General features: G+C 40.8%; 1 long non-coding RNA gene across 1 annotated transcript; it reads right to left on the bottom strand.

Moving 5' to 3' along the window:
- Window positions 1-19,168: 19,168 nt before the first annotated feature.
- LOC142761272 (uncharacterized) lies at window positions 19,169-51,801 on the bottom strand. Its single transcript, XR_012883589.1, has 6 exons — window positions 51,734-51,801; window positions 44,027-44,160; window positions 35,517-35,585; window positions 29,337-29,491; window positions 28,666-28,720; window positions 19,169-20,556 (listed from the first exon to the last, which is right to left on the bottom strand). It is a non-coding gene; the product is annotated as an uncharacterized LOC142761272 (long non-coding RNA).
- Window positions 51,802-72,089: the final 20,288 nt, after the last annotated feature.

The following is a 72,089-nucleotide window of genomic DNA, read 5'->3' as shown; positions in this document are numbered from 1 at the left end:
AATTGTACAATGGCTCTCGCAAGATCAGTGCATTTGGCAGCAAAGCCCTATGTAAACATACTTGTCATAATGAACAGCATTTACATTTACCAATTATGCCGCCAATCATTGGTGAACCTTCTGCTTTAGCAGCCATAGTGTCTGCCACGGGGCCAGCGTTCTCAGAGGAGCCTTTGCTGCCTGGCCCAGCACACAACACATTGTACATAATCGTCATTAATTTCTAACATTCGTAGTTGCAGGGGGCGCGACGGCAACCAGAGGGGAAGGGGGCCTGGCCCACTTCCGATGGCGTGGCAGAGAGCCATTGTTTCCCTGACCCACCACTTACTCTGCTAGACAACTGAAACTTACGAGAGGTCAGGAGTCTGACCTCCCGGTGCAGACGACTCAGCTAAATCACTGGATCATGCCACCTTTAATGGGCAGCAGTCGGAAGACCCAGCAGCTTGTTGTGGGAATGGGGATAGGGGAGTTTTTTTTTTAATTTTTCAGTTCTGCAAAGGGGAACTATTAATGTTGGGCCAAACTACAATATAGGGGTGCCTATACACTATATGGGGGGGCCTAACTACTATATATGGGTGCCTAACCACTATTTGGGGGTCTAACTACTATATGGTGCACCTAACCCTTATAAGAGGGACCTAACCACCACATGGGGCCTAACTACTATTTGGGGGCACCGAACCACTAGATGGGGGGCCTTACCACTATATAGGGGGCCTGCTTTACTATATGGGGTGCCTACTTACTATATGGGTGCCTATCTACTATTTGGTGTCCTAACTACTTGATGGGCGCACAAAAGAGGACTACTTCTGTCTGGAGCACAAAGGGGGCATTACTACTGTGTAGGGAAACTATTACTGTTCAAAGCCTAAAGGGTGCACTATTATGGATGGTTAGTTTGGGGTGAGGCTTGGGAACATTTGGGTGGTGTGCTGGAAAATCAAGGAGCCAAAAATGTCTGTGTGTCAAAATCTGCAGGGACTAATCGTGACTGGAAGAAGTCGTCATGACGGTTTGGGCAGGATAAGGAAGAAAATGGAAAGTGAACGATTACAGCCAGAGAAGATGTCACATGTGAGACACTGAATTTAACTGTACCATATTCACTTATTTGGTCTACAGAGTGCATATAAAGAACTGGTACCTACCACTATATATTCCCTATATGGTGGTAATATTGGTCTTAGTATGATGGTTTTATTCAATGACAGTATGGTGGTATTACTATGTGGTGGTAAAATTTGGTCATGATGTGGAGGTATTATTCAGTAACTGTATGGTGGTATTATTCAGTCACTATGTAGTGGTAATATGTGGTCATGGTGTGGTGGTATTGTTTGTTCCTTGTATAGTGGTATCATTGGTTATATTGGCCTTGGTATATTAGATTTTGTTTTGTAACAATATGGTGATATTTGTTCCTTTTAAAGTGGATAGTGATATTATTTGGTAACTATATGATTGTATAATGTAGAGGTATATTATCACACTGTATATAAAAATTGTCTTATACCTATGTTGTCTTTAACCCCTTCCCGACATATGACGTATTCATATGCCAAAGTCGGGTAGGGGAAGTATGAAACGGGCTCACGGAGTAAATCCGTTCCATACGATGCCGGTGTTGGCTGTATGTTACAGCCGACACTTCAGAGTAACGAGCTGCATCGCGCTCGAGCGATCGCAGCATTTAAATAGTTAGAAAGAGGGGGTGATCCGCTTTAAAAGCTCATCGCGCCCCCTGCCACGCAATCGGTGATGGTTGCTATGGCTGCATGGGGGCCTAACGAAGGCCCCCAAGTCCGCCATCTTTGTGCTCCTATTATGTCCTGCCTCCTATTAAGCCTGTCTTTAGTATTGCAGTATATCGTGCAAGCGATCTAAGGATTGCTGGTTGAAGTCCTCCAGGGGGACTTATAAAAATTAAAAATGAGTAAAATAAAGGTTTTTTATGTAAAAAATAAAATATTTCAATTAAAAGTTTAAAAAAAAACTTTTCCCATTTTCACCCTAGAGCATAGTAAAAAAATTAATAAATAAACATAATTGGTATCGACGAGTCGGTGAAAGTCTGAACTATTACAATATATCATTATTTAACCCGCACGGTGAACGCCGTAAAAAAATTGTAAACGCCAGAATCTCTATTTTTTGGTCACCACATTTCCCACAAAAAATGAAATAAAAAGTGATCAAAACTTTGCATGTACCCCAAAATTATATAATTAAAAACGACAACTTATCCCGTAAAACATAAACCCTCATACCACTTAATCGATGGGAAAAAAAAAGTTGTGACTCTCGGAATTTGGCGACACAAAATAAATAACATTTTTTACACTTTTTTACTTGTAAAAGTAGTAAAATATAGAAAAAAACTATATATATTTGGTATTGCCGTAATCGTATTGACCCACGGAATAAAGTTAACATTTTGTTTTAATTGCACAATAATTTCCGTAAAAACACGACATGCAAAAAAACAATGGCGGAATCGCTGTTTTTTTCATTTTCTACCCAACAAATAATTTTTTCCCAATTTCCTAGAACATTATATGGCACAATAAATGGTGCTACGAAAAACTAAAACTTGTCCCGCAAAAATCAAGCCCTCATAGGACTAAATCGATGGAAAAATAAAAAAGTTATGGCTTTTGGAAAGTGGAGGCTGCGGCGGAAAGGGGTTAAGACTACCAACACCACGGGGGCCCGCTCATCTGAACAACAAGCGGGAAGTTGGGGGTCCAGGTGCAAAATTTGCCCCGGGATCAATAAGACTCTAGGTACGCCCTTTCAGTCAAAAGTGATTATTTTACAGCAGCACAATGAATGAAGGTCAGTAATAAATTATAGATTTGTACTGATCTTTTATTGCAATGTAAAAGGGCCTTTTTTTAAATATTATTTATCAATCACAAATTATTTCGTATAGATAACATGTAGGCATTTTATAGTCTGACTGATGTTACAGCAACATCGTTCTGTGCTAGACACAATGGATACCACTTGTTAAATTTACATGCCTGGGTATAAAATGATATTAAAATAGTAATTAGGTCAACTTTGAGCTCTCCATCAAATGTAATATTTCCAATTTTGTTAAATATTTTGTAGTGTTCCTATCTACTCAGCCCCTTTGATTGCTCATATCTGAACCTACTCCACATCTGCTGTGTCTTTCTTATTAATTGTTTCACAAAGTGATACATAATCTTCCACAGGTGGTTAGACTAATCCTTTTATTATTTTAAAGGTAAAATTATGCTTTCATCATATGTATTTAGGCCTATTTGATAAAACCCAGAATCTTAATTGCCTTTACAGCAGCTGCCGGGCTCACAGTTCAGTTCACTATCCAATAATATGACCAATTATTTTTCCATGTCAGTTTTCTCTAGTGTTATACCATGAAATACCTAATGATTAAGCTCTTTTACTCACCCTAAGTTCATGGCATTTTACTGTTTCACGAAGACAAACCCTTTTTAAAATGAAAGCAGTACGATCAGCGGGTCCGGCTTTTCTTATCCCGGTCAATAAGTCACGTCTCGGCATAAATTTCCCCTGCAGTGAGCACATGGCTCATTACAGTAACAGTACAGGTATCAGAGCTCTGTCAATAACCAGTACAGGTTTCTATACCCTACCCAATGAAAGTCCCTGTTGAATAATAGCAATCGGATATATTGAAAACTATGAGGACTTGATACAGAAAGTGTATTGAAAAAATTAATGACTTTTAATTACACAAAAATTTTAATTTATTTGCTGAAACTAGACTACCCCTTTAACTATACATATTTATTTGTGGCACATACTGCCTATTTATACTGTTATGAAAATACATATACAAAGGTAAAATCTATAATTTTGGGTGACAATGAGGATGAACTGAAAAATATAATTGACTTTGTCTTCCTTTGAAAGATTTCTTATCAAGGATGATCTAGGACCAAAAATTGTGATATCAACTGCCAGAGAACAGGTAAATTGGTTTGGTAGATTTTATCTGTGTACTAAGCAAATCTTTTAATTATAGTGTTTCATTTTGTACCAATTATGTTCTTTAGTTAAGAGTTTTTGTTGATTTTGAGCTACTTTATCTTGAAAAATCTCACATTAAATAATTATTTTGTATTAAACTGAAAATATATTCACACACATGTATTATTATGTTATTAATATTATGATTCATAATTATAATTTCCTGGTTAGTGTGGACAAGATTATATCAGCTATTTCATGATATAATTAGATTATTTTAATTTATAAATTTTTTAATGAATATAGTATAATTCAGTATTTAAATTATAAATACAGTGGCATGATCAGAATATAGACAGCGATGCACAATTATTAACAAATAGTAAAGTTTTCTGTGTTGCGTTTGTCAGGCAGTACCTAAATGTGTTAACTGTTCTGCTTACCAACAGAAGTATGGATCTTCATGTGTATAGTAATGCCCTATTTCTTGTATATAGTCATTTTATATTTATTTTTTGTATGTAGTGATGAAAATTTCAGATGAGCAACAACTGCTGATAAAGCTGTTTATGTCATTAGAAATGTTGAGTATGTTAACAGTCACTAGTGCGTAATCAGTGATAAAGGTTTGATGTACATTGCATTAAATTACAATATTGGTCAGGGCCGGATCATGGTTGGTGGAGGCCCATGGGCAAAAGACTGGTATGAGCACCCGCCCCAGTAGCAATGTCATACAATGTATGAATAAGCGTCACTGCTGTTTCAACAAACTTTTCATAAACCAATAGTAGAGGCAAAGATAAAATAAAACTTGTAACATCTATTATTATAGAAAAATGTCTTTCTCCATTTATTAGACTCTCCCCCACCTCCTGCACTGACAATTCACTTTAAATTTACTGCTAAATTCCGTCTTGAGAGAGGAAGAAATAAGATGAATTTTCAGCCTCACTGAGGGATCGGGTTATAACTGCTGTCCACAGATGTCTATGAAAAGAGGAGGTAAGGATGAATAAGTAGCATCTGCAGAAAGAGAAAGTGGCATAGACACACAGAGACGCTGCTGCTTCTAGTAAGTGTTCTACTGTCTTATCCCAGTGATGGATTCATAGTAGCACTGTTTATTACTGCTGTTTAATGTTCTCCATACTGAAACTGCTTCTGTGTGTGTGTGTGTGAGAGTGATAGGTTAGCAGGATCTCCTCTTTTCTGTGTGCTGTGTATGCAAGACATCATAGCAGCTAGTCTCCACCCCCACTGAAGCTGAATTCAAGGGCAACTGGCAATTAGAGATGGATCATGCAGAGGGGGAAAACTGCTGATAAGTGCAGACTACAAGTAATATAATGTTCGGGAATAGTGTTATTCCTCATGTACACACACATGACAGCTGATTCTGAAAGTCACCTGAAACAACAAGTATGCCTTAACTACTCCACCAAGGACGTATGTCACACATCCTTGCAGTTCTCACTTCAGCCTGTGTGGGGGAGGAGAAACGGGCCAGCGGTGGATGTGCTGGCAGAGTGCAGGAGGAGGAGGATTTCTGATGCTCCTCCTGTTTCTGTCTGGATGTAGGTGTGGCAGGGGGAAAGGTAACATAATTTTTTTTCATATTATCACCCTCGATTCTTATCAATCAGAGAGCAATCTTGCTCTCTGATTGTCACATATAGGGTGCCTTTTTTTTTTCCAGAAATGTAGTGAGCACATCTAATCACCCCTCTTCACCTAATTCGCCCGTTTATTGAATTCACGACCCAGACGTTTACCAGCATCTGGATCGCAGCATCAAATAAATTGAACTAAACGCACTAACAAACATCAATAAAGTCTATACATTTTACATTATCCCTATCATGTCTGTACCCAATCTTTAGTGTAAAATCTAGTTCTCTAGCAATACCCTTTGCCCACTTCAGTTATAGTGATAAGGATTATCACTAGTGAGGAATGTCTTATACATTTCTAATGAATAGAAAATATTTCTGTCAGTCAGAACAAACATTTTAACCTACTGACGGTTGACACAAACTATAATTTCCAAATAGTTCCACAAAAAAAAATCAGTTAGTTAACGAATTAGATTAGGTTTAGAGATTTGCGATGATTGATTTAGGATCACATGTCACGGTCAATTTTTGTTTTTTGCTGCAATTTTTGCAGAATTATGGCACAATGGCATGGTTTACCGCTATTGCTTGAATTCGCATTTTAGTCGTTAAATTGAATTTTTTATGCAAATTTTGCTTTAAATCATTGTCTGATGCAAAGTTGCGTGAAGGCGGTTGCGTGTATAAATGAATAAATTGTATTTTTATACGCAGTATGCAATGTCAAAAATTTTGATTTGGGTAGCATAGTAGCCGTTTGTTGTGTGCAGTATATATTTTTAACACAGTTGTGAATGACGGTCAGTATCTAGAATTTGCCAAGACAACTAATATTTAATTTTAAAACTCAAGGTTAATATATCTTGTAAATGCAATCTTTTGTTCTGTATCCTTTCATCTAGGCAACCAGGATGCTGGAGTAAAATATGTTAAAATTTCATGTCAGGACCTCCTATTCATTGGGATGTGTCATCAAGAAATTTTTTTGGTCATAGACAATGCCCACTAACTGTTCTCCCCTCTTCGTATAGCCCTACTTTCTAGAATTTTCATCACAAATGTGTTTTTGTACTGTATTTTGTAGTTATAACATAAAGAGCATCTCCCGGATAGCACATCCTAAAATCTTTTTTGCCCTCACAGTATTTCGTCCAACAGGCTCCCATAGCTGTCACCCAGGCAATCTGGATGCTACAATGAAACATGCAGCTTTCAGAAATTCTGAGCTATGGGGGGCGTGGCTTGCCGTGGACCGGAGCGGACGCATCTCTGCAGAGCTCCTGATTACGCCGAGTGCAGACCGGGGATTACCCTCCTCTGACCGCGGACAGCGGCTCTCCGGTATGTGTATCGACACCCCCGCACGGCCACGCTCGGATTCAGACCTCCCCGGCCTCACTGGGCCGCCGGACATCTTGCGGCCTAGCGACACGAGTGAAGCCGCGGCCTCGATTACTAGAGGCGCGGCGGCCGCGCATCAGAGATCCCCGCCCGGAGCACTCACCGGAGCCCCTCTAGGTCTGCCTGTCAGCCCTCCGCCCTCGTCCTGGTGTGGAGGACTTGGAGAAGGCTGCTTTGCCAACCTTGTTTCGGCCGTGTCCCGCCGCTGGACTTGCGGCCTACCGCGGGAGGAGAAGCCGCGGCCTCGATTTGGGCCTCCCCGCTCACGGACGAGCCCCCCCCCAGTCCCCAGATAACGGACACCCCGCTGGAGACCTCACAGGGGGAATCCTGGGCACCTGTGGCTGAGCTGACCTGGAGGTGAGAGGGAGAGGGGACCAGAACTAACCACCACCCTTCTGGCCTACTTATACCCTGCACCTGGCTGAGGGGGCCAGCTGCTGTAGCCAGCGTGCCCACACATATCAGGCCCTTAACTGCCATACCTGGGCCAGACCGGGAAACACAAGGGGCACCCTACGCATCTGCACCCTGCTCCACCTATATTGCACTGGAATATCCCTGCAGCTCCCCAGCACATTGCCATCTGGAACCATATTGTTATTGTCACTATACTATTATATGGCTGGTACTAATTGCTGAGGAAGCCCTCTTGCCCACAGATTTGCACCTCTTGAGTAGGGGACATACCACCGTATCTATGCTGCATTAACTTGTCCACTCTTCTCGGATCGGCATCCAAAAAGCTTTACCATCAGCAATGAAACCTCCATAACCTTACACATGACAAAAATAGTGTGTAGGAAAGGCAGATCCAGCACTCAAATGATAAAAAATTCAATTTTATTAGGTCATGTTAAAAAAGGGATAAAACCACAATCCCGGGACCACGCTTACGCGTTTCAGACCGCTAGGGTCCTTAATCATAGCTATGATTAAGGACCCTAGCGGTCTGAATAAAATTGAATTTTTTATCATTTGAGTGCTGGATCTGCCTTTCCTACACACTATTTTTGTTACTACAACCTGCTGTCGACACAGGATTAAGCTCAGGAGGATCTACGAGCACCCACAGCTTCTTGGATTTTTATGCCTACTTAGGTATCAATCAAGCTTTACACAAAACGCATTGAAAAAACGCATTGGAAAAACGCAACTTGGTTATGAGGTGAGCAAAACTTTAGGTACAATCTTTTTCACTTTTAACCTTACACATGGTCTAACTACCTGATTCTACCTACCCGCAGACCTAGCTGCTTGTATGATGGTCAAGATTGGGCAACAAAAAGCAAGAGACGCTTCTGTACAGTCTAAAGCAACAAGTCTGGATAACTTCGTTAAAAAGCCTCAACTTCCAAACGCCAGAGATCACCTCTCCATTGCCGCTGGACACGAGAAAGTCATGTCTGTTAAGGCCCAAGCTGCAAACGTAGCAGATGCTGACAGCGACATAGATGACACCGCGTCTACCAGGGACTTGCCCGTCTCCAGATCTTTTATTAGCAGGGTTCTGAACAAAGCACTAGAACCGGTCGTCAAAGAGCTAGGTGACATCAAACAAGAAGTCCGCCAGATTGGCAACAGAGTCGAGCAATTGGAGTCTACACAAGCCCACCTAATCCACCACGCAGAAGCTTCCACGTCCTCTTTTACCGCCTGTCAGACCCACTTGAACTCGGTCATGGACTGGCTGGAAGACCAAGACAACAGAGGGCGCCATAATAACTTGCGCTTGAAGGGCGTATCTGAATCAATTCCGGACGAATCCTTGTATACCTCGATCAAACAAATTTTCGTTAAAATACTTGGCGACAGCTACCGGGATGAAATCAACATGGAAAGGGTTCACAGGGCTCTACGAGCCAGACCTAAGCCCCAAGAGCCTCCACGTGACGTTATTTGCCGCCTTTTTAGCTCAAAAGTCCGGGATGACATCTTGAAGCATTCGAGACTTTGTGATTCCCTCTTGTGGGAGGGTTCGAGGATCTCCGTCTACCAAGATCTGTCAAGAACCACGTTATCCAAACGTCAAATTCTGAAACCCTTCACGGAGGTCCTCCGACGCAACAACATCGCATACAGATGGCTTTTCCCCTTCGGCATCTCCTTCATGATTGAAGGTAGAAGATTCACAGTTCGGAAGCATGCGGACCTAGAGGTCGCACTGGTGGCCCTGAAAATTCCTGACCTGGAGGTTCCGGACTGGGCGGTGGTTCAGAACCTGTCCGACCTGCCGCCGTTGCCCCCTCACACACCCTGGGAAACCGCCAACCCACGCAAGACGAACAGGAATCGCAAAAGATCTGGGAAGCCGGCGCCTGAAAGAGTCTCCATGGACACTACTTGAAGGATCTGGGAAATCGGCGCCTGACAGAGTCTCCATGGACACTACTTGAACCCCTCGATTTCCAGGAGCATGTATCCTTTTTCGTCCTTTTTCATAATAAGGCTCTTGTTTCCTTGTATACGCAGTTACGCACCGCCACTTTTTTGTAACCTCGTTATATGCAACCTGCGGGCTCACGCCCTTTCCAGAGTGATTTATAATGTTAGACCATTACATACTTAGCTTTAATGTTATTTTGAATGTTATCATTGCATAGCACTATCCCAAACCTACTATTTTTGTTTGCCGATCTGAAATGTACTGTTATTATGGTACATACTTTGCCTAACTCCAGGCTTTTGTTTTGTTTTGTTATATCATTTTGTTTTGTGATACCAGTTTTAACCCTGTCTCTCCAAATTTTCGAGATGTTATTTGTACCCGCTGAGATACTGAAACTTCCATACAAGAAGGTGATGCCTCTATTTACTGTCCTCCAACTGTCTATTTCTCACCGCTATGTCACTTGGCCACCTGGTGGCGCTCTCCCTCTGTCTCCACCACTTATGCTCATCTATGACTAGTTCAGATATTTGTGTAACCTCCCTCAACACCAAAGGCCTGAATGGCCCCAGGAAAAGGAGTCAAATTTTAGCGCTCCTGAAAAAGGAGAGGGCTGACGTCATTCTTCTACAGGAAACCCACTTTAAACCCCAAAAGCTACCCACGCTCACACACTACCACTACACAACCTGGTTCCATAGCACTCATCCTTCCTCCTCCTCCAAAGGGGTTAGCATAGCTTTTAAGAAGAATGTACCCTACATCCACTCAGTGTCTAAATCTGACCCAGAAGGTAGATTCCTTTTCATTAAAGGAACTCTTGCTGGCTCGCCCGTCTCCTTTGCGAATCTATATGCTCCTAATCAGGGTCAGACCCAATGGTTAATTAAAACATTAAAGTTATTTAAAGAATTTGCAGAGGGACTTATGGTGGTGGGGGGAGATTTTAATGTTTCACTAGATCCCCTACTAGATACGTCCTCTGCCAGGTCATCCATTGCGCATTCTTCCCTCAAAAGAATTAGAAGCTGCCTCCAGCACCTGAACCTGATAGATGTCTGGCGACTACATTTCCCTACTACTAAAGATTACTCTTTTTATTCCCATGTCCATGGGTCCCACCATAGGAACGATTATCTCTTTATCTCCAGTAGACATCTATCTATGGCAACTGCCCCTCGCATAGGCTCGATAACCCTATCTGACCACGCCCCCATCTCCCTTAACCTCAACATGGAGAACCTGCCCCCCAAGGCGTGGACTTGGTCCTTGAATGAAACCCTTTTAGATGACCCCCGCAATGTAACTTCCCTATCTGCCCATCTTGTCGACTTCTTTCAGAGAAACGAAACTCCTGACATCTCAATACCAATTGTGTGGGAAATGCACAAAGCCTTCATCAGAGGGGAGCTCATTGCCCTTGGTGCTTATTTAAAAAAACAAAGAGGGAAGGAGCTCGACTCCATACTCTCGCAGATTTCTGCTCTTGAGAGAGTGGGTAAACGCTCACAAGCGCTTGAGATACAGGGGAATTTGAGTGACTTACGGAAGAAGTTGAAGGATTTACTTAATATTAAGTCAGCAAAAATTTATCAGCGCTGCTCTTTCAAATTTTATGCGCACGGGGATAGAGGCTCCAAAGTCATGACCAAACTTCTTAAAAAACGTACGGAACTGTCCTTTATCAAAGACATCAAGACCTCCTCTGGTTCTCTATCTTCTGATACTGGAGATATAACAAGGGAGTTCTTGCAATACTATATATCCTTATACAACTTGCCCGAACCGTCGGACTCGCACGCTCTCACGGAACAATTTCTCCAGCATATAAATCTTCCCTCCCTCACGGAAGTAGATAGAGACGCTCTCACTCAGCCCTTTACATTAGACGAACTGTCCAAAGTTCTTTCATCCATACCCAATGGTAAAAGTCCTGGACCTGATGGCTTCCCCATTAGCTACTATAAAAAGTTTAAACAGGTATTGTTACCCAAATTCCTTAATGTATGCAATAGCCTTTTGGAGGGCTCTACGCTACCGCCACAGGCTTTGGAAGCACATATTACCCTGATACATAAAGAGGGTAAGGATAGTGCTGAATGTGGAAGCTATCGACCCATCTCCCTCCTTAACACGGATCTCAAGTGGTGGGCAAAACTTCTGGCCAACAGACTCAATCCTCTCCTCTCCCGCTTAATCAACCCCGAACAAGTGGGGTTTGTGCCCGAGAGAGAAGGCAAGCATAACACCACCAGACTTCTTAACATAATTCATCATGCTACACAGAAGGGGATCCCTTTAGTCTTACTAGGGACCGATGCCGAGAAGGCTTTTGATAGGGTCAGGTGGTCCTTCATGCTTGCCACTCTACATAAATTTGGCTTTCCTGACAAGTTTATATCTGCGATTTTCTCTCTATATACTACGCCCAAGGCTAACTTACGCTTGAATGGCACAATTTCACCCTCCTTTAGCATAAATAACGGAACAAGGCAGGGCTGCCCCCTTTCCCCAGCCTTATTCATCCTCACCTTAGAAACACTCATTCAGAAACTCATACAGACTACTGATATCTCAGGCATACAACTGGGGAACCACATCCACAAGACAGCTGCTTTTGCAGATGACCTCCTGCTGCTGGTCACTAACCCTAAACAAGCATTCCCCTTAATACTGCAAGCCTTTAACTCCTTCGGTTATGTTTCAAACTTCAAAATAAATTATTCCAAGTCAGAAGTCCTCAATGTTTCAGCGCCACTGGCGGATATATGTGAGGTACAAAAGCTAGCCCCGTTCAAATGGCCGCAACATAGCATCAAATATCTGGGCGTTAAGCTCACTAAAAAATCCTCCCAACTCTATGCCGCAAATTTCGTCCCCTTGCTAAATAAGATTAAAACCCAGCTACATTCCCTGCGGATCCCCTTCCTATCTTGGGTGGGCAGGAAAAACTACCTGAAGACTTACATTCTTCCCCAAATCCTATATGTGCTTCAAGCCATGCCCATTCACCTACCTAATACTTTCTTTAGTTCCATCAAGTCTCTATTCTCCAAATTTCTCTGGAATTCTAAAAAGCCACGACTAGCACATAGACACCTGATTCTCAAATCCAGCTCCGGGGGTATGGGCCTTCCGGACATTCTCACCTATTATAAAGCCGTACACCTGGGTAGGTGGGTTTCCTTGAACAGGACCAGAGACATGTCTCCAGTCCTAGCTGCGGAAAGAGCTCTTCTTTCTCCAGGTCTACAAGCTCGACTCTGGTGCCCTTTTTTAAAAACGGGACTTACAAACTCCATAAGTCCCACAATTAAAGGCACCGTTTTAGTATCCCAGAAATTTTTCTGCGACTGCACTCCGGTGAAAAAAACACTACCACTTACACCGCTCCACCTACTCCCGATACTCACTAATTGCACAGCTGTCCCTGATACCTACTGGTCCTCTTTAAAATACAATACTGTAGTCGATATTTTTGGTGAGGGGCAAGTTCCCACCTTACAATCCCTTTTGCCTGCAGATACTCATCCACCCATCCCCTTCTTACACTCCTTAGGTTTCAAAGAAACAAGCAGCCTCTTCCTGAAGATGTTTCCGGATATCTCAGAGCCCTCCTGGTTGGAGACATATTTGCTGCTACCTGCTCTTCCTAAGGGCCTAGTCTCTAAAATATACTCTGGCTTGGTTTTAGATGGCTCTCCTGCCAAACCCAGCTTTCTTCTGGCCTGGGAGAAGGAACTGGAAGTTATCTTCAGCAGGGAAGATACGTCTTTTATTCTAAAGCACGTATTTGGCTTCTCTAGATGCGTTAAAATTCAGGAGAACTCCTTTAAAACCACAACCAGGTGGTACAGAACTCCAGATTTTTTGTACAAAATCAATCTGATTCCAACCAACCAGTGTTGGAGGTGCAATGTGGGCGTGGGTAGCATATCGCATATTTGGTGGGACTGCCCCTCGATCAAGCCCTTCTGGGATAAAGTGTCTGACACAATACAGAAAGTAACGAAACAAGCGCTCCCCCTCGGGGCTCCTCTAGTCCTCCTATGGGCTCCATCTCAAAACTTCCGCCCGAAGCGTAATGATCTGATAACTCAAATGATTACAGTGGCTAAACTACTGATTCCACTCCACTGGAAATCATCCGCACCCCCGACTTTCCGTGAGTGGTTAGATAAGATGGACTCTGTTGGCAGGATGGAGGAGCTCTTGAGCTGGGAACTCAGAAAGCATGAAGACTATCTGAAGGTGTGGTCTCCGTGGCTGACTTTTCGGGCCTCTCGTCCCCTCCCAAACTGAGCTTTCCCTAGCCCCTTAGGATCTATGGGAGGTGGCTAGTGTAGTTGCTCTTAAGATTGTACAGACCTCCTCCACATGGGGAGACCGTAACAATACCCCTTCCCTCTCAAACCTGGCAAGACATTGGTTTTCTCTCTCTGTATCTCTTTCGTATCTCATTTTCTCTCACGCTCTGTCATGGGTACCCAGTTTATTGTTACTAACGTTACTACTTTATTGTTTATTGTTTCTCTTCCTGCATGATCATTATTGAACAGAACTTCGGCCTGCGTGCCGTGAGATTTATCTGCGATTTCCCGTGATCTATATGCGGATGCTTTTCTTTTATACTGTTCATCTTGTTGTATATTTTCAATAAAACAAAGATTTGATTAAAAAAAAAGAAATTCTGAGCTATATTGCGACCTTACCCTTTAGTTTTGCAAACAATCCTTTGCTTATTGCATTTGACCAATGACCCGCTCTGGGGGAAGGTCCCTTCTGACTCCATCTTAGTTTTCTGTACATAAATATCCACATTTAATTGATCCCTTTTTATTGGACTTGATGAATAAAACTGTCCATTCTCGAAATGCAATGTTTCTTAACAAAAAGCAACCTGGAGAATTTAATCTCTGTTTGGCTTGCTTTAATCATCAACCAAATTTGGCGCCGATAAGAAATTCTGTTGTTCTTTTAACTCCTCTTCTAGTGGATCATTGCTCTGGGATTTTATCTGTTTCAACAGCATATCAAGACAACTGCAATTGTCAGGTTGTCCCCTTTCATGAAATATAGAGTGTTGGGGGTGCACTCACTTTTCAAGGTGTGGGATCCCTGTATTTTATAAGCTGTTACTTTTCTAAAATTTCCAGTTTAAACCCAGATTTTTGGTCTATCTAGTTCTGGAGATTTTATGAAGATATGTGCACATAGACATAGGCCTAAGTGGTATGTATAAACTCTGCACATTTTACATTTTTCTTTTTCGGATGTTCAATTTGTCTAACTTTCTATTTGCGTCACACTATTAGCCACACATTTTTACGCAAAAAAATGCATTACAGTGCCTGTGTATATAAAGTGCTCAATGGCAGTTTGACTATGTATCAGGTGTCTACTTTCAGAAAAGGGTTTAGTATGCAGATTCTGCTGCGGCTTTGCCTAAAATGGGCATTAAATAGATCCGGACTAGCCGTTGCGTATTGAGGGGAAGAGGGCTTCCCTTCTCTCTATCAGTGCAGGATAGAGAGAAGGGACAGCCCTTTCCCTAGTAAAAGTAAAATAAATTCATACTTACCCGGCCGTTGTGTAGGTATCGCGTCCCTCTTTCGCCATCCAGCCCGACCTCCCTGGATGACGCGGCAGTCCATGTGACCGCTGCAGCCTGTGATTGGCCTGTGATTGGCTGCAGCCGTCACTTGGACTGAAACGTCATCCCGGGAGGCCAGACTGAAGGAAGAAGCAGGGAGTTCTCGGTAAGTATGAACTTCTATTTTGTTTACAGGTTGATGTATATTGTGATCGGAAGTCACTGTCCAGGGTGCTGAAACAGTTACTGCCGATCGTTTAACTCTTTCAGCACCCTGGACAGTGACTGTTTACTGACGTCGCCTAGCAACGCTCCCGTAATTGCGGGTGCACACACGTAGTCACGTGTAGCAACAAGTCCGCTACACGTCCGCACCGCAGCCTATGCTCCGCAGCGGAATTGTAAACGAACCCAACTAAAAAGCTGTGGAAGGCAATGGAGAAACGTGTACGCTGCGGATTTCCGCTGAGGACTGTCCGCAGCGGAAATCCAGAGCAATTCCGCCACGTCTGGTCATGCCCTTATAGTCATATGCATAGTTTGTATGCCATTGTGTATTGGCTAAACTTATAAACGTACTAATGTCTGTAAAAAATGTTGTTGAGCGTGTTTTATTGTGTAAAGCCTAGCATGGAAACAACTACTTTCCACTCTCAGTTTTGTAACTATTTAACAAAAATTTTAATTTTTGTTCGGTCATTATGGAGCCAAATATTTAAAGTAATGAAACGAGATAATGATGGTTTTAAGAAAAAATTGTTCAGGAAATTCTGTTTACTATAATGGGGCCTTTGCTAAATAAACAGCAGTAACTTGTAATCAGCTGGTTTTATTTTACAGGACCCAGGGGAAATAAGAGAAGCATTTAAGCTGATATCTTGCTTGTTTCTGGCCATGTTTCCACTTAGCATTCATGAAAATAAAGCTAATACAGTTAAAACCACAAGCACTTGTCAGAACTATCAATACACTTCTTGCATTTGTAACAAAAACAACATCTAATGCGATACTGTAAATGAGAAACCAAATGTTATTATCTTGGGTAAATTCTTCATTAGAAGAAGTAAACCTGTCACATAGAACTAAATTGTCAAGAAGATTTTAATATACCAGTCAATGAATGAGACTGCTTCACAAAACTGGCTTTGCACATTTTGGAAACAATATAAGGCTTCGTTCACATCTGCGTCAGGGATCCGTTCCGACGTTCCATCTGAGGTTTCCGTTTCCATCACCATTGATTTCATTGGTGACTGATTCGGTGCCAATGGTTTAAGTTTGTCTCCGTTGTGCAAGAGTTCTGTCGTTTTGACGAGATGAATCGCATAGTCGACTACGGTATTCATCTCGTCAAAATGACGGCACCCTTGCACAATGGAGTCAAACTGAAACCATTGGCACCGGCTCAGTCACCATTGAAATTGATGTGAACATAGCCTTACCCAGAGTATTTTGTTGTGTTTTGAACATACGCTGCCTGTAAAATGCATAATAATATTTTTGTTAGAAAACAAGTAAAAAGTAAATTGAAGACAACAATGCGATAAATTTGGGAGCCCTGACATTTTGCAGCGCACCAGATGATAAAAAACGGAGTCTACTCCTACTCATGCAGATTGTTACAATATAAGTGTAGAAAAAGCAAGCACAGTAAAAAGATTTTTGCTGCTGCTTTGTTTATTTTACACCAGATTTCGTACACTGTGACAAACCAGAACTGTGTGAATACTGAACAAGGTTAGGATGAGCTTTCAGCATTTAAATATTAACAAGAACACTTTCACTGACTGCACGCAGAGATTCTGAAAATGGTGAAGAATGTACAGACAAGTTATGTAAGAAATTTCCATAACTATTAGTTATAGAATGATTAACCCCTTCACGCAAATGGACATAACTGTAAGGGTATGTTCACACGCAAATGCAAAATACGTCTGAAAATATGGAGCTGTTTTCAGGCAAAAACAGCTCCTGAATTTCAGACGTTTTTGCAAGTACTCACGTTTTTCGCGGCGTCCATTACAGACGTAATTGGATCTGTTTTTCAATGGAGTCTTTGACGTGGGCGTTTTTTACACGCCGTCTTTTGACAGCGACGCGTAAATTACACCTCGTCTGAACAGAACATAGTAATACCCATTACAAGCAATGGGCAGATGTTTGCCGACGTAATGGAGCCGTCTTTTCAGGCGTATTTTAGCAGTGCACAGCCTAATAGGTTGCCGGATAGGCATGGATTGTTTATTACACACAGGCAATAATTCTTTGGTATACTGAGTATGCCAAAGCATTATAGAAGTGATCAATGGATCGCAATGTGAAGTCCCCTAGTAAGGCTTAAAATATTTTTAATTAAAGTTTATTAAAAACAAAAAAAATTGCATAATAAATAAAATATATATTTATTTTTTCCATAAAAAGTGTTTTTACTTTTGTAAATCGCAGTAGTTAGAATGACCTCTATAATAAAGTGAACATAATATTTAAGCCACATGTTAAACAATCTAATAATGTACTCCAAAACGGTTGTATTAAAAAAAAAAAAAACTTTTGCTGCAAAAAACAAGACCACATGTAGCTACATCGACGGAAAAAATAAAAAGTTATGGCTCTTGGAAAGTATAGACAGAAAAACAGTTTTTTCCATGACGTGCTACTATTGTTTAAAAGTAGTAATACATAAAAAGAACTATACATATTTGTAAAGCTGTAATTGTACCGACCCATAGAATAAAGGTAACATGTTGTTTATGCCGCACAGTGAACTGTGAAAAATGTCAACGCAAAGAAAACAATGGTATTTTTTTTTTTACCCCCAGTTAATCAATAAGATATTTGGCCTCAAAATTATGCCATTAAAATATACAACTTATCCTGCAAAAAACAAGTCATCATACAGCTACAAGACAGAAAAATAAAAACGTTATTGCTCTGGGAATGCGACGACGCAGTATCTTACAGCCGACACTTCAGAGTAACTAGCGGCATCGTGCTCTAGCACGATCCCGCTAGTTTAACTAGTTAAATGCCGCGGTCAATACTGACCGCAGCATTTAAATCGTCAGAAAGAGGGGGGTGACCCCCTCTAACAGCTCATCGCACCCCCCGTAACGCAATCGCGGGGGGGGGGGCGATGATTGCTATGGCTGCCTGGGGGCTTAATGAACGCCCCCAGGTCCGCCATCTTTGTACACCTATTAAGCCTTGCCTCCGGCACGGCTTAATAGGTGCCTGTCAGAATCACGATATACTGCAATACATTAGTATTGCAGTATATCGTGCAAGCGATCTAACGATCGCTGGTTGAAGTCCCCTAGGGGGACTAATAAAAAAAGTAAAAATAAGTTAAATAAAGTTTTTTTTGGTGTAAAAAAAAAAATATATATTCAAAGTTCAAAAAACCCCCCTTTTCCCATTTTCCCCAGAGAGCATAGTAAAAAAATAAATAAATAAACATAATTGGTATTGCCGCGTCCGTAACAGTCTGAACTATTATAATATATTGTTATTTAACCGGCACGGTGAACGCTGTAAAAAAAAAAATGTCTATTTTTTGGTTACCTCATCTCCCACAAAAAAAAAAAAAAAAAGTGATCAAACCATCGCATTTACACCAAAATGGTATTATTAAAAACTACAGCTTATGTCGCAAAAAATAAGCCCTCATACCGCTTAATCGACGGAAAAATAAAAAAGTTGTGGCTCTCGGAATTTGGCGACGCAAAATAAATTTTCTTTTTTACACTTAGGTTTTTACATGTAAAAGTAGTAAAACATAGAAAAAACTATATATATTTGGTATCTCCGTAATTGTATTGACCCACAGAATAAAGTTAACATGTTCTCTTAAGTGCACAGTAAATTCCGTAAAAACAGCGTGCAAAAAACCATGGAGGAATCGCTGTTTTTTTTCCATTTTCTACCCCACAAATAATTTTTTTCCCGTTTCTTATACAATAGAGCAGTTTGTCCTACATCATATTATTGTATAGTGCATGTTATAAAGGCTTAGCTTCTTATAACACAAATCACTGGAACAAGCTATGGAGACATTGACCCTCAAAAAGAATGTTGTGAGATTTTAGCTTAGAAGCCAACAGAATTGTGAATGCCACTCTGAAATATAATAATAATAATCTTTATTTATATAGCGCCAACATATTACGCAGCACTTTACAATTTAGAGGGAACATAAACAGACAATATCAGACATTACATAGTGACAAAACTAATTTACAATTCAGACACGAGGAGTGAGGACCTGCTCCCAAGAGCTTACAATCTATGAGGAAATAAGGGCGACACAAAGTGTAATGGTGCTTGTTCTGTAGAATGGTCAGGCCATCTTTTATACACATGGGGTGGCACACATAAAGCTGCATGAGCCGGTCACCAGCCAGTATCTGTGTATGACGGACATGAAGAGAAGGAGTGTGAGGGAATCTTATTCTGATGACTAATCTAAAAGGGGGGCCATGGAAAGGAGTCAGATCAGGGAATGTTATAGGCCTGTCTAAAAAGTTGTGTTTTCAGGGCACGTTTAAAGCTGTGGATATTGGGAATTAATCTGATTGTCCGGGATGGCGCATTCCGGAGGACTGGTGCAGCACGAGAAAAATCTTGGAGACGGGAGATGGAGGTTCGGATTGTGGCGGATGTTAATCGGAGGTCGTTGGCAGAACGTAGAGCACGGGTAGGCTGGTAGACAGAGGTGAGGGAGGAGATGTAAGGTGGTGCTGCACTATGGAGAGCTTTGTGGGTGAGAATAACAAGGTTGAATTTAATTCTGAAGGGGATGGGCAACCAGTGCAGTGACTGGCACAGGGTAGAGGCATTGGTGTAGCAGTTGGTCAGAAAGATGAGCCTGGCTGCTGCATTGAGGATAGATTGGAGAGGGAGAGTTTAGTGAGGGGGAAGACCGACTAATAATAAGTTACAGTAATCAAGACAAGAGTGAATCAGAGCAACAATAATATAAATATAATACAACTGTTACTCTGGATCAGTGCAAAACCATTTTTTAAGGGAAGATACACTTTAATGCATATTAAAATAAAAAAAAATTAAAATATTACATAATTTTAACTGCACAGAGCACTTGTAAAAAGAGAGTACATCACACAACCTGTTTCAGAGGCAGCATAGTAAGGTCGAATATGTGTTTAAAGGGTGCAAGGTCTGATAGCTTATTACGGCCCTCAAAGAGGTGCATAGGCAGTACTGTACATCATATGGAGGCACACAAAGTTCCGACTGATTCGTAGTCAAGGGGACTTCAGGTACAGCCTCCTTCAGATCATGTGAGCGATGTGCCAATATTTCACCCCCATGCAATGTTTTCCAAGTTTATCAATATATTTTAATTTATGTAATATACAGTACTGGACAGAGACAAGAATAACAACTTAAAGCGTAACATTACCTTATTACATTAGAAGGTAATTTGCCTGTAATGGGGTGTATTCCTTTTTTTTAGGATAGTGGATAGGCCAGTACAAATAATAAATCTTTGCCTTTATGGACAACTTGGCAGAGCTGCATCCAGAACTGTTGGTGTCTGGCTGAAATACACAAATGAGAATACGAAAAAAATTGCAAAACGGAATACTACTAAGTTACTGATTCTTTAATAGTAATACAAATAAATATCTGTCTATTATTCTGGGGTTTCAATAAGTTGGCATTTTTGGTAAACCCCTATCCAGTCTTCAGGTGTCCAAGACTTAGGCCTCATTCTTGCTTGCATGTGCATGTGTTTGCTCCATATTCTGTTCATATGGAGTAAGTTCAGAATATTGTGTCAATTATGTTGATGCTGTTGTTGTATGGAGGTGTTCACACCTCCAATATCCTGCTTGGATGTTTTCCCATGCACACTTTATTTTTTTTAATATGACGCATGGTCTATCAAATGCCATGTCATTTCTTAGCTTTCCTCATGTCTCATCATATCCTGAGATGAACAGCTTTAAAATAAATCATGATTTTGTGATACTCTGTCGTGAGATGTCTATGCTATATGTGTCTATGTGTGGCAACTCAATGGTTGTGATGTGGATTGCAGCCTGTCAAGGGTTTTGCTAGCATGTTGTGATATTGTATTGAATTTATCTAATGAGAAATTTGAGTGCAAATGCAAGAAAAGGTAAGGGTGGACAGATCTGAATATTCCCTCATACAGGGGCGTAAATAGGAAAGACTGGGCCCCATAGCAAACGCTTGACCCCCCCCCCCCCGATGCCACAAGCAGCCCCCGTTATAAATAGTGCCCCCTCTAGAATGTGCCATACAGCCCCCCTGTAGACAGTGCTATAAGGCCCCGCCTATAGACAGTGTCACACCCTATTTGTAGAAGGCGCCCCAACCTCCCCTTTGTAGATAGTGCCATAAAGCCCCCTGTAGATATCGCCATAAAGCCCTCACTGTATATAGCGCTATACAGCTCCCACTGTATATAGTGCCACACAGCCCCCCTCCCTTGTATATAGTGCCACACAGCCCCCCTTAGTAGATAGTGCAGCACAGCCCCCCACTTTGTAGATAGTGCCACACACAGACCCCTGTAGATTGTGCCACACAGCTCCATGTAGATAGAGGCCACAGCCCTCCCCTTGTAAATAGTGCCATACAGTTCCCCCATGTGTATAGTGCCACACAGCTCCCCCTTGTGTATAGTGCCACACAGCTCCCCCTTGTGTATAGTGCCACAAGGCAATGGCACGTCCGTGGAAGTTGTATCAGCCAGGGAGATGTCAATCAAACATGGAAAGGTGGGTTTGGAGGCAGGACTATGTGACTCTTCAGGATAGCAACACCGCCCCATGACCCTTTAATGAGTAATTAACATATAGTGTGCGCCGTTTTAAAAGTGGATTTTAAAGATTTTGCTGCATCTGAAAAACCATACAGGGCAATATTGTTAGGTCATGTATTACCGCATGGTGGCGGTTTAAGGGGTTAAAACTACCAGACAGGTTCCCATTAAATATACAATGAATTGAGAACAATTCCATCTGCCCTGCAATTTTGTTATTATAAATATATCCTATATAATTACAGATCCAGAACCGAGTTCTGACATATATACAGTACCACAACCAAGCTCAGTACATAAATACAGCACTAAAACCAAGCCCATACATATATATATACACAGCACCAGAATCAACCTCAGTAGATCAATACAGCACTAGATCCAAGCTCAGTACATATATACAGCACCAGAACAAATACAGCTCAATTTAGTGCAACCCCTGCCGTATCGGTTTGTACGGCGTAAAACTACAGCTCCCAGCATGGCCCGAACAATGGTGAGGATATGCTGGGAGTTGCTGTTTCACAAAAAAAATCATACCACCCATCATCTCGCTGCAGATCATACAGTGACTACAGTACTGATTAGAGGCAGAATAAACATTAAGTGACTCACCAGTGACGTCTCAGATTCTAGTTTCTTCTTACTTTCTTCTCCCTCCGCTCCAGACATTTATGATGGATTTCTACCGGCCATGACCCATTTCTGCAGTTTTCCGCTCAGATGTCTTCAGCTTCTCACTTTTAAAACATTTTTGCACCTATAAACGAAGTTAAAATTCTCAACACCTCTAAATATAATAAAGTGCCATACACTGTGTCCCTGATTATAATAGTACCATACACTGTGTCCCTGATTATAATAGTACCATACACTGTCACACACACACACACACACACACACACACACACACACACACACAAACACACACACACATGCACACACACACACACACACACACACACCGTGCCCCCTGTAGATAGTGCCCCCATAGCCCCCTGTAGATAGTGACCCCCATAGAGCCTCTATAGATAGTGCCCTACATAGAAGCCCCTGTAGATAGTGTCTCACATACAGCCCTCTGTAGATAGTGCCCACATATGGACTCCAGAGCTGCAAAGCAATATTGAGCCACCGTGCTGCCCTACATACAGCTTCCCCTATAGATAGTGCTCCACGTATAGCCCACCACTGCAGATAGTGTCTCACATATAGCTCCCCCTGTATATAGTGTCCCACATATAGCTCACCCCTCTAGACAGTGCCCTACATATAGTCACCATGTAGCTAGTGCCCCAATGGTAACCTACCCCAGTATATAGTGTCCCACATATAGCCCACCCTTATAGAAAGTGTTCTAAAAACAGCTCCCCTATAGATAGTGTTCTACATATAGCCCACCCCTGTATAGTGTTTCACATATAGCTCCCCCTGTATATAGTGCCTTGCACTTTTAGACCCCCCCTGCAGATGGTGGCCCACATCCCCACATATAAACCCCCTGTAGATAGTGGCCCACATCCCCACATATAGACCCCCTGTATATAGTGGCCCACATACAGACCACCCTTGTATATAGCAGCACACATATAGACCCCCTATATATAGTGGCCCACATCCCACATATAGACCACGTGTATATAGTGGCCCACATATACACACCCCTGTATATAGTGGCCCACATCCCCACATATAGACCCCCCTGTAGATAGTGCCCCACATCCCCACATATAGACCCTCTGTAGATAGTGACCCACATATAGACCCCCTATATGGTGGCCCACATAGAGACAACTCCCCCCCTGTAGATAGAGCCCCCACTATAGATAATGCCACTCACAGTTTTATTAGAAAAAAAAAAACGTTACATACTCACATGATCCCGTTCCTGCGCCGTCCGATGGCAATGCAGACCTGCTCTCTCCTGAGCAGGTCTGCTGGAGCTGAACAACGCGTCGTTCAATGACCCTGATTGGTGGGCCAGAATGACTTTCTGCTATGGGGCCCGCGGCTTGCGGTGGCCCGTGCCGCCAGCCGACACACCCCATATATGCCCGGTGGCGCCGCTAGCAGCCATTATGGCTGCTACAGTGGTAGCGCCGCTACTACGAGGCCCACGCCACCGAGCCTCCAACAAGTATGAGCTGGGCGACACTGGCCCTCTCATGCCCGTAGGCGTTGCTATAACTGGAGGGGGCCCCAGTGCTAGCGACAGCCAAATACATGCATTAGCACTGAATGGCCGGGCATGTTCCATGCCTGACCATTCAGCGCCTTACAATGACGCTGATTGGCAGGGCAAAAGGGCTTGCCCCGCCAATGAATGCCTTTCAATGATGCTAGCGGCGCTTCCGTGCTTGAAAGGCGCTGATTGACGGGGCAAGTCATTCTGCCACGCCAATCAGGGTCATTGAATGATGCGTCGTTCAGCTCCAGCAGACCTGCCCAGAAGAGAGCAGGTCTGTATTGCCATCGGAGAGCGCGGGAACGGGACCATGTGAGCATGTAAAGTTTTTTGTTTTTTTTCTAATAAAACTGAGTGGCATAATCTATAGTGGGGGCTCTATCTACAGGTGTATGTGGGCCGCTATATACAGGGGTGGTCTATATGTGGGCCACTATATACAGGGGGGTCTATATGTGGGGATGTAGGCCACTATCTACAGGGGGGTCAATATGTGGGGATGTGGGCCACTATATACAGGGGGTCTATATATGGGAATGTGGGCCACTATCTACAGTATATAGTGTATATAGTGTATACTGTATATAGATGGAGCACTATATACAGGGGAGCTATATGTGAGATACTATACAGGTGTGGGCTATATGTAGAGCACTATCTACAGGGGAGATGTTTTTAGGGCACTTTCTATAGGGGTGGGCTATATGTGGGACACTATATACAGGGGTGGATTACCTGTGGGGCACTAGCTACAGGGTGGCTATATGTAGGGCACTGTCTACAGGGGTGGGCTATATGTGGGATACTATATACAGGGGGAGCTATATGTGAGACACTATCTACAGAGGTGGGCTATACATGGAGAACTATATAAATGAGAAGCTGTATGTAGGGCATCACGGTGGCTCAGTGGTTAGCACTATTGCTTTACAGCTCTGGAGTCCATATGTGGGCACTATCTACATAGGGCTGTATGTGAGACACTATCTACAGGGGTTTCTATGTAGGGCACTATCTACAGAGGCTCTATGGGGGTCACTATCTATGGGGGGCTATGGGGGCACTATCTACAGGGGGCACGGTGTGTGTGTGTTGGTGTGTGGGACAGTGTTTGGTACTATTATAATCAGGGACACAGTGTATGGTACTATTATAATCAGGGACACAGTGTATGGTGCTCTATTATATTTAGAGGTGTTGAGAATTTTAACTTCGTTTATAGGTGCAGAAATGTTTTAAAAGTGAGAAGCTGAAGACATCTGAGCGGAAAACTGCAGAAATGGGTCATGGCCGGTAGAAATCCATCATATATGTCTGGACCGGAGGGAGAAGATAAGAACTAGAATCTGAGACGTTATCGGTGAGTCACTTAATGTAAATATTTATTCTGCCTCTAATCAGTACTGTAGTCACTGTATGATCTGCAGCGAGATGATGGGTGGTATGATTTTTTTTTTGAGAAACAGCAACTCCCAGCATATCCTCCCCTATTGTTCGGGCCATGCTGGGAGCTATAGTTTTACACCGTACAAACCGATACGGCAGGGGTTGCACTAAATTGAGCTGTATTTGTTCTGGTGCTGTATATATGTACTGAGCTTGGTTCTGATGCTGTATGTAAGAACTGAGCTTTAATCTGGTGCTGTATATACGTATGAGATTGGTTTTGGTGCTGTATATATGTACTGAGCTTGATTCTAGTGCTGTATTTATGTACTGAGGTTGGTTCTGGTGTTGTATATACAGTGAAGGAAATAAGTATTTGATCCCTTGCTGATTTTGTAAGTTTGCCCACTGTCAAAGACATGAACAGTCCAGAATTTTTAGGCTAGGTTAATTTTACCAGTGAGAGATAGATTATATAAAAAAAAAAAGAAAAGAAAATCACGTAGTGAAAATTATATATATTTATTTGCATTGTGCACAGAGAAATAAGTATTTGATCCCCTACCAACCATTAAGAGTTCAGCCTCCTCCAGACCAGTTACACGCTCCAAATCAACTTGGTGCCTGCATTAAAGACAGCTGTCTTACATGGTCACCTGTATAAAAGACTCCTGTCCACAGACTCAATTAATCAGTCTGACTCTAACCTCTACAACATGGGCAAGACCAAAGAGCTTTCTAAGGATGTCAGGGACAAGATCATAGACCTGCACAAGGCTGGAATGGGCTACAAAACCATAAGTAAGACGCTGGGTGAGAAGGAGACAACTGTTGGTGCAATAGTAAGAAAATGGAAGACATACAAAATGACTGTCAATCGACATCGATCTGGGGCTCCATGCAAAATCTCAACTCGGATCTTCAGCTTCCTCCATAAGTTTTCGATAGGATTAAGGTCTGGAGACTGGCTAGGCCACTCCATGACCTTAATGTGCTTCTTTTTGAGCCACTCCTTTGTTGCCTTGGCTGTATGTTTCGGGTCATTGTCGTGCTGGAAGACCCAGCCACGAGCCATTTTTAATGTCCTGGCGGAGGGAAGGAGGTTGTCACTCAGGATTTGACGGTACATGGCTCCATCCATTCTCCCATTGATGCAGTGAAGTAGTCCTGTGCCCTTAGCAGAGAAACACCCCCAAAACATAATGTTTCCACCTCCATGCTTGACAGTGGGGACGGTGTTCTTTGGGTCATAGGCAGCATTTCTCTTCCTCCAAACACGGCGAGTTGAGTTAATGCCAAAGAGCTCAATTTTAGTCTCATCTGACCACAGCACCTTCTCCCAATCACTCTCAGAATCATCCAGATGTTCATTTTCAAACTTCAGACGGGCCTGTACATGTGCCTTCTTGATCAGTGGGACCTTGCGCGCACTGCAGGATTTTAATCCATTACGGCGTTACCAATGGTTTTCTTGGTGACTGTGGTCCCAGCTGCCTTGAAATCATTAACAAGTTCCCCCCGTGTAGTTTTCGGCTGAGCTCTCACCTTCCTCAGGATCAAGGATACCCCACGAGGTGAGATTTTGCATGGAGCCCCAGATCGATGTCGATTGACAGTCATTTTGTATGTCTTCCATTTTCTTACTATTGCACCAACAGTTGTCTCCTTCTCACCCAGCGTCTTACTTATGGTTTTGTAGCCCATTCCAGCCTTGTGCAGGTCTATGATCTTGTTCCTGACATCCTTAGAAAGCTCTTTGGTCTTGCCCATGTTGTAGAGGTTAGAGTCAGACTGATTAATTGAGTCTGTGGACAGGAGTCTTTTATACAGGTGACCATGTAAGACAGCTGTCTTTAATGCAGGCACCAAGTTGATTTGGAGCGTGTAACTGGTCTGGAGGAGGCTGAACTCTTAATGGTTGGTAGGGGATCAAATACTTATTTCTCTGTGCACAATGCAAATAAATATATATCATTTTGACTATGTGATTTTCTGTTTTTTTTTAAATATAATCTATCTCTCACTGGTAAAATTAACCTACCCTAAAAATTCTAGACTGTTCATGACTTTGACAGTGGGCAAACTTACAAAATCAGCAAGGGATCAAATACTTATTTCCTTCACTGTATGTATGGGCTTGGTTATAGTGCTGTATTTATGTACTGACCTTGGTTCTAGTGCTGTATATATGTCAGAGCTTGGTTCTAGTGCTGTATTTATGTACTGAGCTTGGTTGTGGTACTGTATATATGTCAGAACTTGGTTCTGGATCTGTAATTATATAGGATATATGTATAATAACAAAATTGCAGGGCAGATGGAATTGTTCTCAATTCATTGTATATTTAATGGGAACCTATCTAGTAGTTTTAACCCCTTGAACTGCCACCATGCGGTAATACATGACCTGACAATATTCCCCTGTATGGTTTTTCAGATGCAGCAAAATCATTAAAATCCACTTTTAAAATGACGCACACTATATGCTAATTACTCATTAAAGGGTCATGGGGCGGTGCCGCTATCCTGAAGAGTCACATAGTCTTGCCTCCAAACCCACCTTTCCATGTTTGATTGACATCTCCCTGGCTGATACAACTTCCTCGGATGCGCCATTGCCTTGTGGCATTATACACAAGGAGGAGCTGTGTGGCACTATACTCAAGGTGGAGCTGCATGGCACTATACACATGGAGGAACTGTATGGCACTATTTACAAGGGGGAGGGCTGTGGCTCTACCTACAGGGAGCTGAGTGTGACGCAATCTACAGGTGTCTGTGTGTGGCACTATCTACAAAGGGGAGGCTGTGCTGCACTATCTACAGGGGGCTGTGTGGCACTATATACAAGGGAGGGGGCTGTGTGGCACTACATACAGTGGGAGCTGTATAGCGCTATATACAGTGGGTGCTTTATGGCGATATCTACAGGGGGGCTGTATGGCACTATCTACAAATGGGGTGTGACACTGTCTATAGGCGGGGCTATATAGCACTGTCTACAGGGGGCACTATTTATAAGGGGGGCTGCTTGTGGCACCTGGGGGGCCCCGTTCAAGAGTTTGCTATGGGGCCCAGGCTTGCCTAGTTACGCCCCTGGCTACATTTCTATACTTTGAAGAATGAATTCCTAATTCTTAGCAAGAAATATCTTGTGTTGTGGTTAAATGTGTCTTTTATTAAGATAGTCGACTGTTTTCATTTTATTTCATAGCCTACCAAAGCTTTCAATTGAGTAGAGAAAAAGTATTTACTAATGCGTTGAGAAAAAAAATAATGACTTACTTTTCTAAAGATTGTCTTTCAAAAGCCAAACCCACTGAAATGTTAAGATGTCAAACTAAGAGAAGAAAATCATATTGGTACTAATGTTACAGGTTAAACTTATAATTTTATACATTTTGCATTTTAATTTATACATGCTGATTCAAAGTCAGATTATATTCTGTAGATCCTTTGCCTTTGTCTACCTACAGGGTGGAACAAAATGCATGAATGTATTTACAGTGCTTGCCATTCATTCTACACACGAATAAATTGTAAGAATAAAAAATGAAAAAGTGACAGGAAATTATGCGCATTTTGATTGCAAACACTGTCTACACGTTTAACATCTAAGCATAAAACGTTTTGAAAATAGTTTAAATTAATGTGAAAAAATAATAAAATTCTTAAAATGGGAGACATACCTAATATTTTGCAGATGAGTTAGAAAATATGCTCTATTTGATATTTTTGGGGCTTGAGGGATTACAATGCAAATATGGAGTCCAAGTTATCTGATACAAATACTTTTCTTGTTGGAATACTATCAATTATATTATTTATATCCAATAAATCATTAATCCTATTTTACAACTTTTTGGCTATTCAGCACTTGTTTCTTCTCTTTTGGCTTTGCATATATCTTGTGAGTATATCCTTACACGTGGTTTGGCATATACGCCATGACTCACCAGATGCATTCTATCGGCACTCTCATGTGCATAATTATTGCTATATTTTTGTTTCATTATTAATTCCAGTCAGGGAGAGTACGGCATCATTTCCTCCATGTTTCTTCACAACATGTTTGATGAAGAGATGGTTCTGTTATTCCTTCTTCAGGTTCCTACAATATTCGAGGAAATATCTTTTAGAAATTTTTTGATCTGTCTACATTTTGTAGGCTACACAGACATAATATGAGGTGAACAACATTTAGTGTGTCATAACTGATCATCTTCATGATGGAAAAAGTAAGCTTGGTTCTTGAAAACCCAAATTTTGTTATACCATTACCCATATGTGCACAAGTGATATAGTTTTCCCTGTCAGGTTTGAGGATATTCATTTTAATTTACTTGTGTGTATTTGCAAGACAGGATGGAGCCAAGACATTTTTAATGCATTATACTTTTTTTTTTTATTTACCTGTGGGTTACCTAGGACTACTTTCTCTAAGACAGGGCCACTTTTGATGATAGACCAATTTTTCTTAATAAGATTTTTTTTTACTTTGTGAGCTTGATTTCAATATTGCGGTTTGAAAGGGAGGTTGTAGCTTCTAGCCCCAATTTGTTAGTTTGGATATGTGACGTAGTGGTATTCTTTTTCTTTATTAACCTTCTCTAGTAACTTTTTGAATAGCCTGTTTCTCAATTATTGTGATTAGTGATTCTGCTTGTGTTTCGAAATCCTTTGTTTTGTGCAATTCCTGCTTATGCATTTCAATACATCAAAATTAATATTGGTTTTCCACTGTTGGTGATGATTACTGTTAAAATGAAAAAAAAAAAACCTTTTAGAATCATTGAATTTGAAAAAAGTTTAAGTACATATCTTATTGTTTTAAAAATAGGATTAAATCCTATATTGTCTATACAGTATATCTACCATAATAGAGATGATTCTTCCAGAAAGGGTTGAAAGGGAATATTTGTAAAACTTCCCCCACTATCCCCAATAAAATGTAGCTAAGCTGAACGTGAATTTTGTGCTTATTGCAGTCCAACAAATTTGGAGAAAGAGCTGATCCTGAAAGCTTAAATAGTGTGCTAAAATAAAGAACATACTCAGTTATATAAAGTCTTTTTGTTGTTGAGGCTTAAGAGGGTCTTGATCAAGATAATAGGAGACAGTTTAAATTCCCAAAATGTTTGATAGTACAAAGCGCTCATATCACTAGTAATGAGAAAAACGTGATGGAGATGTGGGGTATTCTTTATCTGAGAAGGTAAATGTTTTGGTAAATGAAAATCAATATATTGACTTGTGATACTGTTCAATTTTTGGATATTAGGAAGGTGATAATATATAGGTGTCTTACGATTTATGATATGTAGAAAAGCTTTCTCTTATTAGTTGATGGATTATCTATCCAGATGGTGAGACAGAAGGTAGCTAATTTCTGTGATGAATTTAGATGAGGGATTGTAAATCAAAAGATTGTAATATGTACTATCACTCAAAATGATGACTTATTTGTGGCAGTCTATTCTATTTTGAATAGCAATATACCCCCTTCTTCCATTGTCAGCTGGTTTTATCACCAAACTATATTAATCTTCAAGATTTGTAAGCAATTTAGACTACTTTTTAGTGAGACTGTGTTGTTTGTATGTCGATATAGTGGAAAAATCACATCTGTCTGTTAAAAATTATTTATAAATTTGCCTTTGTCTTCCAGGGGGTAAAATATGGATAGATTCTTGAAAATGTTGTAAAATTTGAATGAATGGTAAAAGGAGTGAGGAATGAAAAATGATTAGCCAAAAATTCTATCTCAGGAGTGTGGTTTTGAGTAAAATGTCATTGGGTGTCAACTTTGGTTCTTTTCTAGCTTTACAATATGATCCCACATGAAGGTGATTTGGCACAGGAGGGTATTTTTCTAAAGGTAAAAGCAAATTGGAGGAAAAAAATCTTCATATTAGCCTATGTTTAAAAAAAAAATAAAAAAAAATCTCATGCTTTGTTCCTACTTTCTCCAAGTAGGTTTTGCAAAACAGGTAAAAACACCTAAAATACTCCTATATTCAGAGCCACTGCTATATCGCTTCCAGGAACAATTTACATTCTACTGAACAAGACGATATTGCCCTAGGGAGTGCCCATATTTCCCACTTTTCATTTTTTAACATCCAAGTAGATATTGGATGACATGGGACAATTAATTTTTTAGGGCATTTTTTGCATGAATGGATATTTGTATTCCGTTATAATAATGGTTTGTCTAAATAGGTATCTGTTCATTGTTTAGACCTGAATTTGCCTGGGTTTTGAAGGGTACATTGTTTACTATCATGTGAATAATAAAAAAAAAAATATTTTCCTCATAACCTTTGTTATTTATCTACAACTATTTAATACAGATCCCTATTTTTGTAGCTAATTTCTTATACTACTGATACTCAGATGCTGTAATTGAAATTCCCCTTTCAGGAAGTTATCCATACATTTTTACATATTCGCTCACTTCTATTTGAGGCTCTATGACACTATTTATCTTTGTATGGCCATATTTACCTAAATGTTGTTTGTGATATTTACCTCAGTGCTATATGACATTATTTAACCCCTTAGTGATCACCAATACGCCTTTTCACATCGGTCACTAAGGGGCCTTAGGCTAGGCTGACGCCTTTTCACGTTCGCCTAGCCTAAGTCCTGCACGGGTCCCCTGTGCAGGCTGGAGCCAGGGCTCAGCTGTTTGATGACAGCTGAGCTCCTGCTCCAACGCCCGCGATCGAAGTTTACTTCGATCGCGGCCGTTTAACCCGTTAAATGCCGCCGTCAATAGCGACCGCAGCATTTAACTTTGTTTACAAAGGGAGTGAGCTCCCTCTGTCACCCATGGGCGGCCCGCGAATGCAATCGCGGGTCTCCGATGGGGTGTCATGGCAGCCGGGGGCTTGATAAAAGCCCCCAGGTCTGCCCTGGACATATGCCTGTTAGGATGCGCTGGAGGCACGTCCTAACAGATTGCCTGTCAGATTTACACTGACAGGCAATAATGCTCTGGTATACGAAGTATACCAGAGCATTATATCAGCGATCTGAAGATCGCACAGTAAAGTCCCCTAGTGGGACTAATGAAATAAATAATAAATGTGAAATAAAGATTAATAATAAAAGTTACAGTAAAAAAATAAATAAAACCATTTTTTTCCATAAAAAGTGGTTTTATTTAGTAAAAGTGTAAAAAAAAAAAAAAAAGTACACATATGTGGTATCGCCGCGATTGTAATGACTCCATTAATAAAGTTAATATGTAATTTAAACCGCAAGGTGAACACCGTAAAAAAAAACGCAAAAAACAATGGCGAAATTGCTATTTTTTTCCATTGCCCGCCAAAAAAGTCATAATAAAAATGAATCAATAAGTGCCATGCACCCCAAAATAGTACCAATCAAAACGACGTCTTGTCCCGCAGAAAACAAGCACAAAAAATCACTACATTGATGGAAAAATAAAAAAGTTACGACTCTTGGAAAGCAACGATGCAAAAACAAATAATTTTAGTTCAAAAGTGTTTTTATTGTGCAAAAGTCGGAAAACATAAAAAACCTCTACATATGTGGTATCGCCGTAATTGTACCGACCCATAGAATAAGGCTAACATGTTATTTACGTCGCATAGTGAACGGCGTCAATTTAAAAACGCATAGAACATTGGCGGAATTTCAGTTTTTTTTATAATCCCCCCCAAAAAAAGTTAATAAATGTTAATAAAAAAATTATATGTACCCAAAAATGGTGCTATTAAAAAGTACAACTAATCCCGCAAAAAACAAGTCCTCATACAGCTATGTAGACGAAAAAATAAAAAAGTTATAGCTCTTTGAATGCGACTATAGAAAAACGAATAAAATAGCTTGGTCATTAGGGTCTAAAATAGGCTGGTCACTAAGGGGTTAACTAAATGTTGTATATAATGTTTACATGGTGCTATATGACACTTGCTATGTAAATGTATATAGTATTTAACTGGGTTCTGTATGTGCTACTATTTATATTGATATGATATTGATATGGTATGACTATTTATCTGGGTGCTAAATAAGAATATTTATTATACCTATGTTTGCGTTATTTATAAGAGTTGTATGTTCTATTTATTTGAATGCTGTATGATATTATCTGGACGTTATATGACACTATTTATTTGCTCAATATATAAAACTATCTGGGCAATGTATGATGCTGTTTTATTGATCTGCATTCTGTATGGGCTATTTATCTGGATGCCATGTATATTATCATGACAAAATATGGACTATTGATCTGGATCTTGAATAACAATGTTTATATCAAACTTTTCTAATACTAATTATCTGGGTACTATAGGACACTTTTTAACTGGGCAATATATATGATACTATGTATTTACATGTTGTGTACACTGTTTATATGTGTGCTGTTTATCTAGATACAAAATTTGTATTATGAGCTAATCATTTAGATGCTATTTATACAGACGCAATATGACACTACTCATTTTAATGTTTTAAACAACCTGATCTTGACTTCTACCAGATTAAGTGGAGACTAAGTTACAATATGATCAATAAAAAACTTGCAGCCTTGACGCGGAGAACATTAAACCCTTTGAAAGGACATGGGAATCCTGGAGATACTAAGCATTCCCCTCTTCCTGAATGCCTGATACTGAATACCCCAGCCACAGAATCTAATAATTTGAATGCCATAAGTCCATTTATTAACTTGTTTTTAACCCTCTCTTCACCTCCCTCCCCATATCTTTGTCTTGTGTTATCCTTTTTATGATTTGTAATCCTAATTACTATTCTAAGAGATTTATAATGTTTACTGGAATATTGATGTTATCTTGTTTAATATTTCATTACGGTCAGTACATCCTTTATTGTTTGCTTTGAAATACATTTAAACGGAATAAAAACAAATGTTTTTAAAAAAACTTATCTGGATGCTATATGAGATTATTTATCAAGTGATGTATATACTATTCCTCTAAATGCTATGTAAAATATTTATCTGGGTGCAACCTGCAATATATATCTTAATGCTGTATGGTACTTTTTTATCTGGGTGTTGTATGACACTTTTTATCTGGCTGTGGCCTGACGCTATTTATCTAAATGCTGTATACACTATTTATTTTGTTATTTTGGTTTCATTATTTCTTTTTACTCTGTCTGCCCTTCTTATCTGTATGCTGCTAGCCCTATTTATCTGGATTTTGTATGACACTATCAATCTAAATTTTGTATGACACTATTTTTTGTTGCATAAATTATTTATCTGTTCTCTCATATATAATTTATGATATTCCCCTAACCCTCCCATGCAGTCCTATTACCAATGCCCCAATCTGCCAACTCCTCTAATTAATTGATCTGTACCATAACTCCTGACTCCAATGCCCTGCCTTCCAGCCAATGGTGCCCAGCTTTTCCCCATACACCTTTATCCTAAACAAGACTTGCATTATGTTTGTGGGTGCACGCACACACTAATTTCCAGGCAGCAAGAATAAGCCCCAGTTATTGCCGCCTGTTGTCACTGAGCACCAATGTTTTATTAACAGTGGTTAGGATAACAGTGTATCCTGCGACAGATGTCATAGTTGGAAACACAAAGCATGGCATCAGGCTCATACTATGATTTTAAAATTGTATGAAGTGCACTGTAATTATATTTATATAAAATTTATGCTTTCTGTGTTTTTGTCAAGACTAGATTATGTTAGGTATCTACAACACCTTAGTATTATTTTTCTCAGAATGCAGTATGAAGGCTACTTCTCCTTTTTACAATTATTACAGAATGGAACATTGATTAGCTGTGTTTGAGATTTGAAGCTTTTTGAGCTGATTGAAATTCTGAAGAATTAGGCTAGGACTACACTGCGACTTTGGCTGCGAAAAAAGATCAAAGATCGTTGTATTATTGCAGTGTTACGGCCTCATTCACTTTCATTACTGCAATGCAGCCAGTGCGACACTGTGATAACACAGCGATCTTTGCCCGTGCGACCCGTGTTGCAGCCAAAGTCATCATGTAGCCCTCCCATTAATGAGAGTCAAGATTTTTTTAAAGATGCATTGATCCATATAAGATGAGTCAATTGTTTAAATAGGTTAAAGATGTTCAATGAATCTGACTGATTTACCTCTGAGACCTTCTCGGTTGGTTACTTGTGAAGACAGCTAACAGGCAGTCAGACAGTAGATTATATTGTCTTGTATTGTAATAGAATGAAGAAGAATACATATATAGTTAGCAGAAGTGAATTTGTCATTTAACATTAAATATAAGTAGACAGATAAGATAGATATTATTTGACACAGTGTAAAAATGTAATAATTTAATGCACAGCAACTCAATGCTGTTGTTGCACGGCAATGCTGTTTTATGGACCCATAGGTACCCTGTGTACAAGTGTATGGTGCCTCTATGGGGATCTATATTCTCCTCTAGAAGCAATGGCCCACAATTATCAATGTACTTGCATCTTTTTTGGAACATTTTACTCGAAAATATTGTCTCATTTTCTGTGTAACATAGTTATTAAGCATTTACACCAGCATTTAGAGCCATTTTCACAGTGCACGTCAGGTTATAAAAGTGGAGTGAAAAGTGGATATGGCTTACTCCTTGGCTACGAGTAAGACATATACAGTGCATTCGGGAAGTCTTCAGACCCTTTCCATTTTTTCACATTTTGTTATATTAAGGCCTTGTGCTAAAAGAAAAAAAAAGATGGAAGGTTTCCCCCATCATTCGGCACTCAATACCTCATAATGACAAAGTGAAAACAGAATTTCAGAAATTTTTGAAAATTTATTAAAAATGAAACCCTCAAATTTCACATGGACATAAGTATTTAAGACCCTTTGCTATGACACTTGAAATGTAGCTCTGGGGTCTCCCACTTCTCTAGTTCATCTTTAAAATGTTTCTACACCTTGGAGTCCACCTGTGGTAAATTCATTTGATTGGACATGATTTGGAAAGACACACCCGTTTATATAAGGTCTCACGTGTGTTAATAAAACAGTCTAGCTTTAACTTAGAAATTGGCAAAAATGATGCCACTTTTGATAAATGTGGGCCAATGTTTATAAAGAAGAAATCCTTCATAATACAGCATGCAATGGAGCATGCTACAATATTCTTCTTGCAGATTCTCATCAAAATAAAAATTACATATGATCACGATAATTAGTTTTTCACAAAATAACAAAAAAAATCATACATATTTGGTATTTCAAACTGTGGAAAAAAGTCGCACAATAAATGACGGAAAAGAACATTGACCGGGCTGTCGAGTGAATATGCCTGTTTGGATGCCTGCAAAACAGAATCATGTCAGTTTTATTTTGACATGCAATAATGCATTGGTATAAATAAATAAATATTCCAATATAATAACCCCTTCCCTCCACAGCCATTTTTCATTTTCTCATGTTTGTTATTTTCATAGCTGTATAAGGGCTTGACTTTTACAGGATGAGCTGTAGTTTTTAATGGCACCGATTATTGTACCATATAATGTACTGAAAAACTGAAAAATAATAAATTGTGGGGTGGAATAAAAAAAAACAGCAATTCCACCATTTTTTTGCTCTATTATTGGCTGCAGCCGTCACATGCTGCCTGCATGTAAACAGTCCCCGGAAAGGATAGATGAGTACTGTTCTTTCTTTTATTTCAGGACATTTGCAGACATCAATAAAAAAAATTAAGAACCCAGATAACCCCATTAACTAATTTTGCAATTTTTTTAGTCCCATTAAGGGACATGAACAAGGGGTCGTTAGATTTCTGGTACAATACACAGCAATACAAATGTATCGCAGCATATTGTGTTTTAACACTCTTCTTATAAAGGATCTGCCAGGCACAACTTCTGTGTATACGCCCATGGGTAATCAGTCTGCACCTGGTTCTATGTCTCTGAGACTGACTCCATCTTCCACCACTCAGGATGGCAGGCTTAGGAGTGGGAGAGCCTATCGCAGCCTGGCCAGACGGAGTTGAAAGCCGCTGGGTATGAAGCGGGCTCAGCCCGTGACCCTGCTCCATACTCCTCCTTCCCAGTGGTGACGTACCGTTGCGTCGAATATTGGAAAGGGGTTCAGAGGTAAAGTAGACAAATATATATATATTTTTTCACAAAAGTTTTTATCACATAAAAGCCAGAAAACATAAAAATATATGGCATACTCGTAACTGAAACGTCCTGCATTTTGCAGCTAAAATATTATTTACAGTGATCATAGAATTCTATATATTATTTTTTTGCATTTTAGCCCTAAAAAGTGACATTAGTCAAATGCAATTGTATATGTTAATATACATTACAACTGCTGGAATGTGGGAAAACATAAAACAAATATTTTTTCCCAGTAATAAAGTGAAAAAATAAAAAAATGCTTGGTCCCGCAATGGTTAATTTTTCACATTCTGATCTCAAGGAAATCAGGGGACATATTTTCAGTGGTTGGAGTCATTAGCTCATGTTTGTTTAATAATTTTTTATCAGCAGCATGACTCAGTTCTCTGTGTGGCTGAAATGGGTTTACTGCTAACCAAATCCATACATCATTAGCTAATCACTTGAAAAGATAGAAAAAATATTTGGAACAGATGGGAAATTTGGATTCTATTGCCAGCTTTTTCGTTTATTAAGCCAGTATGCTATCTACATCTTTTTCACTCACTGTAGATTCTGTCAGGGTAAATTATTTACTCTTAACAAGACAAAGACAGACACAGACAGACAGACAGACAGACAAAGACAGATCGACAAAGACAGACAGACAAAGACAGACAGACAGATAGACAGATAGACAGACGATAGATAGATAGATAGATAGATAGATAGATAGATAGATAGATAGATAGATAGATAGATAGATAGATAGATAGATAGATAGATAGATAGATGATAGATAGATAGATAGATAGATAGATAGATAGATAGATAGATAGATAGATAGATAGATAGATAGATAGATAGATAGATAAAGTCCAAATACAATGTCAGCCGCACAGCCTTGTAAATCATAGGTGGGTGCCGACCTGCCCAGGTCAGGGCTAACAGACCTGCTGTAGTAGAATCCAAAAATCAGGCAGCACTCCAAGGTATAAGCAAGGTAGAAAAAGGTGCTTTATTGGTCCATATACACACGACGTTTCACTTGAGAAAGGGTCCTGTGTTGAGCTGAAACGTCGTGTGTATATGGACCAATAAAGCACCTTTTTCTACCTTGCTTATACCTTGGAGTGCTGCCTGATTTTTGGATTCTAGATAGATAGATAGATAGATAGCTAGATAGATAGATAGATAGATAGATAGATAGATAGATAGATAGATAGATAGATAGATAGATAGATAGATAGATAGATAGATAGATAGATAGATAGATAGATAGATAGATAATTAGACATGACCTTGAGAGACACATATTAAAAAGGATCTGTCACTAGGTCATATAAGTTGAACTGGTTAAATGACCTGAATAGTACGTTCCTTGATTCCAAGGCTATTTATCTTTTTCTTCCTGGACGCCCACATTCCAGAGATATGGCTGACCGTTTTGTTGGCTCCCTTTATGCTAACTTGATGTAGTTAGCCAACGGGGTGGAGCTAGCTTCCCTGCCTCTGATGCTGACCAATCAGCACGAGGCAGCTTGGGCGTAGTTCACACCCTGTTGGTTTACTACATTAAATTATCATAGAAGGAGCCAACACAACAATGAGCAATGGCAGATCATCATAGGGCATTTTGGGCAGCCACACGGGGGCTGAGGCTCCGGGGGGCCCATGGCCACCCAAAGTACAATGTAGTGTACTTTGTAGTGTGTCAATGTAGCGATCGCTGCATCTTAGTGGTTGGCAGCAGTGCAATTGCAGGGCTGCCGACTACTGCTATGGCAACAGGAGGCCTAACAATGGTCTCCTGCTCTGTCATTGCTGTCAGTGAAGGACTAACAGATCTAATACATTGCACTGCATAGGTAGTGCAATGTATTAGAAAAAAAATCTGACAGATGGACCTTCAAGTCCCCTAGTGGGACTAAAGAAAAGTGTAAAAAGAAGTGTTAAAAAAGTGAAAAAAAATTATAAAAAATATTATAAATGTTTCAATTAATAAAATAAATCACTATCGCCCTTTTTCACTTATCAAGTCCTTTATTATTGAAAAAAATAAATAAACCATACATATTTGGTATCACCGTGACCGTAACGGCCTGAACTATAAACTTGCTATGTTATTTATTCTATGTGGTGAACGGCATTAAAACGTCTTTAAAAAACAATGCCAGAATTTCTGTTTTTTGGTCACTTTACAAAAATTTAAATAAAAAATGATCAAAAAGTCGCAAGTTTCCAAAAATGGTACCTATAAAAACTATAACTCATCTCGTCAAAAACAAGCCCTCATACAGCTCCGTCGATGAAAAAATGTAAAAGTTATTGTTTTCATAACATGGCGACAGAAACAAATACATTATTTTTACAAAAGTAATTTTATTGTGCATAAAGTTGTAAAACATAAAAAGTGCTATAAATTGGGTATCGCTAGAAGCGTACTAACCTGCAGAATAAAAGTAACATGTAATTTATAATGCATGGTGAACGCTGTATAAAAAAAAACAAAATAACTATGCCGGAATTGCTGTTTTTTAGTCACCTTGCCCCTCAAAAAATAGGATAAAAAAGTGATCAAAAAGTCGCATATACCCCAAAATGGTACCAATAGTAACTACAGCTCGTGCCGCAAAAAAAACAGCCCTCATACCACAAAGTCTATGAAAAAATAAAATTAGTTAAGGCTACTATAAGTCAGGAAATAAAAAATATGCTGTTGTGCAGGCCCGAGGGGAACAAGGGGCGATTTATCAAGGCCCTAAAATTAGGAAACAGGAAGGGTAGGGCGCAAACATATCTGCTGGAAATGAGAGTACCCGTATTATACTGGGACAACACTTTCCCAGTAAAATTCCACAAACTGCAAAGGTGCGGAGTGTGGACCAAAAGGGGAATAAGTAAGGACCATTTATCAGTGTGACACTGGCCTGTGCAGAAAGGATTGCTTCACAGCTTAACAAACATCTATTAAACAAAATTATTCTTTTTTTACCCCATCATTATACCACCTGACTATGTCCCTGATGTACTCTGCCCAGCTTGCATGTACCCCCACATTATAAACTGAAATACCAGTAATACTCCAAACAAAACTACTACCAAGCAAAATCCACGTTCCAAAAGCTAAATGGTGCTACCTCTTCTGAACACTACAGTGTGCCCAAACAGCAGTTTACTTCCACATATATGGCATCGCCATACCCGGGAGAACCCTTTTAACAATTTTTGTGGTGTGTGTCTTCAGTGATACAAGCTGGGCATGACATATTTGCCACTGAAATGGCATATCTATGGAAAAAAATTACTTTGCACCATCCACAGCGCAATCATTTATGGAAAAGACCTGTGGCATGAAAATGCTCACTACACTCATTAATAAATGCCTTGAGGGGTGTAGTTTCCAAAATGGGGTCTCTTGTCAGAGGTTTCTTATATTATTTCACATCAGAGCCCTGCAATTGTGAACCAATACCGTGTAAGTCGCCAAATTAAGCCTCAACTTCACATGGTACTCTTTCACTCCTGAGCCTGGTCGAATGTCCAGGCAAAAGATTAGGACCACATGTAGGGTGTTTCTAAAACCGGGAAACACAGCATAATAATTAGAGAACTGTCTTGTTGTGGCGGCGCAAGCTGGGCACCACATATTGGCATAGCTATGGAAAAAATAAAATTTTCACTCTGCAACATCGAGTGCACACTAATTTCACCTGCGGGTTTAACATGCTCACTACACCCCTAGGTGAATACCTTGAGGGGTGTAGTTTCAAAAATGGGGTCACTTCTGGGGAGTTTCCACTGTTTTGGTCCTACAGGGGTTTTGCAAATGCAACATTGCGACCAGAAACCAATCCAGCAAAATCTGTACTCCAAAAGCCAAATAGCGCTCCTTCAATTCTGAGCTCTACTGTGTGCCCAAACAGCAGTTTATGACCACATATGGGGTATTGCCGTACTCGGGAGAAAATGCTTTACAAATTCTGAAGTTCTTTTTTTCTTTTATTTGTTGAGAAAATGAAAAATGTTTTTTTTATTCTCACTGCCCAATTCTAATAAAATCTCCGAAACACCTGTGGGGTCAAAATGCTCACTAGACCCCTAGATGAATTCTACAAGGGGTGTAGTTTTGTGAATGGAGTCACTTTTGGGTAGTTTCCACTGTACTGGTACCTTAGGGGCTTTGCAAATGCAACATGGTTCCAAGTAATCAATCCAGCAAAATCTGTACTCCAAAAGCCAAATGGCGCACCTTCACTTCTGAATCTTGCCGTGTGCCCAAACAGCAATTTATGACCACATATGGGGTATTTCTGGACTACAGAGAAGTTGCTTTAGAAATATTGAAGATCTTTTTTTCCTTTATTTGTTGAGGAACAATTTTGAGCTAAAGTTGTGTCTTATTGAAGAAAAAGGATTGCTTCTATTTTCACTTTCCAATTCTAATAAAATCTATGAAACACTTGTAGGGTCAAAATGCTCACTACACCCCTATATGAATTCCTCAAGGGGTGTACCTTCCTAAATGGGGTCACTCTTTGGGCGTTTTCTCTATTTTGGTCCTTCGGGGGCCTTGCAAATGTGACATGGCCTCTGCAAACCATTCCTGCTAAATTTGAGCTCCAAAAGCCAAATGGTGCTCTTTCCCTTCTAAGCCCTGGCGTGTGTCCAAACAGCCGTTTATGATGTGGGGTATTGTTTTACTCTGGATAAATTGCTTTACAAATGTCGTGGTGCTTTTTCTCCTTTAATCCTTGTGGAAATTAGAAAAAATTAGCTAAACCTACATTTTCTTTGAAAGAATGTAGATTTTTATTTTCACAGCCTACTTCCAATAAATTCTGCAATAAACTTGTGGGGTCAAAATGCTCACTATACACCTAGATAATTTCCTTGAGGGGTGTAGTTTCCCAAATGGGGTCACTTTTGGGGGGTTTCCACTGTTTTGGCACCGCAAGAGCCCTCCAAACCTGACATGGTGCCTAAAATTTATTCTAATAAAAAGGAGGCCCGAAATCCACTAGGTACTCCTTTGCTTCTGAGGCCTGTGCTTCAGTCCATTACCACACTAGGACCACATGTGGGATATTTCTAAAAACTGCAGAATCTGGGAAAAAAATATTGAGATGCGTTTCTCTGGTAAAACCTTCTGTGTTACAAAAAAATTGGATTAAAAATGAATTTCTGCAAAAAAAAAAAGGAAATTTGTAAATTTCACCTCTACTTTGCTTTAATTCCTGTGAAACGTCTAAAGGGTTAAGAAACTTTCTAAATGTTGTTTTGAATACTTTGAGGGGTGAGGTTTTTAAAATGGGGTGACTTATTGGGAGTTTCTAATATATAAGAACCCAAAAACCACTTCATATCTGAACTGGTCCCTATAAAAATAGCCTTTTAAAATTTTCTTGAAAATGTGAGAAATTGCTGCTAAAGTTCTAAGCCCTGTAACATCCTAGGAAAATAAAAGGATGTTCAAAAAACGATGCCAATCTAAAGTAGACATATGGGGGATGTTAATTAGCAACAATTTTGTGTGGTATAACTGCCTATCTTACAAGCAGATACATTTAAATTTAGAAAAATGCTAATTTTTGCTAAGTTTTGTTTTTTTTCACAATTAAATACTGAATGTATTGAGCAAATTTTGCCAGTAACATAAGTCCAATGTGTCACGAGAAAACAATCTCAGGATCACTTGGATAGGTAAAAGCATTTCAAAGTTATTACCACACAAAGTGAAACATGTCAGATTTGAAAAATGAGGCTCTGTCAGGAAGGTCAAAAGTGGCCAAAGCGGGAAGGAGTTAAAAAGAGGGCAAGTTGTAGTGAGAGGATGCGGTACCACCAGCTGCCAGACAAATTTACTATAATTTACACTACGTAAATTATAGGGGAGATCTACGTCATCTCGTAGCTGACTTAGATTTCCTTTTTTGAAGCACAGACAGCTAAAGATGCACATAATTACTTAAGATGCGTTTCCCCTTTTATTTAAAGAGAATAGGTGGAAGAGGAAAAAACCGGACTGGCCTCGAAACGCGTCATAAATAAAACCTGATATTACATTTGCTTGTTGACTCCCTCACTTTCATCACTAAAGAAAGTACTTTCTACCACTAAGCAGCGCCAGGAAAAGTCCTTTGTTTCCTCTGCTTCCTATTCTACCGTTTACCACTGGACCATTTGGATCCGGATCGGAACCCAGGTTGCAGACATATTTTGATACATGTTCTCAAGGATGTTGTGCTCACAGCACAACCAACCAGGTCAGCAGAACTGATCACCTATCTGTGTTTTTTTGTTTTATCATTTGATGCACTATGTGTGTTGTTTTCTCTCCACTTAATAAATTAGGCACATTTTACTCCAGCAATCATTACTGTATATTAAGCAGGGCCAGCTCCAGGTTTATGTGGACCCTTGGGCGACAGAGCCTTAGTGGGCCCCTTTGCGGTGCAACTCGAGTGGCAGCAGTATAAAGTCAGAAACATAATAATAGAAGGATGTAACCATGGATCACTTACCATTCACATGTAAGCAATGGGCCAATGAATCCAGATAGTGCCGTTTCTGCGATGTGTGAATCTTGATGTACCTGTTACATGGAGGTTGTGATTTCCGGAAGACCTGGTATCTATAGGCTTGAGTATTTCAGTACCTGGAGGAATTAAAGGTAAATGTGATGTTGATAAACTGCCTCTACCAATACCACCTATACTGTCCCTTACAGGGCACCAACCCCCAAAAAAAGGTGACCTTTAAGAAAATAGTTATGGTTCAGTTTTAGTGCCACCTTTCTACTCCCTACACAGTAATACCTCCCTATGTGTTCCCATACAGTAATAATGTCCCATTTTTGCCCCTAAAGAATATTAGTTCTCTTTCGTGCCCCCATATACAGTGAAGGAAATAAGTATTTGATCCCTTGCTGATTTTGTAAGTTTGCCCACTGTCAAAGACATGAACAGTCTAGAATTTTTAGGCTAGGTTAATTTTACCAGTGAGAGATAGATTATATATATAAAAAAAAAAAAAGAAAATCACATAGTCAAAATTATATATATTTTTTTGCATTGTGCACAGAAAAATAAGTATTTGATCCCTTTGGCAAACAAGACTTAATACTTGGTGGCAAAACCCTTGTTGGCAAGCACAGCAGTCAGACGTTTTTCGTAGTTGATGATGAGGTTTGCACACATGTTAGATTGAATTTTGGCCCACTCCTCTTTGCAGATCATCTGTAAATCATTAAGATTTCGAGGCTGTCGCTTGGCAACTCGGATCTTCAGCTCCCTCCATAAGTTTTCGATGGGATTAAGGTCTGGAGACTGGCTAGGCCACTCCATGACCTTTATGTGCTTCTTTTTGAGCCCTCCTTTGTTGCCTTGGCTGTATGTTTTCGGGTCATTATCGTGCTGGAAGACCCAGCCACGAGCCATTTTTAATGTCCTGGTGGAGGGAAGGAAGTTTTCACTCAGGATTTGACGGTACATCGCTCCATCCATACTCCCATTGATGCGGTGAAGTAGTCCTGTGCCCTTAGCAGAGAAACACCCCCAAAACATAATGTTTCCACCTCCATGCTTGACAGTGGGGACGGTGTTCTTTGGGTCATAGGCAGCATTTCTCTTCCTCCAAACACGGTGAGTTGAGTTAATGCCAAAGAGCTCAATTTTAGTCTCATCTGAGCACAGCACCTTCTCCCAATCACTCTCAGAATCATCCAGATGTTCATTTGCAAACTTCAGACGGGCCTGTACATGTGCCTTCTTGAGCAGGGGGACCTTGCGGTCACTGCAGGATTTTAATCCATTACAGCGTAATGTGTTACCAATGGTTTTCTTGGTGACTGTGGTTCCAGCTGCCTTGAGATCATTAACAAGTTCCCCCCGTGTAGTTTTCGGCTGAGCTCTCACCTTCCTCAGGATCAAGGATACCCCACGAGGTGAGATTTTGCATGGAGCCCCAGATCGATGTCGATTGACAGTCATTTCGTATGTCTTCCATTTTCTTACTATTGCACCAACAGTTGTCTCCTTCTCACCCAGCGTCTTACTTATTTCTTTTGTAGCCCATTCCAGCCTTGTGCAGGTCTATGATCTTGTCCCTGACATCCTTAGAAAGCTCTTTGGTCTTGCCCATGTTGTAGAGGTTAGAGTCAGACTGATTAATTGAGTCTGTGGACAGGAGTCTTTTATACAGGTGACCATGTAAGACAGCTGTCTTTAATACAGGCACCAAGTTGATTTGGAGCGTGTAACTGGTCTGGAGGAGGCTGAACTCTTAATGGTTGGTAGGGGATCAAATACTTATTTCTCTGTGCACAATGCAAATAAATATATATAATTTTCACTACGTGATTTTCTTTTCTTTTTTTTTTATATAATTTATCTCTCACTGGTAAAATTAACCTAGCCTAAAAATTCTAGACTGTTCATGACTTTGACAGTGGGCAAACTTACAAAATCAGCAAGGGATCAAATACTTATTTCCTTCACTGTATTAGTTCTGTCCCTATATATTAGCAAGGCGCCCTTTGTGTCCCTATATATTTTTTAGGTCTCCTTTGTGCCCCCATATATTAGTTAGGCCCAGGGGCGTTGCTAGGGTCTTAAAATATCAGGGGCACAAGCCCTGAGACATATATTTACCCCCCGAAAAATAAATAAACTTTTACATACATATCGGAGATAGCATAGCTATAAGACCAAGGCTCCTGTAGCTACACCGCTGGATAGAATTGGATGCATTGTGTCAGCAGACAGTATCATACATGATAGGCTTAGATACATGGTCCCATCAGATAGTATCACACATGATAGGCTTAGATACATGGCCCCATCAGATAGTATCACACATGATAGGCTTAGATACATGGCCCCAGCAGCCAGTATCACACATAATAGGCTTAGATATATGGCCCCAGCAGACAGTATCACACATGATAGACTTATATACAGGGCCCAAGCAATAAATATCCTTGTACTAACATATGTCTACCCTCCAAAAAAGTTAGTGTTGGCCTTTTTACTGGCTAACATTAAGCCCCGCATTAGTAATGGACGCTGTCAATCAGCCAGCGGCCATTACTAAAGCAGTAGTAATAAAAGTTAAAAGGAAAATACAAAGACATGGAAAAAATATTTTATTGAAATAACCCCCCACACACACAACCCTCATTAACCATTTTATTGAAAGAAAAAAAAAACGTCATCGAAGAACTCCTCGAATGCGACGTAGTCCAACAACCGAACTTGCAAAAAAACACAAACACAAAAAAAAATTGTAAGGGTATGTTCACACGATAGCAGGCATTTACGGCTGAAAGGACAGCCTGTTTTCAGAAGAAAACAGCTGCGTCGTTTCAGCCGTAAATGCTCCTCCTCGTAATATACGAGGCGTCTGTGACGCTCGTATATCTTGAGCTGCTCTTCATTGAGTTCAATGAAGAACAGCTCAAATTACGTTGCAAAGAAGTGCCCTGCACTTCTTTGCCGAGGCAGTCAATTTACGCGTCGTCGTTTGACAGCTGTCAAACGACGACTTGTAAATTACAGGTCGTCTGCACAATACGTCGGCAAACCCATTCAAATGAATGGGCAGATGTTTGCCGACGTATTGTAGCCCTATTTTCAGACGTAAAACGAGGCATAATACGCCTCGTTTACGTCTGAAAATTGGTCGTGTGAATCCAGCCTTACACATTTGGTAGGCTTAGATACAGGGCCCATGTGTAATACTGTCTGTTAGACCATGTATTTAAGCCTACCGCAAGGTAGGCTTAGATACAGGGCCCCAGCAGACAGTAATCTTATACTGTATACGATTACTGTCTGCGGCCCTGTATCTAAGCCTAACATGTGGTAGGCTTAGATACAGGGCCCATCAGGCAGTATCATATATGACCATACATACATGCCCCCATATAGAAGTTAGTCCGTTGCCTGTGCTCCCATATAAAAGCTAATCCCCCAGTTTGGTGCCTTTGCTCCAATCAAAATAATTAAAAAAAACTCACCTAACATGTTCCCACGACGAGCTGAACGGTCCCATCACTGCCTTCTTACTGGTACTTGGCGATGCTCGCATCCACAATAACAAAGAGGTGGGCGCATATTACGTTATCAGCGCCACAATGCATTGTTATTGTGGATGCGAGCGTCACCAAGTATCAGTAAGAAGACAGTGACGGGACCGTTCAGCTCATCGTGGGAACGTGTTAGGTGAGGTTTTTTAGATTATTTTTATCTGCTCCTCACTGCAATCTACCACGGATGGCTTTAGTTAATTTAAGCAGGTGGACGGTGTAAAGCACCCGGCGGCCTACTAGAGCAGTGGGACCTGGCACTTGCCCGGGTTCGCCGGTTGCTGATGCCAGCCCTGATATTAAGAATGGTGTAAGAAACTCCAGTCTTAATAAAACTCCCCTTATGTGTGGCACAAACCTATCACTGTCCATTCCTCAGCAAACACCATGCCAACAGTGAAGTATAGGAGAGGCAACATCAAAATACTGCAAGATAATCTGATAAAAAGCTAAAGGTTGGGAGAAAGTGCACCTCTTAGCAGAACAATGATTCCAAGCACAAAGCCAAAGGAACAAAGGAGTGGTTGAACAACAAAAAGTTCAGTGTTACACAATGGCCAAGTCAAAGTCTTAATCCAACCAATATCCTGTTGCTATATTTACATATTGCAGCCCACAAGCTTCATCCAACCAAACTGAACAACCTGGAGCAAATCTGCCAGAAAGTAAGGATGCGTTGCTACAGAGGTCTTGAGTATGTTTTTTCTTATTGTGCAATCACAAGTGCCCCGATTGCCTTATTTGACTCTCTAAATCGGCCAGGGCTATTGAGGAACTTGAATCAAATCTGCCAGAAAGAATTCCAAAACTATCTTTTAAACCGTGTGTAAAGCAGAAATACAAAACTTTTGGGGTTCGCAGAGCATCAAACTTCAAAATGGCAGCCACTGGCGAGCACCGGCCAACATTTTCAAGATGATAGAAAAAATATGGGAGAAGAGTAGATTAAAAAAATATATCATACTCACCACCTCCCCTGGTCTTCCATAGCGACACGTCCCTGCGATTATGTAGCTGTCCCATGTAAACGCCACAGCCAATCACAGGCTGCAGCAGTCACATGGGACAGCTACGTCATGACGTAGTTTTGTCCCATACGATCACTGCAGCCAATCACAGGCTGCAGCGATCACATGTGACAGCTACGTCATCTCACCTGTCAGTAAGAACGCATTGCTACAGAGGTCGTGAATATGTTTTTTCTTATTGTGCAATCGTAAATTCTCCCGATTGCCTTATTTGACTCTCTGAGTCTGACAGGGCTATCGAGGGACTTGCGAAATGAATTTCAGAGCCAGTTTAATAGAAATGGCCCTGAAATTTATTTCGGGAGGCTCGCTCATCAATACTGCTTACAAATAAATTTTCAAACTTACAATTCATTGAGTTTTATTTGTAATCCAAACAAATCTGTTGATTGTTTAGGGGATTTAATACTTTTCCTAGGCACCTTATATTAATATAGCAAACAATTCTTAGTAACCTTGAAAATTAATTAAAAGTTGGAGGGAAGTTCTTCTTAAATCGACTGCAATACAAAAATGTATAATGTAACAATAAATTAGACTTTATTGTTCCTTGCGTGTTACTGAAGAGGAGAAAAATCTTTACCCATAGAATGATGTGCACTAAAGTAGATGTTTCACAGAAAAGAATGACAATATAAAATAATGTTTACAGGTATAAAGTTCTCACTTTTATATTATGTAAAAGGCATTTTCAGCACATGTCAAAGATAGCTGGACACCCACTGCTAAAGGCAGTAATGTTTTTTTTACTTTTTCTGTCCTCTTGTTCACTATAATATATATAATAGAGAAAACAGCAGTGCCGCAGTCTCTCCGGTCCTGGTGATTATGTGATCACTGAGACAGCTGTCATGTAACAGAGGAGTGTTTCTGTGTTTGGGGGAAAAAATTGGAAAACTTCTTCATTTGTGACTGTTATGGCCTTTTCTGACCTTTTGGATAGCAGGCTGTCATAAAAAAAGTAAAACAAAAATTTATAAAATGACAATAAGCTATGAAATAACCTTAATTATCTGAAGCTCTAGCCACAACACTAGGCCATGTTGTATTTCAAAAGGTAGACAAAAGCAGACACAAATTTAAATTACACTTCCCGGCTTCCTTATGTGCATAGTAGCCATAATAAAAACACATAAGTGCAAGTGTAAGGGCGGCGGGACAAAAAAGTTTTGAAAGAAGACCCAGTTTTGAAAGAAAGGCAATAGCTACAATATCAGTATTTAAACATCATATGCAAGTGTATTCCTAAATAAAGGGGGGAATTGCCCACCCAAGATAGCCATTAGCCATAATGCCAATATTTAAACATCATGTTTATCCCAAAAAATGTAACAATCTTACTAGTTCTGCCAGATCGCCTAATTAGTGGAACGGTCTGGTGTCATAGCTTTACGGACGACCCCACTAGGAACCTGTTTCTTTAGACAAGCTCTATACAGTAAACCATACCGCTTTGTCCCGAAGTCAAGTAGCTAAATTCCCAGCGGGATCCAGGTTACGAGAATATTCGGTTTCAACCAGCAGCCTGTAATCTAGCTTGAGCTGTGATTTATGCATGGCACTATCATTACTTGAGCCTTGCACGTGGCCTATTAGATTCGGAGGCCAGTCTCCCTTCTGGCGCTTAGCTACAGGGTTACTGGGCAATGTGCGATGCCTGTCAGCATCAAGTTCCAGGGAGCGTGCCCAGTTGCGGTGTTGCTGAGCAACACAAGACACCCGTCGCTTCCGCAAGTACAGTTGTCCTGTTATCAAGTGCCCGAATGGACATCCACAATCCTTACCAACCCATGAGTGGGGATAGGCCATATAAGTGTCAAATAAGCAACTAAAGGTCAGCTGCTCATTCAGACCCACAGGCACCACAGTTTTTAATTTAAAGATCTAAAATATCTCCCGTTGTAGGACTTTTTTGCTCCAGTTACCTCTCCTGCCGGATGGTTTCACTTCTGTAGCTTATATGTATAACAGTACATAAATGCTGCAGAATCCTGTTCACAGCCGAATCCGTCAGTGGGCTGGTGTTAACGCTCGGTCTGCAGCCACCCCTGTGTTCTCCTGTCGATCTTCTTGGTGTTAACACTCGGTCTGCAGCCACCCCTGTGTTCTCCTGTCGATCTTCTAAGCTCAGTTCTGATCAAATCAAAGTGGATCCAGAAATGCTCACTGACGGTTTCAGCTGTAAATGGGATTCTGCAGCTTCTATGTACTGTGGTACATGGAAGCTACAGAAGTGGAACGTGCATTTTTCTTTTCTTTTTTTTTTTATAGAAAAGTAAATTACAAATGTTAGTTTTAACACAAAATAAATGCATTTCATTACAAAAAGAAAAAAGTTCCCAAAGGTGTCCATAGCCTTTAAAGGGGTTTTCTAGCTCTGGAGTATCCAGCATATCAGTGCATTTCATGGACAGCCCATTAATTTAAATGAGAGCTGTGTAATGCTTCATTCCCTTGCTGTGGCACAGCAAAGGAGTTGAACACTTGCTGCCATGTACCCTGAAAGATTACAGCTTATCACTTTCGGTCACTTGGGGCACCCTGTGATCAGTTTATCATCAGGGGACTCTTCTTACAAAACAAATGTCCAAGGTACAAAACCCCTTTTTTCAGTACTAGATAACTATGGAAGCCATGGTCAGGTACACGGCTATCCCAGTGCTAATCACCCAAACAGCATTAGAGGATTATTCCCATCTTAGACATTTATGGCATATCCACTTGACCCTGTTGGACACTCCCATATCAGGACAATGGGAGTCCAGAATCATCCACCTCTACATTGATTGCGCCAGGGGAAAGCGGAAACTTTAAATAGGAAGATGGGACCCACGCCTATTAGGCCTTTTTAACATGAAGTTAAATTCACACGGATTGCTACGTGTTTTCCATGTTGAAATTTGCGTGAATTTTGCTTGTAGAATGCCTCCCATTGTTTTCCAGTAGAAAAATGGCCCGTATGTTCATACAGGGCAGAATTTACAGTGCGTGAAATTGAAAACCAAGTCGTTGAAAAAAAGAAGTGACATGTTTCTTTTAGAAGCAGTTTCGACGGTGTATTCCTCAAGAACACAGTGTTGGGTAGCTACACACAAATTAACTTTTCACTGCAATACCTCAGCAAAATTCGAAGGGTCAGCCTTGGATTTGTGCCACAGAAGTCCACATCAGATTGTTCCTCACAAAAAATCTTCCGCGTAAACATGGCCTTTGGCATTCATGCTATAAAAGTATTTGAAGAAAGGTATATTACTGTTAAAGAAAATATTCACTTTCACCCCATAATTCCACCAGTTAATAATTACATAATGATTTGCAATCCCCTGCTTTTATTAATATTTAAAGAAAACCTGTCTCCTTTCCTGACATGTTACCAATCCCCTTGTCAAGGGGGTGTGTCCCTACACAGTTTCACTCTGTCAGCACTGATTGGACATTGTCAGTCTGTGTAGGGATACACCCCCAACTGGCAACACCCAGTTGTAAATGTATTCATACATTTCTAGGAGGAATAACGGAAACAACACAACTTAGAGTCAGAGGAAAATATGTTTCAGAATTGTTATTTCATGGGAAATAAAATTATTTAATAAAACAGAAAAAAATGTAAGGAGAGCTGACATGTCCTCTTTAACCCCTTAACGAATTATCACATAACTGTACGTGATAAGGGTTAAGAGCTCACAGCTGACACCTCACTGCAACGAGCGGAATCAAAGATCACTTTGATTCTGCCCATTTAAAACCGTAAATGCTGCGGTCAACCACAGCATTTAAAGTGTTAGAATCAGGGGGGCGCCCCATGAAACAAGCCATTGCGCCCCCCCCTGCGGCACAATCAGCCGGTTACAACAGTTGTTATGGAAACCTGGGGGCCTACTAAAGGCCCCCAGGTCTACCATCTCTGCACTCCTTTGAAGCTCTGCCTCCGGCAGGGCTTCAGAGGAGACTGTCAGAATCACGATATACTGCAATACATTAGTATTTCAGTATATCATGCAAGCGATCCTACGATCACTGCTTCAAGTCCCCTAGGGGGACTAATAAAAAAAGTTAAAAACAGTTAAATAATGGTTTTATTTTTTTTTTGGAACATAAAAAAAAAGTATTAAATGTTAAAAAAAACTCCCTTTTCACATTTTTTCCCTAAATCAATGTTAAAAAAAAGAAAAGTTTACATAACTGGTATTGCCGCATCCATAAAAGTCGGAACTATCACAATATAGCGTTGATTAACCCGCTCGGTGAATGGCGTAAAAAAAAAAATATATGTTATTTGGTCACCTTAGCGCTCCAAAAAAATGAAATAAAAAGTGATCAAAAAGTTGCATATACCCCAAAATGTCATCATGTATCAGTGAATACTATAGCTCGCCCTGCAAAATGTAAGCCTACACATCGCTAAATTGATGGAAAAATGAAAAAGTTATGGCTCTCAGAATATGGCGACACCAAAGATTTTTTTAATTTAGCAAATAGTTTTATTTTTTTAAAAGTAGTAAAACGTAAAACAAAACATATATTTGGTATCACCGTAATCTTATCAACCTGTAGAATAAGGTGAATATGTAGTTTTTACCGCCTGATGGATGCCATAAAAACAAAACCCCCCAGAAATGGCGTAATCGCTGTTTTTTGCCCATTTCACCCGACATATCATTTATTTTCAGCTTTCCAGTACATTATGCAGTACAATAAATGGTGCTATGAAAAGCTACAACTTGTCCCGCAAAAAAAACAAGCCCTCACATAAATATATTGATGGAAAAATAAAAAAATTATAGCTTTTGGAAGGTGGGGAGGAAAAAACAAAAGTGAAAATCCGAAAAATGGCAGAGGAGGGAAGGGGTTAAATCCATGCACTTTCTGAAATTTTAATCTTTCAGTTTCTAAACCCAGTAGTTTTCTTTTTCCGCACTGGCTACTCTATTACACAGTACTCGATTACATTGTTTAGTGCTGTGTGAATAAATAAAAGAACTTGTAGCATGGTACCACACAAGGAAAGACGGGCTAGGGGTGGCAGTACTGTCTGTGCCTACATTAACTACAGAGTCATGGAGACAGTACCATCTGTGACTCATTCTTTTGGCAAAGTGTGTATTGTTCCCCCTAGCATAAGGACCAGCACTTTACACTGAAATCTAAGCACTGCGATGGTGGTTACTTTGCTTTCACATGAGCTGTTGTCATGCAATTCCCTTCAGTTATTGTAAGTTTATATTTAAATAATAATAACGCAAAATCACCGGCTTAAAATAATTGCAAAATAATAAAAAAAGGATGTAAGCATAGCACTGTGTGTGGCATGGTGCTGTATCCGTTGTGCATAAAGGTGAGCGGTTACTTTTTAAAAGAGATTAAATTCAATCTGTTACAAAGATAAAGTGAAATGTATCTCCTTTGCCATCTGTCAGTTCTCAGCAGGCATTGTAACAAAGAGTATATTTAATCAAATACCAACACCGTTAGTTCATAAGAGGAGTCCTGAAAGCCTTTCATCTGTAGCCAGCAAATCATGGATTATAATATCTTACATGTGCACTTGTGAGTCTTCTTTTTGAACATACAATTTGTATCGCAGCCATGTTCGGAAAAATATTATGACCTCTGATAGTTGGAATATATTATTCATTCAAACCGGTTTTGTTTGTACACAATGTTCATTTGAAGATGCTACGTTTCATTTAGAGGTGTAGGGCGACAGTGTAAAAATATTAAGACTAAAGTTGTGTCCTAAGTACAAACTCTAATGTCTTGATTAGCCTCTTAACCCCTTAAGGACGCAGCCTAGTTTGGGCCTTAAGGCTCAGAGCCCATTTTTCAAATCTGACATATTTCACTTTATGTGGTAATAACGTCGGAATGCTTAAACCTATCCAAGCGATTCTGAGATTGTTTTCTCGTGACACTTTGGGCTTCATGTTCGTGGTAAAATTTGGTCGATATATTCAGTCTTTATTTGTGAAAAATTGCAAAATTTAGAGAAAATTTACAAAAAATAGCATTTTTCAGAATTTAAATGCATCTGCTTGAAAAACAGACGGTTATACCACCCAAAATAGTTACTAGTTCACATTTCCCATATGTCTACTTTAGATTGGCATCGTTTTTTGAACATTATTTTATTTTTCTTGGACGTTACAAGGTTTAGAACATAAACAGCAATTTCTCATATTCTTAAGAAAATTTCAAAAGCCTTTTTTTGAAGGTGCCAGTTCAGTTCTGAAGTGGATTTGAGGGGCCTATGTATTAGAAACCCCCATAAAACACCCCATTTTAAAAACTAGACCCCTCAAAGTATTCAAAACAGCATATAGAAAGTTTTTTAACCCTTCAGGCATTTCACAGGAATTAAAGCAAATTGGAAATGAAATTTGCAAATTTCATTTTTTCTGCTGAATTTCAATTTTATTCAATTTTTTTTTAGTAACAGAGAAGGTTTTACCAGAGAAACACTACTAAATATGTATTGTCCAGATTCTGCAGTTTTTAGAAATGTCCCACATGTGGCCCTACTGCGCTCGTGGACTAAAACACAAGCCCTAGAAGCAAAGAAGCACCTAGTGCATTTTGAGGCCTCTTTTTTATTAGAATATATTTTAGGCAGCATGCCAGGTTTGAAGAGGCGTTGAGGTATCAAAACAATGGAAACCCACCAGAAGTGACCCCATTTTGGAAACTACACCCCTCAAGGAATTCATTTATGGTTTTTGTTATCATTTTGACCGCACAGGTTTTTCACAGCACCTATTTGAATTGGGCTGTGAAATGAAAAAAATTATATTTTTTCCAATAAGATGTCATTTTTGATCAAAATTTCTTATTTTCACAGGGAACAACATACCCCATTTTGTTGCCCAATTTGTCCTTAGTGCGGCAATACCCCATTTGTGGTGATAAACTGCCGTTTGGGCCCATGGGAGGGCTCAGACGGAAAGGAGCGCTATGTGTTTGTTGGAGTCCAGATTTTGCAGGATTGGTTTTCGGGTGCCATGTTGCATTTGCAGAGCCCCAGAGGTATCAAAGCAATGGAAACCCACCAGAAGTGACCCCATTTTGGAAACTACACCCCTCAAGGAATTCATTTATGGTTTTTGTTATCATTTTGACCGCACAGTTTTTTCACAGCACCTATTTGAATTGGGCTGTGAAATGAAAAAAATGATATTTTTTCCAATAAGATGTCATTTTTGATCAAAATTTCTTATTTTCACAAGGAACAACATACCCCATTTTGTTGCCCAATTTGTCCTTAGTGCGGCAATACCCCATTTGTGGTGATAAACTGCCCTTTGGGCCCATGGGAGGGCTCAGAAGGAAAGGACCACCATTTGGCCTACTGGAGCTTTTCTGGTGCTAAGTCATGTGTGCAGAAGCCCCTGAGGTACCAGTACAGTTGAAACCCCCGAGAAGTGACCCCATTTTAAAAACTACACCCCTTAAGACATTCATCTAGAGGTGTAGTGAGCATTTTGACCCCACAGGTACTGTGTAAAAGATAATGCGCAGCAGATGGTGCAGTGTGAGATTTGCAATTTTATATATGTATATGCCATTTCAGTGTCCAATATAGTGTGCCCAGCATGCGCCACCGGAGATATACACCCCTTAAATTGTAATGTGGGTTCTCCTGGGTACGACAATACCCTACATGTGGCTGTTATCAGCTGCCTGGGCATACGGCAGGGCTCAGAAGGGAAAGATGAGGGGGGTAAGCTGTGCGGAGTGCATCAGGGTAAATTAAAAATCAAGGGATGTATGATACATTTTAAAACAATCTTTTATACAGAACCCTGTTTTTTCGGGACACGTGTCACATTGGTATATTGTGTTCTTCCTTATCCCCCTCTTATAGCAGACTCTGCACCTCTTTTGACTCTTTCCCTTTCCACCGGTTTGGGGACCTTCTCCTGGAAAGTGTTGCCCTGGTACGATGCGTGTGGCCTCGCTTCCAGAAGTACTGGGTGCCCCCCCTTCCTGGTCCCTAAAGATTAGAAATTCCAGGAAAGTTCCCCTCTGGCCTGCACATCGACGTAGCACATACGCATTGTACAAAGCCATCTGTATGATGTGCCCGGCCAGCTTCTTATACCACACCGCATGGCGCTGTAGGGCTTCAGGACTTGATTTGACAAGTCCATCCCTCCCATGTACCTATTGTACTCCAGGATGCAGTCTGGTTTGGGGGTGGCCTTTCCTTCATATATCCTAAACCTGTAGGTATACCCTGATGCACTCTCGCACAGCTTATACATCTTCACACCATACCTTGCCCTCTTACCTGGCAGGTACTGGCGGAATTGAACCCTCCCTTTAAAATGTACCAGGGACTCATCAATAGAAAAACACTTCTCGGGGGTGTATGCTTGGGAAAACCGGGCACTGGAACGGTCTAATAGGGGTCTCCGTTTATACAAACGGTCAAAACTGGGGCCATCTCGGGGTGGGCACGGCTCATTATCAGTATAATGTAAGAAGCGAAGTATTGCCTCATTTATTTATTTTTTTAGGTTCCAGTTCATTTCTGAAGTTGCTTTGAGGGGCCCATATATTAGAAACCCCTATCAAACACCCCATTTTAGAAACTAGACCCCTCAAAGTATTCACAACAGCATTTAGAAAGTTTATGAACCCTTTAGGTGTTTCACAGAAATTTAGAGCAAAGTAGAGGTGAAATTTACTCTTTTTATACCATTTTTTTTATAACACAAAAGGATTTATCAGAGAAACACAAATTAATACGTATTGCCCAGATTCTGCAGTTTTGAGAAATATCCCACATGTGGCCCTCGGGCGGTAATGGACTGAAGCGCCGGCCTCCGAAGCAAAGGAGCACCTAGCGGATTTTGAGCCCTCTTTTTTATTAGGCACCATGTCCGGTTTGAAGAGGTCTTGTGGTGCCAAAACATTGGAAACCCCCCAAAAGTGACCCCAATTTGGAAACTAGACCCCTTGAGGAATCCATTGTAGTTTTCATGGGGTGCATGCGGCTTTTTGATCAGTTTTTATTCCATTTTTAGGTGGCGTGGTGACTAATAAACAGCAATTCTACTATTGTTTTTGTATACTTTTTTTTTTACAGCGTTCACCGTGCGCTATAAATGACATATTCACTTTATTCTGCGGGGCGATACGATTACGGCGATACCAGATGTTTATAGTTTTTTTTTATGTCTTATGGCGTTTGCACAATAAAATACGTTTTGTAAACAATCATTCACTTTTTGTGTTACCTTATTCTAAGAGCCATAACGTTTTTATTTTTCAATCAATAAAGCCGTGCGAGGACTTATTTTTTGCGTAACGAACTGTATTTTCCATCAGTACCATTTTTAGGTACATGCGACTTTTTGATCTCTTTTTATTCCATTTTTTGGGAGGTGAAGTGACCAAACAATTGTGATTGTGGTACGGTTTATTAATATTTTTTTTTACGGCGTTCACCGTGCGGGATAAATAACAAAATAATTTTGTAGTTCAGGCCGTTACGGACGCGGCGATACCAATTATGTATAGTTTATTTGTTTGTTTATATATTTTTATTAATAATAAAGGACTGATAAGGGAAAAAGTGGGACTTTTACTTTTATTACTTTTAAAACTTTTATTTTCTTATTTTTACACATCTTTTTTTAACTTTTTTTTAACTTTATTACTTTGTCCCACTAGGGGACATGAGGGCAGGAGGCTCTGATCGCTATTCTAATACACTGCACTACATGCGTAGTGCAGTGTATTAGAACTGTCAGCTACTCACTGACAGCAAGCATAGTGGGTCCTGACGTTGTCAGGACCCACTAGGCTTCCGTCTATGGCATAGCCGGACGCCATTGTTTGGTGTCCGGTTGCCATAGTCACCATCGCCGGCCGCTATCGCGTAGCAGGCCGGCGATGGCAGCTTAACCCCTAAAAAGCCGCGATCTCTATAGAACGCGGCTTTTAAGGGGTTAATCAGCGGGGACACAGCGATCGGTCCCCGCTGTAGGAGCTGTGACAGCTGCTGAACAAGACAGCAGCGTCACAGCTCCTGTATGTGTCGGGAGGACGGCCGAAACGGCCGTTACTCCCGAGACGTACTATTACGGCATGGAGCGCGAACGATACAGCTGCCATGACGTAATAGTACGTCAAGGAGCGGGAAGGGGTTAAGGACCAGCCTATACTGGGCCTTAAGGACCAAGCTATTTTTTGTATTTTCATTGTTGCATTTCAAGTGTCATAGCTTATTTTTCCGTCGATGCAGCCGTACGAGGGATTGTTTTATGCAGGACGAGTTGTAGTTTTCAATGGCACCATTTTGGAGTACATATCATTAATCTAGTTGTCAGAACGTGGGAAAACCCCTTTAACCGGTTAAGGACTAGGCTGTTTTACAGCTAAATGACCAGAGCAAATGTCACAATTTTGCTATGCGCTTCTTTAGATGACTATAACTCTGCAGGTGAATAAAGTTCATCTTTCAATTTTACACTCTATTTAAAGGACAGATAGGGCTTTGTTTTAGTGGCATTTGTCAGTATATACCATTTTTATTTTTTTCTCTAAAGTGGGCAAAATTGGAAAAATATGCAAGAATTTAGCAATTGCGTCAGTTTATGCTAGCATTTTTCACACATAGTATGAACCACGGACAAAATGTATCTCCTTTCACATTCTTCCACTTCTCCCGTGCATGGGGATACCAAATATGTGTGCTTTATTCACTGTGCGGGCATGTGCCAGGGCTTGGCATAAAAGGAGGCTTTTTGGTCTTTTCGGTCCAGGAATTCTGCATTTGATTTTATAGCCGCATACTGTTTTCTGGTGGGTGTAATGCTGCTGAAACATAAGAAACACCCCATAAATGACTTCATTCACACAAGTAGACCCCACAAGGTTTCCTTCAAGTGGTTTATCATATTTTTAGCAAGTCCAGTTTTCTTCTGAAAGTTTCTTGAATAAGATGGAACAAAATAAAATTAGCTTTTTTTTTAGCAAATGCGTCAGTTTATGCTAGCATTTTTCACACACAGTATAGACCACGGACAAAATTCATCTCCTTTCACATTCTTCCACTTCTCCCGTGCATGGGGATACCAAATATGTGTGCTTTATTCACTGTGCGGGCATGTGCCAGGGCTTGGCATAAAAGGAGGCTTTTTGGCCTTTTCGGTCCAGGAATTCTGCATTTGATTTTATAGCCGCATACTGTTTTCTTGGGGGCTAATGCTGCTGAAACATTAGAATTACCCCATAAATTACTTCATTCACACAAGTAGACCCCACAAGGTTTTCTTCAAGTGGTTTATCATATTTTTAGAAAGTTCTGTTTTCTTCTGAAAGTTTCTTGAATAAGATGGAACAAAATAAAATGTGCTTTTTTTTTTAGAAAATACGTCAGTTTATGCTAGCATTTTTCACACATAGTATAGACCACGGCCAAAATTAATCTCTTTTCACATTCTTCCACTTCTCCCGTGCATGTGGATACCAAATATGTGTGCCTTATTTATCACATAGAGATGTAGGAGGGCGGAGGATAGAAGAAGCTTATTTCACAAATCGCCTTTTTTCAAAGCTGGTTTTACAAAACTCAACAGAGTTTCTATAACACTTTCAAAATATCTGCTCTTGAAGCAGAAATCCCAAAATATTCATCTAGGGGTATAGTGGGAATTAATTTTTTGGGGTTTTCTAAAATAAGAAATTGCAGGTTTATGCAAATGGAGCTCTCCAGCAGATGAACTTTAGAAAATATGCAAACATGACATTCACCCGCAACCCCCCCCCCCCCATTCCCTCCCTCACTCCCCTTGGAGTAAAATCAAGGGGAAAATAAAAATGTAAAGTAGGGCAAATACATCTTCAACTAATTAACTAAAAGCTAATAATACAGAACAGTGTGGTATTTTTTAAAACATGGGTCAATGCACAGGCCTGGTTGCGAGGGACATGATGGACAGAAATATCGGGAATCTTTGCGGTGCCCGTCTTTTCTGCAGACGCGGCACTTTTTCTGGGGTTTGCTTCTAGTTGGTGTTGGGGGAATCTGACTGATGAAAGGTCTTTCAGTCAGTCGCGTGACATCCTCAGACTGGGGGCATTCTCGGGTGTCCTGAACATCAAATATGAGGCCTTCAATAATTTTCTCCTGGAAATCCAGGTACGTGTCTCTGCCTCTGTTTTTTTTATAGAGCACAAATGAATTGTGGATGGCCACCTGTAACAAATAAATGGCCAGTTTTTTGTACCAGATTTTTGTTTTGCGTTTTACTAAATAGGGCTGTAAAACCTGGTCACTTAAATCCACCCCCCCCATGTACTTGTTATATTCGGACACGCTCACTGGTTTGTGCTTGTCCGATGTTGCCCCCCTTTCCCTCACTGCAACTGTTCCTGCAGTATGAATCGTGCTTAGCACATACACATCGTTGCGATCCCTGTACTTGACCGCCAGCAATTCCTCAGATGCATAAGCACAGGAGTCCCCCTTTACCATGCGCTTCCCCACTAATTGCTGCGGAAAACCAATTCGGTTTTTGCGCATGGTACCGCATGACCCGGGCCTTGCAGCATGCAAATGCCTAAACAGGGGCACACTCGAATAAAAATTATCACAGTACAGGTGGTACCCCTTGTGAAGCAGAGGCTGCATTATCTCCCACACGATCTTACTGCTGGTGGAAAGATCAGGGTGGCATCCAGGAACATATATTGTGCGGTCCCGCCCTTCATAAATCCTGAAGGCGGTGGTATATCCTGACGCGCTTTCACACAATTTGTAAAGCTTAACGCCATATCTTGCCCTTTTGGAAGGTAGATATTGGCGAAAGCTAAGTCTTCCATGGAAGTTGAGGAGGGATTCGTCCACGCTTACATTCTGCTCAGGGGTGTAAAGTTGCAGGAATAAATGATTGAGGGAATTTATTAGCAGTCTTCTTTTGAACAACCGATCACGGTTTGCATCGGTACTTGGGGGGCCTGTGCGTTGTCATTGAAGTGGAGAAACCTCATTATTGTCTCATATCGAGACCTGGGCATTACTGCAGAATACACTGGGGTGGCTTGGGCGGGTCTTGTTGTTGACCAGTAAGACCTAATGGAGGGCTTTTTGACAATACCCATATTTAGGGTGAGCCCCAAAAAATGTTTTAATTCCTGCAAATTGGTGGGCGTCCAATCTCTGGCATGGGTGGATGAAGGTTTCTGCCTTATATACTGAGCGGCATATAAATTAGTTTCGTGGACAATCATATTTAGGATGTCGTCAGTAATAAATAAATGGAAGTAATCCATTTGGACAAAATTTGTATTGTCCACGGTAATGCCAGGAGTGGCAGTAAATCTGTGGATTCTAGGCCCAAAAGATGGAGCAGGTGCCCATACAAGAGCCTGAACTGGAGGGACCAGGCTGTCCCGTGCTACAGCGCTACTAGGCCCTGCGCTTCCATGTTCTGCAGTTTCAACTACATCAGGGACAACGTCCCCTGAAGATGAACCTGAAGTGATGCTATCATCGTCACTACCTAAAACAGGTTCTATTTCTGACGCCATCTCTGATGCGGTCTCAGACTCAGACCACAGCATGGCGTATGTCTCCTCAGTGCTAAATAATTTCCTCGCCATAACATCACTAACACTAACTAAACAAACTTCTTTTTTTTTATAAACACACAAACTAACTGGTATATATATATATATATATATATATATATATATATATATATGTATATCTACACTACCGCTAACAAAAAAATAAACCGCTATTGCTATATATATTATATATATGTGGATATATATATATATAATTATATATTCCCTACCTGTCTATTCTAATATAATAAAAGATAGAAAGGTAGATAGATAGATAGATAGATAGATAGATAGATAGATAGATAGATAGATAGATAGATAGATAGATAGATAGATAGATAGATAGATAGATAGATAGATAGATAGATAGATAGATAGATAGATAGATAGAAATCTATACAGAGAATGTTTTATAGTATAAAACTGTATTTTTTTGTAACTGTAATCTTGTAATCTTCTGGCAGCAATTCTCTCGAGTCTCTTCTTCTCCTCACACTGAAACAATGTTTGAGGAGAAGAAAAGAGTCAGGAGATTTGCTGCCAGAAATGTCTAAATAAAACAAATGTTATCGCTGTGATAGGTTTTCACAGCGACCACATGTTCAGGGACCATCAGATTGGTCCATGATGCTCTGCCCAGTGCCCATGGCTGTTAGCAACAGCCAGGGCACAGGGCTGTGTGCATGTGATCGCGTGTACACTGTATTATACGTAGAAATGCATGTGATCGCTGTGATTGGTTGTCACAGCGATCACATGTTCAGGGGCCAAAATATTGGCCCCTGACACTCTGCCCAGTGCCCATGGCTGTTAGCAACAGCCAGGGCACAGAGCTGTGTGCACGCGATTGCGCGTGCACAGTCTCTGAAGTGCAGCCGTAATTAGCCTATACGGCGGACTTCAGAGACCCTGACTGCTGGCCGTAAAAACACAGCCATCGGTCGGGAACCTGTTAAGGCATTCCATGCCATACATGCAGGCTGTGGAGCGTTTAGGGGTTAATATTGACTATATAGGCATTCAATGTCTGTATATGTTTACTCTACGCAATATAGAAAAAAATCTCACTACATTTAGGCTAACTGTGGCTGACAGGCCTATTATGGATATATTATTATTTCAATTATGTGTGAATAACCACAAAAGCTCAAACACATTACTTACAGTATTAACATATAAGTATACTTCATTGTGGTTTTTTTTCTTTTATTCGCAATCTACTGCCTCTGTGTGAGCTTGGTAAACATTTTTTTTATTATATAACTGCTTAATCTTTTCAGGTCAATGAGAACTTGTCTGTAAAATGTAGGAATTTTTGGTTAGGGAATTTGCTGCTCAGTCTTACAACCCCAATTCTATGCCTTTCATCCAGCTCTTGTTAGAAGATAGTTATGTCCATCTCATTAAAAGTGAATAGACAGTATTTAACCCCCTTCCCGCTGTGGGCACTTTTGACATTCCTGACAGAGCCTCATTTTTCAAATCCGACATGTTTCACTTTATGTGGTAATAACTTCGGAATACTTTTACCTATCCAAGCGATTCTGAGATTGTTTTCTCATGACACATTGGGCTTTATGTTACTGGCAAAATTCACTCGATACATTCAGTATTTAATAGTGAAAAACACCAAAATTTAGGGAAAAATTGCAAAAACTAGCATTTTTCTAAATTTAAAGAGGCTCTGTCACCTCATTATATGTGCCCTATCTCCTACATAATGTGATCGGTGCTGTAATGTAGGTGACAGCAGTGCTTTTTATTTAGAAAAACTATCTATTTTGACCACGTTAGGAGCGATTTTAGCTTTATGCTAATTACTTTCTTAATGCCCAACTGGGCATGTTTTTACTTTAGACCAAGTGGGCGTTGTGGAGAGAAGTGTATGACGCTTACCAATCAGCGTCATGCACTTCTCTCCATTCATTTAGTCAGCACCTAGTGACACTGCGTTGTTCACTATGTGCTGTCTTATACTGACATATTTACGTTACTGAAGTGTTTAGACAGTGAATAGATATTCCTTCCAGACAGGACGGGATGTCTATTCACAATCCCGGCACTTCGTTAACATTTCTGTGGTACTTACAGCAGAACAAAGCGTAACCTCGCTGTAACCTGTCATTTACAGCGTGATCTCGCGAGATTACGCTTGCTCTGCTGTAAGTACCACAGAAACGTTAATGAAGTGCCGGGATTGTGAATAGACATCCCATCCTGGCTGGAAGGAATGTCTATTCACTGTCTAAACACTAAAGTAACGTTAATATGTCAGTATAAGACAGCACATAGTGAACAACGCAGTGTCACTATGCGCAGACTAAATGAATGGAGAGAAGTGCATGATGCTGATTGGTCAGCGTCATTCACTCCTCTGTACAACGCCTACTTGGTCTAAAGTAAAAACACGCCCAGTTGGGCATTAAGAAAGTAATTAGCATAAAGCTAAAATCGCTCCTAACGTGGTAAAAATAGATTGCTTTTCTAAATAAAAAGCACTGCTGTCACCTACATTACAGCGCCCATCTCCTTATGTAGGAAATAGGGCACTTATAATGTGGTGACATAGTCTCTTTAAGTGTATCTACTTGTAAGACAGTTATACCACACAAAATAGTTGCTAATTAACATCCCCCATATGTCTACTTTAGATTAGCATCATTTTTTTGAACACTTTTTTACATTTATTAGTGAAAAACACCAAAATTAGGGACAATTTGCAAAAATTTGCATTTTTCTAAATTTATATGGATCTGCTTGTAAAACAGATAGTAATACCACAAGCAATAGTTACTAGTTAACATTTCCCATATGTCTACTTTATGTTTGCATCATTTTTTGAACGTCCTTTTATTTTTCGAGGATGTTACAAGGTTTAGAACTTTAGCAGCAATTTCTCACATTTTCAAGAAAATTTTAAAAAGCTATTTTTACAGGGGGAAGTGGCTTTGAGGGACTTATATATTAGCAACCCCCAATAAGTCACCCCATTTTAAAAACTGCACCCTCAAGGTATTCAAAAGAGCATTTAAGAAAGAATCTTAACCCTTTAGATGTTTCACAGGAATTAAAGCAAAGTAGGGGAGAAATGTACAAATTTCATTTTTTTTTTTGCAGAAATAAATTTTTAATCCATTTTTTTTGTAACACAGGCGGTTTTACCAGATAAACGCAACTCAATATTTATTGCCCAGATACTGCAGTTTTTAGATGTTTTAGGATATTTTTTTTAATATCCTACATGTGGCCCTAGTGTGCTTATGGACTGAAGCACAGGCCTCAGAAGAAAAGGAGCACCTAATGAATTTTGGGGCCTCCTTTTTATTAGAATATATTTTAGGCACCATGTCAGGTTTGAAGAGCTATTGCAATGCCAAAACAGTGGAAATACCCCACAAGTGAGCCCATTTTGGAAACTAGACCCCTTGAGGAAACTATCTAGGGGTAGCCTGAGCATTTTTACCCGACAGGTATTTTGCAGAAATTATTGGAATTACGCCGTGAAAATGAAAATCCACATTTTTTTCAATAAAATGCAGGTTAAGCTCATTTTTTTAATTTCCACAAGGACTTAAGGAGAAAACACACCACAAAATTTGTAGAGCAGTTTCTCCCGAGTACAACAGTACCCCACATGTAGTCATGTTTGGACACACGGCGAGGCTCAGAATGGAAAGAGCGGGATTTGGCTTTTGGAGCTCAAATTTAGCAGGAATGGTTTGCGGTGGCCAGGTCACATTTGCAAAGCCCATGAGGGGACAAAACAGTCGAAACCCCCACAAGTAACCTTATTTTGGAAACTACACCCCTTGAGAAAATTATTTATGGGTATAGTGAGCATTTTGACCCTACAGGTATTTTGCAGAAATTATTGGAAGTAGGCAGTGAAAATTAAAATCCACATTTTTTCCAATAAAATGTAGGTTTAGCAATTATTTTTTTTGCTTTCCAAAACGACTAAAGGAGAAAAAGCACCAAAATATTTGTAGAGCTGTTTCTCCCAAATACAACAGTACCGCATATGTGGTCATAAACGGCTGTTTGGACACACGGCAGGGCTCAGAAGGGAAAGAGCGCCTTTTGGCTTTTGGAGCTCAAATTTAGCAGGAACGGTTTGCGGAGGTCATGTCGCATTTGCAAGCCCCTGAGGGGACAAAACAGTGGAAACCCCCTCACAAGTGAGCCCATTTTGGAAACTAGACCCCTTGAGGAAATTATCTAGAGGTATAGTTAGCATTTTTACCTAACAGGTATTTTGCAGAAATTATTGGAACTAAACCGTGAAAATTAAAATCCACATGTTTTCCAATAAAATGTAGGTTAAAGAGGCTCTGTCGCCAGATTTTGCAACCCCTATCTGCTATTGCAGCAGATAGGCGCTGCAATGTAGATTACAGTAACGTTTTTATTTTAAAAAAACGAGCATTTTTGGCCAAGTTATGACCATTTTTGTATTTATGCAAATGAGGCTTGCAAAAGTACAACTGGGCGTGTTGAAAAGTAAAAGTACAACTGGGCGTGTATTATGTGCGTACATCGGGGCGTTTTTACTACTTTTACTAGCTGGGCGTTCTGACGAGAAGTATCATCCACTTCTCTTCACAACGCCCAGCTTCTGGCAGTGCACAGACACACAGCGTGTTCTCGAGAGATCACGCTGTGACGTCACTCACTTCCTGCCCCAGGTCCTGCATCGTGTCAGACGAGCGAGGACACATCGGCACCAGAGGCTACAGATGATTCTGCAGCAGCATCAGCGTTTGCAGGTAAATAGCTACATCGATTTACCTGCAAACGCTGATGCTGCTGCAGAATCAACTGTAGCCTCTGGTGCCGACTAGACCCCTTGAGGAAATTATCTAGGGGTATAGTGAGAATTTTGACACAACAGGTTTTTTTGCAGAAATTATTGAAAGTAGGCCGTGAAAATGAAAATCCACATTTTATCCAATAAAATGTAGGTTTGGCTAATTTTTTTTTCATTTCCACAAGGACTAAAGGAGAAAAAGCACCACAACATTTGTAGAGAAGTTTCTCCCAAGTACAACACTACCCCACATGTGGTCATAAACGGCTGTTTTGACTCACAGCAGGGCTCAGAAGGGAAAGAGTGCCATTTGGAGATCAAATTTAACAGGAATGGTTTGCGGAGGCCATGTCGCATGTGCAAAGAACCTAAGGGGCCAAAACAGAGGAAACCTCCCAAAAGTGATATATTGGGATGCTGGTATTGAAGTTATCCACGTAAAGGTGATAACCCTTGTCCAGAAATGGGTATATTAAATCCCACTATTTTCCCACTAACTTCCAGGATGGGGGGGGGGGGCATTCTTGGGAATCAATAATAGAGTCTTTCCCTTCGTAAACCCTAAAGCTGTGTATATTCCCAGATGTACTCTCACACAGTTTGTGCAATTTAATTCCATACCTTGTCCTCTTATTGGGCAGGTATTGGGGAATTTAAGGAACTCGTCTATGGAAATATATTTAGCGTGGGTGTACACTTGTGAAAATTTGATGCTGAAATGATAAATGACTGGCCTAATTTTAAATAGACGGTCAAATGTGGGGTCGTCCTGGGGCAGGCACTGTGCATTATCATTATAAGGCAAAAATGTTAAAATCGCTTCAAAGCGAGTTCGTGTCATGGCCATGCGTTAAATTGGGGTATTGAAGAAAATATCCGCACTCCAGTATTGCCTAATCTCTGGCTTTCTCACTAACCCCATATACAGCAAAAGGCCCCAAAATGTCATCATCTCCGCTGCATCTACAGGGGTCCTCCTAACAAATGTTGAAGTGCTGTTTTGGGTTAAAAATTGTTGGGTGTAGATATTCATCTGGACTACCATTAAATTAACAAACTCCTCAGAGAAAAAGACCTTAAAAAAAGTCAATTTCTGTGAGGCCTGCAGTCTCAAACTGAATTCCTGAGCTGCCTATAAAATACAGAATTTGAGGCTCATAATTTTCGGGTGTTGAGTCTACATGGGTTCAAGCATTGGGGTTGCCTCAGCTGCTCCCGTGGGGTGCCATTGGGTGGGGTTCCTAATCACTGTAGGAGGAGGAAGAGGAGGAAACAAAAAGGAGTGGGGTATATTCCTTGTCTCCCTCGCGGGCCGTATCAGTGTCAGAGGCAATGATGGCGTATGCCTTCTCGACTGAATACATCCTTCTGGACAATTCAGCCATTTTGATTTATTACACGGGGGTGTGTGGTGTTTTAACACGTGTAATCAACTTTTATTTTTACACAGGGCTGTTGTGTGTAGTGTTTTTACACGTTTATAGTGAGCAAAAATTAGAAGATATGAAGAATTTAAAAAAATTGTAAAAAATAAAGGCGTATATAAAAAGTAAGACTAAATTTGAATAAAATTAGACTAAAACAGTAAAAAAAATTAGACTAAAAAGGTAAATCTACGTTATGTAAAATTTACTTTACGAACAAAAAAACTGTACGTCCGTCAGTAACTGACGCTATTACTAAAAAAAACACCTGTAGTCTAACTAATGTACTACAGTAAAACTACGCTATAAATATTTACTATACGAATGCCAGTTAAAAAAAAAACCTGAATGTCCGTCAGTAACTGACACTATCTATTACTAATAAAACTGTAGTCTAACTAATGTGCTACAGTAAAACAAGGCTATAAAAATTTACTGTACGAACGTCATTTAAAAAAACAACCTGAATGTCCGTCACTAAGGCTACATTCACACGACAGTGAAAAACAGCCGTGTGGTGGCCGTTTTCAGAACAATAGAGTTCTATGGGTGTATTCACACAGTCATTTTTCAAGTATGGAGTCTCCGGCAAGAGCATCGCGAGATCTCTGGCCGGGGACTCCTGTCTCCCTCGGAACCCCCCTGTAGATAGCGGCACCCCCCTCCCCCATAGATGGCACTCCCCCCCGTAGATGGCACCCCCTCCAGATAGCGCCGCTGTAGCTCCTCGAAGGAGCGGAATCCCCGACCATCGCTCTGGCCAGGGGATTCCGCTACCGGAGAATCCTCTAGCATTACTGTCCATATATGGACAGCGACGTCAGTGGCTACCTCTGGAATCCCAGCCGACGCTCTGGCCAGCGAATTCCACTACTGGAGATGCCTCTGGCGTTACTGTCCATATATGGACAGTGACGTCAGGGGCTAACTCTGGAATCTTCTGCCAGAGCAAAATCCCCAGCCGGCGCTCTAGTCATGCGATTCCTCCGCTACTGGAGAAGCCCCTGGCGTCACTGTTCATATATGGATAGAGAAATCAGGGGCTCCCTCAGGAGTGAAATTCCCAGCCAGAGGGATTCCGCTTCTACAGGGAGCTACAGTGCCGCTATCTACGGGGGTGCTGCTATCTACAGGGGGTGCTATCTACATGTGGGGGTGCTATCTACATGGGGGATGCTATCTACATGGGGGATGCTATCTACTGGGGGATGCTATCTACTGGGGGGGGGTGCAATCTACAGTGGGGGTGGAGCTATCTACAGAGGGGCTGCTATCTACAAAGGGGGGATGGTGCTATCTACAGGGGTGTGGTGCTATCTACATGGGTACTGTGGCACTATATGGGGGGTGACTATCTCAGGGGACACTGTTGTGCTATCTATATGGGCACTGTGGTACTATGAGGGCACTGGCGCTTTATATGTGGGCACTATGGCACTAGGTCACTTTATATGTGGGTACTGTGTCACTATCTGCAGTGGCACTGTGGCACTATATCTACAGGGAGGCTGGTGTGGCACGATCTACAGGGAGGCTGGTGTGGCACGATCTACAGGGAGGCTGGTGTGGCACGATCTACAGGGAGGCTGGTGTGGCACGATCTACAGGGAAGCTGGTGTGGCACGATCTACAGGGAGGCTGGTTTGGCATCTACAGGGAGGCTGGTGTGGCATCTACAGGGAGGCTGGAGTGGCATCTACAGGGAGGCTGGTGTGGCACGATCTACAGGGAGGCTGTAAATAGTGTCTAGATGAACATGTGACCTTCCTTCGGGTGTTTTCAGGGGGCTGGGACAAAAAAAGCCTGACCAATGAAATTCATCTGATTTTTTAATGGCCATGAAAAACTGATGCAAAATGGATGTCAAACGGCCAATAAAAACGGACAGATGGACTGGAAATGGATGAAAATTTAGAGACGCACTGATGCAAAATGGCCATGAAAAACTGACAGTTAATCAGTTTTCAATGGAGATTTTTTTTCACTGTCGTGTGAATAAGGCCTTAGGCTACATTTAGGCCTTATTCACACGACAGTGAAAAACGGCCTTCACATGGCCGTTTTCAGAACAATGATATTCTATGGGTGCATTCACACGGCCATTTTTTTAACGGCCCGTGAATAATGGGCGTCGAAAAATAGGACATGTCCTATTTTTGGGCCGTTTTAATGGCCTGACGGCCCCCATAGAACTCAATGGATCCGTTTTTAACGGCTGTCAATACATGTAACAACCGTTAAAAACTGATCTGTTACATGGGGATTGGCAAGGGAACTACTAGTTCCCTTGCTGGCTATCGTTGGCATACTCACTGTTGCAGCGCTTCTTCAGGTGTGGTCACTCGTCTTCACGGGTTTGAAGGCGCCTCGATGACGTCATCGCCCCGTCGCGCTGCCTTGCCAGATCCCGTGCAGACGAGTAACCAGGGAGGCTGGTGTGGCACGATCTACAGGGAGGCTGGTGTGGCATCATCTACAGGGAGACTGGTGTGGCATGATCTACAGGGAGGCTGGTGTGGCATCATCTACAGGGAGGCTGGTGTGACACGATCTACAGGGAGGCTGGTGTGGCACGAACTACAGGGAGGCTGGTGTGGCACGATCTACAGGGAGGCTGGTGTGGCACCATCTACAGGGAGGCTGGTGTGGCACCATCTACAGGGAGGCTGGTGTGGCATCATCTACAGGGAGGCTGGTGTGGCATGATCTGCAGGGAGGCTGGTGTGGCATGATCTGCAGGGAGGCTGGTGTGGCATCATATAGAGGGAGGTGTGTGGCATGATCTACAGGGAGGCTGTGTGGCATCATATACAGTGAGGTGTGTGGCATGATCTACAGGGCAGCTGTGTGGCATGATCTACAGGAAGGTGTGTGGCAGCATATACAGGGAGGTGTGTGGCATGATATACAGGGCGGCTGTGTGGCATGATCTACAGAGAGGTGTGTGGCATGATCTACAGGGAGGTGTGTGGCATCATATACAGGGAGGTGTGTGGCATCATATACAGAGAGGTATGTGACATCATATACAGGGGCGCTGTAAATAGTGTCTAGGTGAACATGTGACCTTCCTTTGGGTGTTTTCAGGGGGTTGGGACAAAAAAAATCTGACCAATGAAATTCATCAGTTTTTTTAACGGCCATGAAACACTGATGTAAAATGGATGTCAAACTGCCATTAAAAATGGACGGACGGACTGGAAATGGATGAAAATTTGGAGACAAACTGATGCAAAATGGCCATGAAAAACTGACAGTTGATCAGTTTTTAATGGACATTTTTTTTCACTGTCGTGTGAATGAGCCCTTAGACTAAACTAAACCAAACGTTTTTAAAGGCCGTTTGACATCCGGTTTGCATTAATTTTTCATGTCCGTTAAAAAATTGATGAATTTCACTTGTCAAGCTTTTTTTGTCCCAACCCCCTGAAAACTCCCAAACGAAGGTCATTGTCATGATTGTTTCACAGATCCCCTGTAAATTATGGCACACAAACCCCCTGTGTATTATGCCACATAGACGCCCTGTATATGATGCCACTTAGACCCCCTGTAGATGATGGCACCACACAGATCCACTGTAGATGATGGCACACAGACCCCCTGTAGATGATGGCACATAGCCCCCCTGTAGATGATGCCACACACACTTCTCCGGATAAAGCA

Source organism: Rhinoderma darwinii, chromosome 4, assembly GCF_050947455.1.
Source record: "Rhinoderma darwinii isolate aRhiDar2 chromosome 4, aRhiDar2.hap1, whole genome shotgun sequence".
Classification (NCBI taxonomy): Eukaryota; Metazoa; Chordata; class Amphibia; order Anura; family Rhinodermatidae; genus Rhinoderma; species Rhinoderma darwinii.
This window is presented reverse-complemented; position numbering and strand designations above follow the sequence as displayed.